General features: G+C 39.5%; 1 non-coding gene across 1 annotated transcript; it reads left to right on the forward strand.

Annotated features, from left to right (window-relative positions):
* The first annotated feature begins 17,855 nt into the window (after positions 1-17,855).
* Positions 17,856-17,963, forward strand: LOC112700134 (small nucleolar RNA R71). The gene has a single exon (XR_003153052.1). It is a non-coding gene; the product is annotated as a small nucleolar RNA R71 (small nucleolar RNA).
* Positions 17,964-72,089: the final 54,126 nt, after the last annotated feature.

Consider the following 72,089-nt stretch of genomic DNA (forward strand, 5'->3'; position numbering starts at 1 on the left):
CTACTTCTTCTCCCTTTTGGCCGAACACAAAGCCCTCTCCATCTCCTCCATTTCTTCTTCTTCTACTCTCTTCTTTCTTCTTTTGCTCGAGGACGAGCAACCATTTTAAGTTTGGTGTGGTAAAAGCATTGCTTTTTGTTTTTCCATAACCATTTATGGCATCCAAGGCCGGAGAAACCTCTAGAAAGAGGAAAGGGAAGGCAAAGGCTTCCACCTCCGAGTCATGGGAGATGGAAAGATTCATCTCAAGGGTGCATCAAGACCATTTCTATGAAGTTGTGGCCTTGAAGAAGGTGATCCCCGAGGTCCCTTTTTCACTCAAAAAGGGTGAATATCCGGAGATCCGACATGAGATCCGAAGAAGAGGTTGGGAAGTTCTTACCAACCCCATTCAACAAGTCGGAATCTTGATGGTTCAAGAGTTCTATGCCAATGCATGGATCACCAAGAACCATGACCAAAGTGTGAACCCGAATCCAAAGAATTATCTTACTATGGTTCGGGGGAAATACTTGGATTTTAGTCCGAAAAGTGTGAGGGTGGCGTTCAACTTGCCTATGATGCAAGGAGATGAACATCCCTACACTAGAAGGGTCAACTTTGATCAAAGGTTGGACCAAGTCCTCACAGTCATATGTGAAGAGGGCGCCCAATGGAAGAGAGATTCAAGAGGAAAGCCGGTTCAATTAAGAAGGCAGGACCTCAAGCCCGTGGCTAGAGGATGGTTAGAGTTCATACAACGCTCAATCATTCCCACTAGCAACCGATCCGAAGTTACCATAGACCGGGCTATCATGATCCATAGCATCATGATTGGAGAAGAAATAGAGGTTCATGAGGTTATAGCCCAAGAACTCTATAAGGTGGCAGACAAGTCCTCTACCTTGACAAGGTTAGCCTTTCCTCATCTCATTTGTCACCTCTGTTATTCAGTGGGAGTTGACATAGAGGGAGACATCCCCATTGATGAGGACAAGCCCATCACTAAGAAGAGGATGGAGCACACAAGAGATCCCACTCATCATGAGATCCCTGAGATTCCTCAAGGGATGCACTTTCCTCTACAAGACTATTGGGAGCAATTAACACCTCCCTAGGAGAGTTGAGTTCCAACATGGGAGAACTAAGGGTGGAGCATCAAGAACACTCCATCATCCTTCATGAAATTAGAGAAGATCAAAGAATCATGAGGGAGGAGCAACAAAGACAAGGAAGAGACATTGAGGAGCTCAAGCACTCCATAGGATCTTCAAGAGCAAGAAAGAGCCGCCATCACTAAGGTGGACCCGTTCCTTGATTTCCTTGTTCTTTATTCTTCTGTTTTTCGAATTTTATGCTTATGTTTATCCATGTATGTGTCTTGTGATCATTAGTGTCTTAGTGTCTATGCCTTAAAGTTATGAATGTCCTATGAATCCATCACCTTTCTTGAATAAAAACGTGCTTAATTGATAAAAGAAAGAATTGCATGAATTTTGAATTTTATAACAGTTTAATTATTTTGATGTGGTGGCAATATTTTTGTTCTCTGAATGTATGCTTAAACAGTGCATATGTATCTTGAATTTGTGGTTTATGAATGTTGGCTCTTGAAAGAATGATGAAAAAGGAGACATGTTACTGAGGATCTGAAAAATCAATAAAATGATTCTTGAAGCAAGAAAAAGCATTTCTATTCAAAAAAAAAAAAAGAAAAACCGAAAAAAAAAATTTATAGAGAAATAAGAGTTGTGATCCAAGGCAAATAAGAGTGTGCTTAAGAACCCTGGACACCTCTAATTGGGGACTTTAGCAAAGCTGAGTCACAATCTGAAAAGGTTCACCCAATTATGTGTCTGTGGCATGTATGTATCCGGTGGTAATACTGGAAGACAGAGTGCTTTGGGCCACAGCCAAGACTCAATAAGTAGCTTTGCTCAAGAATCATCATACTTTACTAGGAGAATCATTAACACTATCTGGATTCTAAGTTCCTAAAGAAGCCAATCATTCTAAGTTTCAAAGGATAGAGTGAGATGCCAAAACTGTTCAGAGGCAAAAAGCTAAAAGCCCCGCTCATCTAATTAATACTGATCTTCATAGATGTTTTTGGAATTCATTGCATATTCTCTTCTTTTTATCTTATTTGATTTTCAGTTGCTTGAGGACAAGCAACAATTTAAGTTTGGTGTTGTGATGAGCGGATAATTTATACACTTTTTGGCATTGTTTTTAGTATGTTTTTGGTATGATATAGTTAGTTTTTAGTATATTTTTATTAGTTTTTAGTTAAAATTCACTTTTCTGGACTTTACTATGAGTTTGTGTATTTTTCTATGATTTCAGGTATTTTCTGGCTGAAATTGAGGGACCTGAGCAAAAATCTGATTCAGAGACCAAAAAGGATTGCAGATGCTGTTGGATTCTGACCTCCCTGCACTCGAAGTGGATTTTCTGAAGCTACAGAAGCCCAATTGGCGCGCTCTCAACGGCGTTGGAAAGTAGACATCCTGGGCTTTCCATCAATATATGATAGTCCATACTTTGCCCAAGATTTGATGGCCCAAACCGGCGTTCAAAGTCACCCTCAGGAATCCCAGCGTTAAACGCTGGAACTGGCACCCAAATGGGAGTTAAACGCCCAAACTGGCACTAAAGCTGGCGTTTAACTCCAAGAAGAGTCTCTGCACGAAAAATGCTTCATTGCTCAGCCCAAGCACACACCAAGTGGGCCCGAAAGTGGATTTTTATGTCATTTACTCATTTCTGTACACCTTAGGCTACTAGTTTTTCTATAAGTAGGACCTTTGACTATTGTATTAGAAATCTTTGGATTGTTTTGAGATCCTTTGATCATCTTTGGATTGTTTTGAGATCCTTTGATCATCTTTGGACGTCTAGTTATTAGATCATTGGGAGGCTGGCCATTCGGCCATGCCTAGACCTTATGCTTATGTATTTTCAACGGTGGAGTTTCTACACACCATAGATTAAGGTGTAGAGCTCTGCTGTACCTCGAGTATTAATGCAATTACTATTGTTCTTCCATTCAATTCCGCTTGTTCTTGTTCTAAGATATCACTTGTTCTTCAACTTGATGAATGTGATGATCCGTGACACTCATCATCATTCTCACCCAAGAACAAGGTGACTGACAACCACTCTTGTTCTACAAGCGATCAAGGCTCTAGTGAATATCTCTTGGATTCCTGATTGCACGATGCATGGTTGATCGCCTGACAACCGAGTGCTCGTCTGACAAATGAGCCAACCATTCCGTGAGATCAGAGTCTTCGTGGTATAGGCGAGAACTGATGGCAGCATTCAAGAGAATCCGGAAGGTCTAACCTTGTCTGTGGTATTCTGAGTAGGATTCAATGATTGAATGACTGTGACGTGCTTCAAACTCCTGAAGGCGGGGCGTTAGTGACAGACGCAAAAGAATCACTGGATTCTATTCCGGCCTGATTGAGAACCGACAGATGAATTCCGCTATGCTGTGACAGAGCATATGCAATCGCTTTCACTGAGAGGATGGGAGATAGCCACTGACAACGGTGAAACCCTTGCTTAAGCTTGCCATGGAAAGGAGTAAGAAGGACTGGATGAAGACAGTAGGAAAGCAGAGATACGGAAGGGAAGGCATCTTCATGCGCTTATCTGAAGTTCCTACCAATGAATTACATAAGTATCTCTATCTTTACCTTTGTGTTATTTTCGTTCATCACCATTACAATTTGAGTTTGCCTGACTAAGATTTACAAGATGACCATAGCTTGCTTCAATACTAACAATCTCCGTGGGATCGACCCTTACTCGCGTAAGGTTTATTACTTGGACGACCCAGTGCACTTGCTGGTTAGTTGTGCGAAGTTGTGTAATGCCATGGTATTGAGCTACCAAGTTTTTGGGGTTCATGACCGGGGATTATGAGAGTTGTGAGAAAGTATTGTTCACAATTTCGCGCACCAACATGCCTTGTTGAATCTTTCCATGTAGCTGTGGAGACTTTCCCGATCTCCTTGTTTGATTCCTAATAGACTTGGGGTGTGCTTGGTTTTGTCTTTCTGGATAGAGAATCTGGCTAGAAACTTTTTGGCTAGGTCGTCAAAGCTTGAGATGGACCTGGGGGTAGATTGTCAAATTACTTAATCGCCGTTTTTGTTAAGGTAGTCGGGAAGGCTTTGCAGCGGACTACGTCTGAGGTGTCAGTGAGGTACATTCGACTCCTAAAATTACTGAGGTGATGGCTGGATCTACCGTGCCATCGTATAAAGCCATATCCGGGAGTTTAAAGTCTTTTGGGATTTTGGTATTCATGATCTCCTTGGTAAATGGATCTTGGTCCTTGCGGGAGCTGCCCTCGTGAGTTGATCGAGTCGCTTTGGCTTTTAGATCAGCTTCGAGTTTTAGGAGTTTGTCCTCTAATTCCCGGCGTCGCCTTATCTCCCTCTGTAGGTCCTTCCCAACTTCTCGCTGATGTTGGGCTTCTTCCTCAAGTTGTTTTAAATGACCTTGAAGCGTCTCAAGGGCTCCCGGGTTGAGGAATATCCTTTGGTGTGGAGTCTGCGTTCTTGTGCGATGTCCTATTCTCTAAATCAAAGTCATGGTCGTTGTCAAGGTTGTCTGCCATGATGATGGGATGACTTTTAGGTTCTCCGGTAATGGCGCCAATGTTCAGAGGGTTACCTGAAACGGTAGGTCGATCTCGGATGAGATCTTATGTACTGATCGGAGATGACGTGTTCGGCTTGTGCGTGGCGGCCGAAGCTATCGTGTCTGACTTGTTGGACTGGAAATGCTACTGATCCTTCTTCACCAGAGCGTGGTGGTACCTGCAAGGGACTCTGATGCTTAAGTTAGCAAGGGTATTAAGCAGGTTTTTCATAGAATAAGAGTATCAGTTATACCTGGGTGCTCAAGTGTATTTATAATGGCGTAGAGTGACCTTCTTAGATAAGATAACTTAGTTATCTTATCTTATCTTTATCTTATCTTCAAGGGAACCGCCCTTCTCTTTGTAGCCTTGGGCTGCCTTAGGATTTGGGGCATGGTCCTCCATTTGGACCCTTTTTGGGCTTTCCTGGTGATTTGGCCGAGCTCTTTGAGAAGAGGTCGGATTGTCCTGACCTGAAGAGATCGGTCGACTTGTCAGTAGAACATCCCAGTTTGGACAGCTCGACCCAGGGTATGAATAGAAACCATTCCTTTAGGTAGCTTTATATCTGCTTTAATGGGTGAGATACCAGAAAAATGTAGTGATCCAGGTCCATGCATGGTTACTTGTACTATTGATCGTATTCAAATTTTTTACTGCATGTGTGATTTAGGTGCATGTGTGAGTATTATGCCATTGTCTGTATATGATGCTTTGAGGCTTCCTCCCTTAAAAAGGTAGGCAGCACGTTTTGTTTTGGCAGGTAATAGCATAATCTATGTGGTTGGAATTACTGAGGATGTACTCATGAGCATTAAGTGGTTGATATTCTCTATTGACTTTTATATTTTGGAGATGCCCCCTAATGACTCAGGAAGACCCTCACTTGTCCTACTTGGAAGACCATTTCTGAAAACTTCAAAATTCAAGCTGGACACCTAATCAGGAACTTACTCTTTTGAGATAGATGGCAGAACAGTGAGTTTCAATCTGGATGAAGCTTTGAGACACCCGCCAGAAGATCATTCCATTTTCCAATGCGATTTTATTGATGAGGCCATGGCTATAGTCCATCAGGAAGAAATAGAAGCGATGCACATGGAGCAAGATGCAAGTGTGGGGAAGCCCTCTGAGCTTCCTGAAGATATCATACTACCACACACAGCTCCAGATGATCAAGTGCCTAGCCAATAGCAGAAAACAGAACTGAAGCCCCTTCCACCCCGCCTGAAGTCCGCGTACCTTAAGAATAATCAGAAGTTCCCAGTCATCATTGCAAAGGAACTTACTTCCCAATAGGAGGAGCAACTGCTTAGTATGCTAAGAAAACACAAAAAAGCAATTGGGTGGAGTTTGGCAGATATAGTAGGCATCAACCCTCGAGTTTGTGAGCACAGAATATTTTTAGATGGGGGAGCAAGGCCTATCCATCAACCCCAAAGAAGACTCAATCCCACTATTTTAGTAGTAGTCAAGAAAGAAGTGACCAGACTGCTAGAAGATGATATCATCTATCCAATCTCGGATAGCGAATGGGTTAGTCCAGTGCAAGTGTACCCAAGAAGTCTGGTGTCACAACAGTGGAGAATGAACATGGAGAACTCATAGCAAAGAGAGTGCAGAACTCCTGGAGAGTCTGTATTGATTACAGGTGCCTCAACCAGGCTACACGCAAGGATCACTACCCGTTGCCTTTTATCGATCACATGCTTGATCACCTGTCAGGTAAATCACACTACTGTTTTCTAGATGGTTACATTGGCTATTTTTAGATTCATATAGCTCCTGAAGATCAGGAGAAAACTACTTTTACATGTCCCTTTGGAACGTATGCGTATAAGAGGATGCCTTTTGGCTTATGTAATGCACCAGCAACGTTCCAAAAAATGCATGATGAGTATTTTCTCAGATCTCCTTGAGTACTGTATAGAAGTTTTCATGGATGATTTTAGTGTGTATGGTGATTCTTTCAACCTTTGCTTGGATAGTTTAGCTAGAGTATTAGACAGGTGTGTTAGTTCGAACCTTGTATTGAATTTTGAAAAATGTCATTTTATGGTTGTTCATACCCTGGGTCGAGCTATTCGACCCGGGATGTTCTACAGACAAAGTGACCTACCTCTGTAGGTCAGGACAACCCGACCACTTCTCAAAGAGCTTGGCCAAATCACCAGGAAGAGCCCAAAAAAGGGCTCAACAGAGGAACACGACCCAAATCCTAAGGCAGTCCAAGCCTATAGAGATAAGGGCGGTTCCCTTGAAGATAAGATGACCTCACTCAAAGATAAGATAAGATAAGATTAGATAACTATCTTATCTCTAGAAAGGTCACTCCACACCATTATAAATAAACTGGAGCACCCACGTATAACTGATACTCTGATTCTACTCAATACCTGCTTAATACCCTTGCTAACTTAAGCATCGAAGTCCCTTGCAGGTACCCCCCACCCTCCTGGGACGAAGGAATCAGCACCACCACCAAGTCCAACAAGTCGAACACAACCGTTCCGACCAGCATGGAAGATCTCGTCCGAGATCGACCTACAGTTTCAGGTAACCCCCGGAACATTGGCGCCGTTGCCGGGGACCTGGAAGTCATCCTATCATTATGGCGGATGACCATGACAACGATCATAATTCAGATCTAGAGGATAGAACACCGAACAAAAATGCAGACACTACCCCAAAGGATACACCTTAACTTAACAATAAAAGAATTCAAATGCGGGAGCCATGTAGATGCGTCAAGATCGTTTAAAACAACTTGAGAAAGATGCCCTACGTCAACGAGAGGCAGAGAAAGACCTACAGAAGGAAATAAGGCGACACTGGGAATTAGAGGATAAACTCCTAAAACTCGAAGCCGATCTCAAAACCAAAGCCAACCAATCCCCTCATGAGGACAGCTCCCGCAAGTAACAAGATCCATTCACTAAGGAGATCATTAAGACCAAAATCCCTAAAGACTTTAAACTCCCAGATATGACTCTGTATGACGGTACTATAGATCCCGGCCATCATCTCAACAATTTTAGAAGTAGAATGTACCCCACTGACGCCTCAGATGTAGTTCGATGCAAAGCCTTTCCGACTACCTTAACATAGACGGCAATTAGATGGTTCGACAATCTACCTTCTAGGTCCATCTCGAGTTTTGACGACTTGGCCAAGAAGTTTTTGGCTAGATTCTCCATCCAAAAAGACAAGGCTAAGCACGCTCCAAGTCTATTAGGAATTAGACAAGGAGAACGGGAAACTCTTCGCAACTACATGGAAAGATTTAACAAAACATGCCTAGACATACAGAACCTACCAACAGAGGCTGCCATTATGGGCCTCATCAATGGCTTGCGAGAGGGACCTTTTAGCCAATCTATATCGAAAAAACACCCCACATCTCTGAATGAAGTACAAGAATGAGCAGAAAAATACATCAACATTGAGGAAAACTCTCGACTAGGAGAGACCTCGAAATCCGAATTCACCTCCCGGGATAAAGACAAAGAATCCAAAAAGAAGGAAGATCGGCATGGAGAAAAAATAAAAAAATATCACAATTACACCCTCATTCGGGTGTCTCTCGTGGATGTCTACAGAGAGGTATGCAACACTGAAAGAATACCCCCAGCTCGAGCTGAATATTGTGAATACCATCGAATCCGCGGGCATTCCACCAATGAATGTTTTGACTTAAAAATGTCATCGAAAAGCTAGTAAGAGAGGGGTAGCTAGATCGGTTTCTGGCCACCCGGGACGATGAGCAAAGAAAAAGAAGAAGGGAAGAAGATGTTGGACGAACCAAGAAGTCACCTCGTACACAAGAAAGACACGTCCACATGATACACGGTGGATTTACAGGAGGAGGAGTCTCCAAATCATATCGCAAAAGATATCTTAAAGAGGTATATCATGTCGAGGGGAAGGGGGAAGCGCCCGACATCTTGTTCAAAACTACATTCGACAATCTCGGTTTGGAAGAAATGGAACTCAGAGCATACCCGAACAGCCTGTTCGGACTAGGAGACACCCTGGTTCAACCACTGGGATACATCTCATTGCACACAACCTTTGGAAAAGGAAACCAATCCAGAACACTCAAGATAGATTACATCGTGGTCGACATAGGTTCAGCCTATAACGCCTTAATAGGCTGGATAACATTAAATCAGCTTGGTGCAATAGTCTCAACTCCACATCTATGCATGAAATTCCCAACTCCAGAAGGGATAGCTACAATAAAAGCAGATCAGAAGATGGCACGCCGCTGTTACAACGAAAGTCTAGACCTCAGAAGCATAGGAAAATAATTTCACACAATCGAGCTCGGTGGAGTTCAGAAGCGGGAAGAACTCTGCCCACAACCTGAAGACAGAATAGAGAAAGTCCAGATTGGGGATACCCCGGACCAAACGACCAGTATCGGCACAATTTTACATGGAGACAGAAAGGAATCACTCATACAGTTTTTACGAGATAACGTTGACCTCTATGCATGGAAGGCCGCAGACATGCCAGGCATAGACCCCAAGTTAATGTGCCACAAGCTAGCAGTCTACCCAGGATCTCGGCCAGTGCAACAGAGGCGTAGGAAGCTCAGACCAAAATGCTCTCAAGCTGTTGAAGAACAGGTACAAGCTCTACTGGAGGCAGAATTCATAAGAGAAGTCAAATACCCACTATGGCTGTGATGCATGGAAACTTGTCTCTTAACAAATTTTCCTTCGGCAAGTATACCAAATTATCGTCAAGTAAAAACTCACTATAGAGTGAGGTCGAATCCCACAAGGATTGATTGGTTAAGCAACTTTAGTTAGAAGAAAATGCTAGTTGAGCTAAACAGGATTTAGATTGAGATGCAGAAATTTAAATAACTAGAAAGTAAATAGCAGAAATTAAAGTGCAGAATCTTAAATGGGGAATTGGGGTAGTGCTCATAAAAGTAAATGGCAGAAACTAAAGAGAATGGGTAAGATCAGAAATGGGGGAATCATTGGGTTTAGGAGATGTTGCAATTCTCCGGATCAAGTTCATTCTCATCTCTTCCTCAATCAATGCATTCATTGATCTCCTTGACAATCTTAAGTGATTGAATCCCAATTCCTTGGTAATTCAATCTCTCAAATCTTGGTCAATAGCCAATTCCTTGGTCAATTGCTCATGAGAAGAGATGAAGTATGGTCACTGATTATACCACATACATTTTCCAATTCAAGTATTGAGGGGATTATAGTCACATATCCATCCCAACCCAAATTGGTCCAGCATGAGAAAGCAATTCTAGCATGATCTCCTCATTCCTCTTCCAAGGTTCCGAAGAGATCCAATTATGGAGAGTTTCTTTTCCGAGATAACTAACCAATTGAATTAAGATTGAAAGCTTTCTAGTAAAATCAAGAGAAAAGATAGAAGAAGAAGAACGAAAATTAATATTGATCCATCAAATTACAGCAGAGCTCCCTAACCCAATGAAAGGGGTTTAGTTGTTCATAGCTCTAGGAATCAAAAATGGCAGAAAAGAAGAATCCATGATAGAAGTACAGAAAAGTAAATATGCAGAGAGTAGTTCTCCAAAATGCCCAAAAGTCCCCTACTAGTTCAAAACTACTCCTATATATACTACTCTTCATGATCTTCTAGTGAGTTCTTCAAGTCTTCGATGTGGGCTTTGGACTTTGAGTTGAAGCAATTCTCATCTTTAGTGGGCCCAGCTTGTAGAGAAATATGAATTAGGCTCAGGCACTTAGTGATATTAATCGTGGAATATATTTTTGGGTGCGAGAATGTTAGTGGCATTCACCTTTTCCACTAACGTTCCACCCTCATATGCCCACGTTATTCTCTACGTTAGAAGTCTCTAACATTCCTTCTCAATTCTTGGCCAACGTTAATGGGACTCTCTTTTCCCATTAACGTTGGCTTGTGCCCCTTTTCGCAAACGTTAATGGGAATCACTTTTTCCATTAACGTTGCTTGCCCTTTTCCTCCCACATTTGGTCTTACATTAGCTTAGCTAACGTAGCTCTTAACGTGGGCACCTATCACCTTCGAGAGCGTTAATGACACTCACCTTTGTCACTAACGCTCCATTTTCCTTAATCCCCTACGTTAGAGTCCACGTTAACTAAGTTAACGTGGCTCTTATCGTAGTAATGAAGCCATCTTCCAACGTTGGTGACAAAAGTGAGTGTCACTAACGTTGGCTCGTTGAACCCCACTCCACGTTAACTTTCACGTTAACAATCTTAACGTGAGAGTTAACATAGGCAATGAAAATGATTCAACGTTAGTGACAATAGTAAGTGTCACTAACGTTGGCATTGTTGATCCTTATCCACGTTAGAGTTCACGTAAACTTAGTTAACGTGACTCTTAACGTGGGGCATTGCCTAGTTTCCCAACGTTAGTGGTGTTCACTTTTACCACTAACGTTGAGGAGAAATGTTATTGGAGTTCACGTTTCTCATTAACGTGGAGTCCTCCTTTCCTTTTACGTTAAGTACCACGTTAACTTAGTTAACGTGGCTCTTAACGTAGGCTATAAAATGGCTTCGCAGTCGTTATTGGTGATCACTTTTCTCATTAACGTTGCAAGTCAATTGCCATCCCACGTTAGTAATCACGTTAACTAAGTTAACGTGAATGCTAACGTGATTCTTCCATGCTTCATTTGTCCTGAAATCAAGCAATTAAAGTGCATCAAAGCTCTAGCCAAAATCATGAGATCATGCATCACCAAAATATCATGTAATTCTAGCAAAAATCTCATGAAATCATGCAAAATTCACAATAGTTGCTTGAATGAAGGTGTAAGTGTATTTTCACCCAAAACTTGCCTTGTTTACTAGGAAAAATGCATGAAACTATCCTAAAACAGTAAAGAAAAGGTCAGTGAAACTGGCCTAGATGCCCTGGCATCACAACACCAAACTTAAAGCTTGCTTGTCCCTAAGCAAGCACTGAAGTATAAGCAAAATGAAATAAAAGAACAAGAAGAAAAGATGGGAATAGAATTCATGGTTCATGGAGTTTCATGCATAGCAACTTAGGTTCTTTCCTTTTAGGTTTCAAGCCTTTATCACATCCCTAGTCACTCTCTTGATTGCATCCCTTGAGGCTTCTTTCTTACTGATCCTTCTCTTTAAGCTTATTACATTTTTCTTTTGGGTAAGTGCTCTGTAAGAGGGCGACTTTTTATGATAAGCTTTCAGCCAACACTCCCAAACCAGTTGGTTTTAAGGTGCTAGGTGTTAAGACACCCCTAAGGACTTACTCCCTCAAGTCTCTTTCCTTCATACATACACACCACAAGCACATGGTTTGTTATTCTTTCTTTCTTGAGACCTTGGTGTCCAGCACCTCTTTGGGTTACTAAGTGCTCTGTAACAAGGGTTACTCTTGATAGTGGACTTTCAGCTGATAATCCTGGATTAGTTAATCCAAGTTACCAAGTGATAAGGCACCCCTAGGAGCTTATTCATCCAAGTAGATCCCTTGTACATAAACACCACAGACACATGCCTCAGTTTCACAACCCTTGGTGCCTAGCATTGTTCCTTTTTGTTTTTCCTTTCTTATTTCCACTTGTACTACTCTTTTTCTTTACTTGTTGGGATCTTATTATTTAGCTAGCCTCAAGGAATGTGTCTCAAATTTATGACTTAGGATGGATAGTTGCTTTCTTTCCTTTCGTTGTGAACCAACTTAGCTTACTAATCATCCTACCACAAACACTTAGAATGCACTTCACAAAATGACTATGTTCTTGTTCTTTCCATAACATTTTCTTTTTGATTAACTTAAAGAGACAAGCATACAAGTAGGCAAGATGACAGTGAGCATTCAAGACATTAGGCTCAATAACATAGACCTAAGCAATGAGGAATTAAAGACAGAATTGAAAAGGCTCCAACTAACGAGCAACTATTAATCTAAGGTGCAATTGGACTTCCAGAATTAAGTAACAATACAACCTTCGAGTGATGGTTTCTATTTGTCCTCCTCTTTGTCATCGTCTATGGTCTTTGCTATTTTTCCTCCTTGGATGAAGGTGCACCATTTCCTCATAAGGTTCCTGCAAAGTTATCGGAAGTTGCTTGTCCCTGAAGCACTTGAGAAATAGTTAGCTTGCATGTATGCTAGTGAACTTCTGAAATGAATTTGGTGTGTGAACACCAAACTTAGTTTCTTGCCCAGTACAAAAGTTTGCATATATGCAGAGAACCTTATATCATGTTATTAACCAAACAATTCTTAATAGAAACTAAACTACAACTAAGTGATTCCCTTGATTGGTTGGAGCTAGCAATGTGTTTTTGGGAGTGTAGTGTGATTCTAACTAATATCTATGGTGGAACACCAAACTTAGAATTACACTTTCACTCTTGGATTGTTTTGGTGTGGAACACTAAACTTAGCTCCTCGCAATACAGTGGAAACCACTTGTGATTTTTATTGAGATGAAGATGCAAAGGAAACTACCTCAGGTTGGGTTGCCTCCCAACAGAGCGCTCTTTTAGCGTCGCTAGCTCGATGATTTCTCCATTACTTGAGGTGATACTTTACTCTGGGGTTTTCCCCCATGTTGCCCATATAATGCTTCAGCCTTTGTCCATTCACCGTGAAAGTCCTCTCTAAACTTTCATCCATGATTTCTATGTGTCCATATGGCAAGACGTTTGTGACAAGAAAAGGTCCAAACCACCTTGATTTGAGTTTTCCTGGGAACAGTCTCAATTTGGAATTGTAGAGGAGTACTTGTTGCCCTTTTTCGAAACTCCTGGGTGCAACATGCATGTCATGTCTTCTCTTTGCTTTTTCTTTATAAATCTTGGCATTTTCATAGGCTTGTGATCTAAATTCCTCCATCTCTTGCAGCTGTAAGATCCTCTTTGCACCAGCAGTAATGCTGTCGAAATTCAGTATCTTGAGAGCCCATAGAGCTTTGTGTTCTAGCTCCAACGGTAAATGACACACTTTCCTATACACCAGTTGATATGGGGACATTCCAATTGGTGTTTTGAATGCTGTTTGGTATGCCCAAAGAGCATCATCTAGCTTCTTCGCCCAATCCTTTCTTGATGCACCTACAGTCTTTTCCAAAATTCTTTTTAGCTCACGGTTGGATATCTCAGTTTGCCCACTTGTTTGGGGATGATAAGGTGTGGCAACCTTATGTTTTACCCCATATCGTATGAGGAGAGCTTCTAGTGGTCTGTTACAAAAATGACTCCCTCCATCACTGATAAGTGCTCTGGGGACTCCAAAATGGCAAAAGATGTTCTTCCTGAGGAAGTTCATGACTATCTTGTTATCATCGTTGGAGTGGCAATAGCCTCTACCCACTTGGAAACGTAATCCACTGCTACCAAGATGTACTTGTTTGAGTATGAGGTTGGGAATGGTCCCATGAAATCGATTCCCCACACATCAAACAGTTCCAGTTCCAGGATGAAATTTTGTGGCATCGCATTTCCTTTGGGCAAGTTTCCAGATCTTTGGCATTCATTGCAACTCTTTACTAGTTCTTTAGCATCCTTAAAAAGGGTAGGCCAAAAGAATCCACTTTGTAACACCTTTGCTGCAGTTCTGTCCCCTCCAAAATGGCCTCCATAGCATGATCCGTGGCAATTCCATAGGACCTCTCGTCCTTCTTCTTCCGAGACGCATCTTCTAAGGATTCCATCTGAACACTTCTTGAAGAGATATGGTTCATCCCAGACAAAATATTTTGCATCATTTGTGAGCTTTCTTTTTTGATGTTTATTGATCTCTGGAGGTAGAACACCGGTTGCCTTGAAGTTGGCAATGTCTGCAAATCATGGTGCTTTGTGAATTGTCATCAATTGCTCATCAGGGAAGAGCTCGTTTACACTTGTATCATGTGTTCCACCTTCCTCATGATGGATTCTGGATAAGTGATCTGCTACCTTGTTCTCCACTCCTTTCTTGTCTCTAATTTCAATATTGAATTCATGCAACAACAAGATCCATCTTATTAGTCTTGGTTTTGATTCTTGCTTGGCAAATAAATATTTAAGTGCTGTATGATCTGTAAAAATAATCACTTTAGCACCAATGAGATATGATCTGAACTTGTCACATGCAAAAACTATTGCTAGCAACTCCTTTTCAGTAGTGGTATAGTTTCTTTGAGCATCATTGAGGACTTTGCTAGCATAGTATATCACATGGACTAAATTATCTTTCCTCTGCCCTAACACGGCTCCAAGTGCAAAATCAGATGCATCACACATCAATTCAAAGGGTAAGTTCCATCAGGTGGGGAAATGAGAGGAGCAGAGGACAATTTGTTTTTCAAGTTTTCAAATGCTAGCATGCATTTCTCGTCAAAATTAAATGGTGTATCAGACATTAGGAGATTGCTTAAGGGCTTGGCTATCTTTGAAAAATCTTTAATGAACCTTCTATAAAAGCCAGCATGCCCCAAAAAACTCCTAATTGCCTTGACATCACTGGGTGGAGGTAACTTTTCAATTAGCTCCACCTTAGCTCTGTCTACCTCAATGCCTTGATTAGAAACTTTATGGCCAAGAACTATTCCCTCTGTCACCATGAAGTGACATTTTTTCCCAGTTCAAGACTAAGTTGGTTTCTTGACATCTTTTCAATACCAAGGCAAGATGGGTTAGGCAACTAGGGAAGGAATCTCCAAATACTGAGAAGTTATCCATGAAAACTTCAATGAACTTCTCTATCATATCTGAGAAGATGGAGAGCATGCAGCGTTGGAAGGTTGCGGGTGCATTACATAGCCCGAATGGCATGCGCCTATAGGCAAACACTCCATACGGGCAAGTGAATGATGTTTTCTCTTGGTCTCTTGGATCAACCACTATTTGGTTGTATCCTGAATTCCCATCTAGAAAACAATAATATGCATGTCCCGCAAGTCTTTCCAACATTTGGTCCATGAAGGGAAGTGGGAAATGATCTTTTCTTGTGGCCTCATTAAGCTTCCTGTAGTCAATGCACATTCTCCAGCCTGTAATGGTTCTTATAGGGATTAGTTCGTTCCTTTCGTTGGGCACCACAGTGATTCCCCCTTTCTTGGGAACCACCTGAACTGGACTGACCCATTGGCTGTCTGAAATTGGATAGATTACTCCTCCCTGCCACAACTTCATGACTTCTTTCTGCACTACTTCTTTCATTACTGGATTTAACCTTCTTTGGGGCTGAATGGAAGGTCTGGCACCTTCTTCTAAAAGTATTTTATGCATGCATATGGCTGAACTGATTCCCTTCAAGTTAGCAAATGTCCATCCAATCACATCTTTATGCCGTCGTAAGACTTGAAGCAATTCTTCCTCTTGTTCTTGGCTGAGAGCTGAATTTATGATTACTGGATAACTTTTATTTCTCCCAAGTATGCATACTTAAGAGTGGTTGGCAGTGCCTTAAGCTCCAATTTGGGTGCTTCTTTTCTTTCCTCATTCTCTTCTAGCCCACTTTGAACATGTATTTCAGTGGCTGCAGCTTCTTCGCTTGTTGCTAACTCCTCTTCTGTTGATGCTACGAGCTCTTCTTCAAGTGTTTCTTGTACCAAAGCTTCTACTGAGTCCATCCTCATACATTCTCCCAATAAGTCATGTGGGTATCTCATAGCCTTAAACACATTGAATGTCATTTTCTCCTCGTGTAATCTGAGGATAAGTTCACCCTTTTGGACATCAATAATGGCTCCAGCAGTGGCTAAAAATGGCCTCCCCAGGATGATGGAGGTCTTAGCTCCTTCTTCCATGTTTAGTACTACAAAATCTGCTGGGAAAATGAAGTCTCCCACCTTCACCAACAAGTCTTCTACTACTCCATGGGGAAATTTGAATGACCTGTCTGCTAGTTGGAGGGCCATTCTTGTTGGTTTGGCTTATTCAATCTTCATCTTTTTCATCATTGCTAGAGACATTAGGTTTATGCTGGCTCCTAGATCACATAAGGCCTTTTCCACAGTGATTTCTCTAATGATACAGGGGATTTGGAAACTCCCAGGATCCTTCAATTTTTGAGGCAATTTGTGTTGGATGATGGAGCTGCATTCTTCTGTAAGTACCACAGTCTCATTATTCTTCCAGCTTTTCTTTTTGGTCATTAACTCCTTCAAGAACTTGGCATAGAGCGGCATTTGCTCGATTGCTTCAGCAAAGGGTATGTTTATTTGTAATTTCTTGAAGATCTCCAAGAATCTTGAGAATTGGTTGTCTTCTCCCTTCTTCTTTAATTGCAACTGCTGTGGGTATAGGACCTTTGAGAGGCATGGATTGGGTACTTCCCTTTCTTGATGTGACTTGGGGATTGAGGTGTGAGATTCCTCATGTCCCTTGTTTTCTTCATCCAATTCTTTCTCTGGTGGTTTCTTATGGGTCTCCTTCAGTTCCTTCCCACTCTTGAGGGTGATGGCCTGACATTCTTCCCTTGGTATTGAGTTAATATTGCTGCAATTATTGTGCCCAGTGTTTTGTTTGAATAAGAATTCAATCTGTGTTTCCAGTTTCTTGATGGCAGCATCTTGATTCTGCATGTTAGATTGCACTTCTTCTCGGAATTCTTTACTATCTTGAATATCTTTGCATAGTATTTGGAGTAGACCCTCAATCCTATCATCTGTGGATGATGGTGGGTTGAGATTAGGTGATTAAGAAGGTTGGCTAGATGGATGTTGGTAATATCTCTGAGATGTGTTTTGATGAGTGGCATTGTTGTTGGAGTTGAAGTTGGAACGTCTCAGATCTTGTCCTTGGTCTTGTTGGTTTCCCCATCCAAAGTTGGGGTGATTTCTCCATCCAGAATTGTATGTTTTGGAGTGTGGATCATGGACTTGTCTAGGTGAATTTCCCACATAGTTGGCTTGCTCCCAGTCACCTTCTTCTCCTATGTTTACTCCTTCATGAGTTGGTGATAAGGTGATGGCTGCTGCAACTTGGTTCTCTTCCACCTTCTTGGTAAGATCTGCTAGCTGCTTGGTGATCATCTTGTTTTGGGCTAACAGTGCATCCATGTGGTTCAGCTCCATTACTCCTCTAGTGTTGCTTCTTTCAGAGGCATAGAAGTAGTCATTCTCAGTAACTATTTCAATGACATCTATGGCTTCTTCAACAGTTTTCTTCTTATTTAAAGAACCTCCTGATGAATAATCTACAGCCTTTTTTGACTCAGAGGAAAGACCTTCACAGAAGATGTAGAGTTGAACCCACTCATTAAACATCTCTAGTGGGCATCTCCTTGTCAAGTCTTTGAATCTCTCCCATGCTTCATAAAGTGTCTCACCATCTTGCTGCCTGAAAGTCTGCACCTCAGTTCTTAGCCTATTAATCTTTTGAGGAGGATAAAATCTTGCTAAAAACTTGTTCACTACCTCCTCCCAGTCTATCAGGCTTTCTCTTGGGAAGGATTCAAGCCACTTTGTTGCCTTGTCCCTGAGTGAAAAGGGGAACAAGAGCAACCTATAGACATCTGGGTGGACTCCATTTGTCTTCACTGTGTCACAAATCCTCAAGAAGGTAGTCAAGTGTTGGTTAGGGTCTTCTTGAGCACCTCCTCCAAATGAGCAATTATTTTGCACCAAAGTGATGAGCTGAGGTTTTAGCTCGAAATTGTTGGCATGAATGGTGGGTTTCTGAATGCTGCTTCCACAATTTCCTGTATTAGGATTGATATAGGATCCTAAGACCCTCCTTTCATGCCCAACCCGGTTTGCATGGCCTTCTCTGGCATGATTATGAGCTTCTTCTTCATGATTGTTCTCCAAATTCTCTTCCATGTTGGGTTCAAAATACTCTTCCTCTTCCTCAGCACTAACAATTCTTTTTCCTCTTGCTTCCCTTTTTCGTCTCCAAAGGGTTCTCTCAGGCTCTGAGTCAAAGGATGTTGAGATTCCTTCTCTTCTCCCTGTCATACAACAGCCAGAATTCACAACAGGAGATATAGTGATGACAATTTTTGTTAGACTGATTATTAGTGTGAGTGATGCAATTTATCAAACAGTTAGTAGGTTAGTGAGCTGAATTATGAAAAACTAAGAAAGGAGAACAGAAATTAGAGAGGGAATAGGGGATGAGGAAGAAATTAAAAACAAAATAAGGTAAATTACTGAATATGGAAAAGAATAACGGAAAAAAAATGCTCAATCTAGTAATCTTCAAGCTTAATCATTGTTGATTCAAAATCAAACCCCGGCAACGGCGCCATAAACTTGATGCATGGAAACTTGTCTCTCAACAAATTTTCCTTCGGCAAGTATACCGAATTATCATCAAGTAAAAACTCACTATAGAGTGAGGTCGAATCCCACAAGGATTGATTGGTCAAGCAACTTTAGTTAGAAGAAAATGCTAGTTGAGCTAAACAGGATTTAGATTGAGATGCAGAAATTTAAATGACTAGAAATTAAATAGCAGAAATTAAAGTGCAGAATCTTAAATGGGGAATTGGGGTAGTGCTCAAAAAAGTAAATGGCAGAAACTAAAGAGAATGGGTAAGATCAGAAATAGGGTAATCATTGGGTTTAGGAGATGTGGCAATTCTCCGGATCAAGTTCATTCTCATCTCTTCCTCAATCAATGCATTCATTGATCTCCTTGGCAAACTTAAGTGATTGAATCCCAATTCCTTGGTAATTCAATCTCTCAAATCATGGTCAATAGCCAATTCCTTGGTCAATTGCTCATGAGAAGAGATGAAGTATGGTCACTGATTATACTACATACATTTCCCAATTCAAGTATTGAGGGGATTATAGTCACATATCCATCCCAACCCAAATTGGTCCAGCATGAGAAAGAAATTCTAGCATGATCTCCTCATTCCTCTTCTAAGGTTCCGAAGAGATCCAATTATGGAGAGTTTCTTTTCCAAGATAACTAAACAATTGAATTAAGATTGAAAGCTTCCTAGTAAAATCAAGAGAAAAGATAGAAGAAGAAGAATGAAAATTAATATTGATCCATCAAATTACAGCAGAGCTCCCTAACCCAATGAAAGGGGTTTAGTTGTTCATAGCTCTAGGAATCAAAAATGGCAAAAAAGAAGAATCCATGATAGAAGTACAGAAAAGTAAATATGCAGAGAGTAGTTCTCCAAAATGCCCAAAAGTCTCCTACTAGTTCAAAACTACTCCTATATATACTACTCTTCATGATCTTCTAGTGAGTTCTCCAAGTCTTGGATGTGGGCTTTGGACTTTGAGTTGAAGCAATTCTCATCTTTAGTGGGCCCAGCTTGCAGAGAAATATGAATTAGGCTCAGGCACTTAGTGAGATTAATCGTGGAATATATTTCTGGGTGCGAGAACGTTAGTGGCATTCACCTTTTCCACTAACGTTCCACCCTCATATGCCCACATTATTCTCTACGTTAGAAGTCTTAACGTGACTTCTAACGTTCCTTCTCAATTCTCGGCCAACGTTAATGGGATTCTCTTTTCCCATTAACGTTGGCTTGTGCCCCTTTTTGCAAACGTTAATGGGAATCGCTTTTCCCATTAACGTTGCTTGTCCTTTTCCTCCCACGTTAGGTCTTACGTTAGGTTAGCTAACGTAGCTCTTAACGTGGGTACCTATCACCTTCGAGAGCGTTCGTGACACTCACCTTTGTCACTAACCCTCTATTTGCCTTAATCCCCTACGTTAGAGTCCATGTTAACTAAGTTAACGTGGCTCTTATCGTAGTAATGAAGCCATCTTCCAACGTTAGTGACAAAAGTGAGTGTCACTAACGTTGGCTCCTTGAACCCCACTCCACGTTAACTTTCATGTTAACAATCTTAATGTGAGAGTTAACGTAGGCAATAAAAATGATTCAACGTTAGTGACAAAAGTGAGTGTCACTAACGTTGGCATTGTTGATCCTTATCCACGTTAGAGTTCACGTTAACTTAGTTAACGTGACTCTTAACGTGGGGCATTGCCTAGTTTCCCAATGTTAGTGGTGTTCACTTTTACCACTAACGTTGAGGAGAAACGTTATTGGATTTCGCGTTTCTCATTAACGTGGAGTCCTCCTTTCCATCTACGCTAAGTACCACGTTAACTTAGTTAACGTGGCTCTTAACGTAGCTATGAAATGGCTTCGCAGGCGTTATTGGTGATCACTTTTCTCATTAATGTTGCAAGTCAATTGCCATCCCACGTTAGTAATCACATTAACTAAGTTAACGTGAATGCTAACGTGATTCTTCCATGCTTCATTTGTCCCGAAATCAAGCAATTAAAGTGCATCAAAGCTCTAGCCAAAATCATGAGATCATGCATCACTAAAATATCATGTAATTCTAGCGAAAATCTCATGAAATCATGCAAAATTCACAATAATTGCTTGAATGAAGGTGTAAGTGTATTTTCACCCAAAACTTGCCTTGTTTACTAGGAAAAATGCATGAAACTATCCTAAAACAGTAAAGAAAAGGTCAGTGAAACTGGCCTAGATGCCCTGGCATCAGGCTGGCTAACGTTGTCTTGGTGAAAAATCAAATGAAAAGTTGCGGATGTGCACCGACTACAATGATCTTAATAAAGCCTGCCTAAAAGATCCTTATCCACTCCCAAGTATCGACGCACTAGTCGATGCCTCCTCCGGATATAAATACCTCTCGTTTATGGACGCATACTCAGGATACAATCAAATCCCAATGTATCCACCCGACCAAGAAAAAACTTCATTCTTAACCCTAAAAGCAAACTACTGCTACATCATCATGCCTTTCGGTCTTAAAAATGTGGGAGCTACTTATCAGAGATTAATGAATAAGGTCTTCTTGGATCATATCAGAAAAATCATGGAAGTCTACGTGGATGACATGCTCATAAAGACACAAAATGAAGAGATGCTATTGTCCAACCTGACCCAAGTATTCGACACTATAAGACGACATGGCATGCGACTCAATCCTGCAAAATGCACCTTCGCAGTGGAAGCTGGCAAATTCTTGGGCTTTATGCTCACACAGAGAGGAATCGAGGCAAACCCGGATAAATGTTGGGCCATACTCGACATGAAGAGTCTGACTTGTGTCAAAGAGGTACAACAACTCAACGAGAGGTTGGCAGCCTTGTCCAGATTTCTAGCGGGATCGGCAATAAGATCTCTTCCCTTCTACGCTACTCTAAGGAAGGGAAAGAAGTTCGAATGGACAACGGAGTGCGAGCAGGCCTTTCAAGATTTCAAAAGATTCCTAGGACAGCCACCTATCCTAACTCGGCCACGGGAAGGAGAACCACTCATATTGTACCTCGCAGTAGGAAGTCGGGCAGTAGCCTCAGCACTAGTCCGAGAAGACGACAATGGGCAGCAACCCATATACTTCATCAGTAAAGCGCTACAGGGAGCCGAGCTGAACTACCAAAAAATAGAGAAGTTTGCCTACGCTCTCATACTAATATCTCGACGACTCTGTCCATACTTCTAAGCCCACACCATCAAGGTCCGGACCAACTAGCCCACAAAAGGAATCTTACAGAAAATAGACCTGGAATGCAGAATCTTGCAATAGGCCATTGAGTTATTTGAATTCGATCTTAAATACAAAGCGCGGACAGCCATCAAGTCACAATACCTAGCCGACTTTATTTCAGAATTTACAGATACACCGAAAACCCCCATAGAATGGAATCTCTACGTCGACGGGTCCTCAAATAAAACTAGAAGCGGCGCGGGTGTGATAATTGAAAGTGACCAAGGAACCCAAATCGAACTCTCCCTCAAATTTGGTTTCCCTGCCTCAAACAACCAAGCGGAATATGAGGCACTACTAGCTGGTTTGAAGCTGGCTAGGGAAGTTAGAGCTCAAAAGCTTAGCATCTTCAGCGATTCACAGGTAGTCACTTCGCAAATAGCAGGAAGCTATCAAGCCAAAAACCCCACTATGAAAAAATACTTGGACAAAACCAGGGAGCAGCTCAGACAACTTGGAGAATATGAGATCCGTCACATACCCTGAGAACAGAATGCCCGACCTGACGCACTCTCAAAACTAGCCAGCACCAAACCAGGGGGCAACAATAGAAGCCTCATCCAAGAAATTCTACAAAATCCATCAATCTCAGAAGAAGAAAAAGTCCTGACCATAACAGGTCAGGATCAAGGATGGATGACTCCCATAATTAACTACCTCAAAATAGAAGCACTCCTCACAGAAGAAAAGGAGGCAAAGAGGTTTAAACGGGAGGCACAATACTACACTATCATAAATGATACTCTGTACAAAAGAGGGATTTCAATACCATTGTTAAAATGTGTACAGACTTTTAACACAAAAGAAGTCCTAGAAGAAGTACACAGTGGCATTTGTGGCAATCACCTAGGAGCACAGGCACTTACCAAAAAAGTACTTCGCGCAGGGTTTTATTGGCCAACTCTACAAAAAGAAGCCACAGAGTTCGTAAAGACGTGTCCGTCATCTCAGAAACATGCCAACTTTCACATCGCCCCACCAGAGGAGCTCATCAGTGTAACCTCACCTTGGCCATTCACAAAATGGGGACTTGACCTTCTCGAACCCTTCCCTCAGGGATCGGGACAAGTCAAATTCCTCATAGTGGGGATAGAATATTTCACAAAGTGGATCGAGGCAGAACCCCTAGCTAATGCCACTGCTCAAAAAAGTCGAAAATTCCTACTCCATACTCCATCACCACAGACAATGGTACCCAGTTCACAGATGCAGGCTTCAGAAAGCTAGCAGCCGACTTAAATATAAAATAGCAATTCACTTTCGTAGAACATCCCTAAGCCAATGGACAAGCCGAAGCTGCCAACAAAGTCATACTGGCTGGGTTGAAACGGAGATTGCAAGACACAAAAGGAGCCTATGTCGAGGAGCTCTCACAACTCTCATGGGCATATCAAACAACGCCACATTCCACCACAAAGGAATCACCCTTCCGATTAGCGTATGGAATGGAGGCAATGATCCCAGTGGAGATCGAAGAAAGGTTGCCTAGAGTGATCCACTATAGCGAAGAAGCCAACTCCTAATTTCAAAGGGAAGAGCTCGACCTACTTCCGGAAGTCCGAGAAGGAGCCCCGATTAGGAAAGAAGCATTAAAATGACGAATGGCTTCCAGATATAATTAAAGGGTAATACAGCGAGCTTTTGCTGAAAACGACCTCATCCTAATCTAAAATGACATCAGAACAACTCGACCTGGAGAAGGAAAGCTGGCAGCAAACTGGAAAGGACCCTACCGGGCCATAGAAGTACTTGGGAAGGGCTACTACAGACTATCCGAACTCGATGGGCGGGAGCTTCCAAGGTCCTGACACGCCTGCAACCTAAGAAGGTACTATAGTTAGAGATGATAAAGGATCTTGGGATAAGGCGTACTCTTTTTCCTGAAAGGATTTTTTAACGAGGCGCCAAGCTAAGACGTACAAATCACCCGACTTAGGGAATTGACCCCCCGCATGAATATATTTGCATTCTTTTTTTTAATAAAAACTATTCAGATCTTCTACAAATGCTCAAGCCGCATTAATCTGACACATTCATCGTCTGATTATAAAGCTATAGATCGACAAAAAGTGAAAGTCAAATTCACTATGCGATCACGATAAAGACCAAAAATGAAAATCAAATTCATTAAAAGGTCGACCAAACAAGGGTTAAAACCCAATCTCTACGAAATCAGCAAAGATGAAAATAGAATAATGCAAGAAGTTATAGAAAGTGATCCATAGAAAGGACCTGACGAGTATAATATGGATTGCTATAAAATAACTTAAAGGCTGACCGACATAAAGAAGTCGGACCAGTCGCAAAAACCGAAGTTATAAGTAAAGCCCTGGAAAGAGCTCTGGCCAGCCCTATAAAAGAGGATTACTATAACTTAGAAGAGCCCGACACGATGAAGTCAGACTCCCACAAAACAAGTTATAAAAGTAATCCATGAAAGAGACCTGAACAAGTTCCAAGAAAGAGGATTACAAAAATAACTTAGAAGAGCCTGACACGATGAAGTCGGACTCCCATAAAACAAGTTATAAAAGTAATCCCTAAAAGAGACCTAAACAAGGTCCAAGAAAGAGGATTACAAAAATAACTTAGAAGAGCCCGACATGATGAAGTCGGACTCCCACAAAACAAGTTATAAAAGTAATCCCTGAAAGAGACCTGAACAAGGTCCAAGAAAGAGGATTACAAAAATAACTTAGAAGAGCCCGACACGATGAAGTCAAGCTCCCACAAGACAAGTTATAGAAATAATCCCTGAAAGAGACCTGAACAAGGTCCAAGAAAGAGGATTACAAAAATAACGTAGAAGGACCCGACGTGATGAAGTCGGCCCCAAAGTACAAAGTTATAAAAAGTAATCCCTAAAAGAGACCTGAACAAGGTCCAAGAAAGAGGATTACAAAAATAACTTAGAAGGACCCGACATGATGAAGTCGGCCCCAAAGTACAAAGTTATAGAAAGTAATCTCTGAAAGAGACCTGAACAAGGTCCAAGAAAGAAGATTACAAAAATAACTTAGTAGGACCCGACGTGATGAAGCCGGCCCAAAATATAAAGCTACAAAAGTAACCCCTGAAAGAGACCTAGATAAGGTCCAAAAAAGAGGGTTACAAACAACAACGCGAACAAAAATCGACCTGACGAAATTGGCATCCTCAGCGTTATGCAAAGTAATTCCTAACAAAAACCTGAACAAAATTCAAATAAAATGAATTACAGAAAACAACATCAGGCAAAGGAATCAAGCCAATCAGGTCAGACACAGTTCCAACACTCACAAAGCCTACGAAGGTACCAAGACGAGCGCAAACAGGCATGATATAAAAACTACTAGTTATGATAAATAAAAAACTTTAGAGGCCACCAGAGTCTGCCCCAAAAGCTCGGAAACTACTTTGTTTTTCAGATAAAGTTGCTAAACAAGCAACTAAAAAGGTATCAACAGTCAACAAAACATCATTTACAAAATAAAGAGTTTAAAAAAAGCCCACAGGCTGGGTTATCTACACAAGCAGTTAGAAAATTCACTTAACATCTGAAGGCTTCCCGACAGCATCAACACGAGGTGAAAGAGGACGAGTCTGACGAGGCACTGCATCCACCATCCCATCATCCCGGTTCAAGATTTGGCAATCCGGTTCTGACTCAGGACGGTTGATCTCAGCAGTGGAAGTTAGAGAAGTTGGCATAACAGATATTTTAATGGTAGGAAATGAAGGACGATCATCTTCATCATCATCAGGATCATCAAGAACAATCTTACCATCCCTAACAATGTTGTCCAGGCTAAAAAGGGAAAGATCGAGCTCTGGCACAAGAACTCGAACTTGCTCCTTCAGATTCTCATAAGCAGCAGTAACGTTGTCTACAAGGTGACTTTGAAGTTCGGTATAATCGGCTCAGACAGATTCCAAACTATTCTTGAGATCCATCACACCTTTGTAGGTGGTAACATATCTATCCTTATGTTTTAACGCCGTATCCTCAGCTAGTTGCACAGCAGTCGCCAGACCAATAGCCCGAGTCTTTTCCCCCTCTAGCTCCTTCTCTAGCTCGGTCACTTTCACCTCAAGCTCCTCTTTTTCAAACCCTTAATCTAGTCAAACTCTAACTTTGCCTCCTCCATAGAGGGGTTAGCTAAAAGTTTCTTTGTGTTAAGATGAGGAGGCTGCCCCTAGTTTTCTTCCAGCACAGTCACAAAAGCTTGTTCAGCCTCATCTAACATCTCCCACGAATATCTCGGTACCACTACATTCTTTTTCCATTCTAAAGGAAAGGTAGGCTCATCATTCTCATCCAGAAAAAAGGGCCGAGCTCCTTCAACAGCTCGGACCCTAAAAAAGTAATTTTTGAAATCGCGAAAAGACTCATCAAACATGGAGAAAACCTTTTTCCCCTGGGAAGCTCGAAAAAAAACCCAAGTGGCTTTCTTCTTCACTATACCAGGCTTTGTCAAAACGAGAAGATAAAAGAAGAGAGATTGCGAAGCAGGGATACTAAACTCACGACACAGCAGCTGAAAGATTTTTATAAAACCCCAGGAATTGGGGTGAAGTTAGGATGGAGCTACATTATAGGACCATAACAGGTTGGTCTCAAAGGGGGTAAAAGGAAGAGTAATATTCATTTGACTAAAAAAGAAGTCATAGGCATAGAAAACGGGGCGCTCTCCAGCAATCCGGGTAGAAAAGCGAACCCTTTCGTCAGAAGTTGGAGATACGAGCTCATAATGATTCTCATTACTACCGTTGCCACAAATCCTATGAAACTGCCTAAGTTGCTGACAAAACTCTGAGTCAACCAACGAGACGCACAAGAGGACCATAGAATCCACCCAACCGCCTATGCCCTCAGGGACCTGGGAAGATGTCTCAACAATATTTTTGCGAGAAGACATGGTTAACTAGTCCTACAAGAAGAAAAGAAGATTGGATTACTCAAAAACATCTCAGAACACTAATCAAACAACTCAGGCATAAATGGAGACAACTCAAAAACTAAAGCATATAGGTGTCAGGAAGCCAGGAAGAGCAACAAAAGGAAACCCCAGGACCCAGTCCAAAAACATCCAGGGGCATTCTTTGGAGGCAGAATAAGGACTCAGGAAAACCTACAAGCCTACATCTCTACACGTCCCAACAAGAAGATAAAGTCTCTATTTCAACAAGAATGACACTCGAAAAGGCCACAAACCAAATAAAGTCATCAAAATAAGTCGCCTCTCAAAACTACGATTTCATTCTACCCAACAGCAAGAACATGCCAAGCGAAAAAACTGTCAAAGGCATAATCTTTCTTCAAAATCAAACAAGCCACTTATATAGAAACAGGCAACAACATGCAAAATCCTAGAAGCTTTAACCATTAAGGAAACGCCAGAAAAGAAGAAACCAGAAATCACAGTGACAAAAAGCATAGAAATGCGAAAAGGTTCGAGCTTTCCAAACATACACTCAAGAAAAATCCCTACTTTACCAAGAAAAAGAACAATGCAAACAAAAAAAAGATTAACCAACCTGAAAAAGGAGATAAGCGTAGAAGGAAGTTGAAGACGGAGAAATCAGAAATTTCCGTCGAAAGCAAAGAAAGCACCAACGATCACCAAACAACGTTGCAAGGAGAAATGCAAAAACACACGTGACAGGCGAAAACAGAAAAGTGAGGAAGAATATGGGGAAGTTACAAAGAATGAAGAAAAATCGTTTCTATGTGTGCAGTTCAAAAATAAAAGAAACAAAATAGGGCATTAAAAACCAATTAATGAGGGCATTAAAACCCTCATACATTCCCAAGGTTAGGACGCTAATACAAAAGCGCGCGCTTACAGAGGAAGCGAAACGTTCCGCATTCAAAAGGAACTCTACAAAAATAAAGCCAACAAAATGCTGGAGTTCAGCTTCACCCGAGAAGGTTCGAAATCCTAAAACTAAGACTCGACCTCCAAATAAAGACCGAGCTCGAGCAGGGGCACTGTTCATACCCTGGGTCGAGCTGTTCGACCCAGGATGTTCTACAGACAAAGTGACCGACCTCTGTAGGTCAGGACAACCCGACCACTTTTCAAAGTGCTTGGCCAAGTCCCTAGGAAGAGCCCAAAAAAGGGGCCAACAGAGGAAGACGACCCAAATCCTAAGGCAGTCCAAGCCTATAGAGATAAGGGCGGTTCCCTTGAAGATAAGATGACCTCACTCAAAGATAAGATAAGATAAGATAACTATCTTATCTCCAGAAAGGTCACTCCACACCATTATAAATACACTAGAGTACCCAGGTATAACTGATACTCTGATTCTACTCAATATCTGCTTAATACCCTTTCTAACTTAAGCATCGGAGTCCCTTGCAGGTACCCCCCACCCTCTGGGGACGAAGGAATCAGCACCACCACCAAGACCAACAAGTCGAACACAATCGTTATGACTAGCACGGAAGATCTCGTCCGAGATCGACCTACATTTTCAGGTAACCCCCGGAACAATGGTTAAACAAGGTATTGTTCTAGGACACGTTGTCTCTAATACTAGTATCTGTGTAGATCCAGCAAAGGTAGATGTCATTTCTAGTCTACCTTACCCCTCCTCCGTGAGGAAAGTCCATTCGTTCCTTGGCCATGCAGGTTTCTATCGGAGATTTATCAAGGACTTCAGTAAGGTAGCTTTACCTTTATCCATACTGCTACAGAAGGATATTGAATTCGAGCTGAGTAAGGACTGTATAGAAGCATTTGATAAGTTGAAGATCGCCTTAACTCGAGCTCCGATTTTGAGAGGACTAGACTGGAGCCGGTCTTTTGAGATTATGTGTGACGCCTCCAACCATGCAGTAGGAGCGGTGCTGACTCAGCACAAAGGTAAGGACCCCTTTGTAATTGCTTATGCATCTAAGACATTAGACGCTGCTTAGTCTAATTACACCTCCACTGAAAAAGAGCATCTAGCTATTATTTTTTGCTCTGGCTAAATTCTGAACATACTTACTTGGTACTAAGGTGGTGGTGTACTCAGACCACGCAGCTCTAAAACATTTATTAGCTAAAAAGGAGTCCAAACCAAGGTTGATATATTAGATATTGTTACTGCAAGAATTTGATTTAGAAATTAAAGATATGAGTGGTTCCGAGAATTTAGTGGCAGACCACTTGAGTCGCCTTGAGCACATCAAGAATGACTCCACTCCTATCAATGATGCTTTTTCATTTGATAGCTTGTAGGCAATATCTGAAGTAGTCCCTTTGTATGCACCTATAACTAATTATCTAGTTAGTCGAATCTTCCCTCCTAATTCTACCAAACACCAGAGGGACAAGCTAAAAAGCGAGTCCAAATATTACATATGGAATGACCCATATTTATGGAGGTATGGTGCTGACCAGATAATTAGAAGGTGTGTGCCTCAATCAGAATTCCAGTCAATTTTAGAGGGCTGCCATTCCTCTGAGAATGGTGGACATTTCGGCCCTCAAAGAACAGCTAGAAAAATATTAGACTCTGGATTCTAGTGGCCCACTTTTTTTAAGGATGCTACCGCCTTCTGTAAATCTTGCTCTCCATGCCAAATATTTGGTAATATATCCAAGAGGGATGAGATGTCCCAGCAACTTATGCTGTTTTGTGAAATTTTTGATGTATGGGGCATTGACTTCATGGGTCCATTTCCAAACTCTAATGGTTTCATATACGTATTGTTGGCCGTAGATTTTGTTTCTAAATGGGTGAAAGCAATTCCTACCCGCATTGATGATGCTAGCACTGTTGTCTCTTTTGTTAAAAATCATATTATCTGTCGCTTTGGATCACCTCGAGCAATCGTGAGTAATCAAGGCACTCACTTTTGCAACAAGAGATTAATAGACCTACTGAAGAAACATGGCATCGTTCACAAGATAGCAACAGCTTACCATCTCCAGACCAATGGGCAAGCCGAGGTGTCTAACAGAGAGATAAAGCACATATTGCAGAAGATAGTTGATGAGCGGATAATTTATACACTTTTTGGCATTGCTTTTAGGTAGTTTTTAGTATGATTTAGTTAGTTTTAAGTATATAATTATTAGTTTTTATGAAAAAATCATATTTATGGACTTTACTATGAGTTTATGTGTTTTTTGTGATTTCAGGTATTTTCTGGCTGAAATTGAGGGACCTGAGAAAAAATACGATTTAGAGGCTGAAAAAGGACAGCAGATGCTGTTGGAATCTGACCTCCCTGCACTGGAAATAGAATTTCTGGAGCTACAGAAACCTAATTGGCGTGATCTCAATTGAGTTGGAAAGTCAACATCTTGGGCTTTCCAGCAACGTATAATAGTCTATACTTTGCTCGTGATTTGATGGCCCAAATTGGCGTCAAAATGCCGGTTAGAGACCCTTTTCCAGCGTTAAACGCCAGAACTGTCATAAAAGCTGGAGTTAAACGCCCAAACTGGCACCAGAGTTGGCGTTTAACTCCAAGAAAAGCCTATGCACGTGAAAGCTTCAATACTCTGACCAAGCACACACCAAGTGGGCCCCGGAAGTGGATTTCTGCACTATCTACCTTAGTTACTCATTTTTTGTAAACCCTAGCTACAAGTTTTGGTATAAATATTACTTTTTCTCATTGTATTAGACGTCTTGGTTATTTTGGTTCCCCCTCTGGGGCCGAAACCAATGAACACCATTATCACTTATGTATTTTCAACGGTGGAGTTTCTATACCTCATAGATTAAGGTGTGGAGATCTGCTGCTCCTCATGAATTAATGCAAAGTACTATTGTTCTTCTATTCAATTCACACTTATTCTTGTTCTAAGATATTCACTCGTACTTCAACCTGATGGATGTGATGATCCGTGACACTCATCATCATCCTCCCTTATGAACACGTGTCTGACAACCACTTGCATTTTATCTGCGGGAGCTTGAGTGTGTATCTCTTGGCCTCCTGGTTCACGACAGATGGTTGCCTCTCCTGACAATAGAGTCTTCCATTCCATATGATCAGAGTCTTTGTGGTATAAGCTAGAATCAATTGGCAGCATTCTTGAGATCCGGAAAGTCTAAACCTTGTCTGTGGTATTCCGAGTAGGATCTGGGATGGGATGACTGTGATCAGCTTCAAACTCGCGAGTGCTGGGCGCAATGACAGTGCGCAAAAGGATCATTGGATCTTATTCCAACACAATCAAGAACCGATAGATGATTAGCCTTACATAACCCGTAGCCGGACCATTTTCACTGAGAGGACAGACGGTAGCCATGGAAGGGAGTATGCATGACTGGATGAAGGCAGTAGGAAAGTAGAGATTCAGAAGGAACAAAGCATCTTCATACGCTTATCTGAAATCCCCACTAATTAATTACATAAGTATCTCTATCTTATTTTATGTCATATTCATATTTTAATTATCAAAACCCCATAACCATTTGAATCTGCCTGACTGAGATTTACAAGGTGACCATAGCTTGTTTCAAGCTGACAATCTTCGTGGGATCAACCCTTACTCACGTAAGGTATTACTTGGATGACCCAGTGCACTTGCTGGTCAGTTGCACAGAGTTGTGAAGAAGTGTGAGAATTGGTGTGATTCATACTTAAATTGTTGTTTGAAATTGATTCCCAAGTAATGGCCCTAAAAATATGGGGCTCAATACCATAGTCTAAACATAATTTCACAACTTTGCTCAACTAACCAGCAAGTGTACTGGGTCGTCCAAGTAATAAACCTTACGTGAGTAAGGGTCAATCTCACAGAGATTGTTGGTATGAAGCAAGCTATGATCATCTTGTAAATCTCAGTCAGGCGGATAACAAATGGTGATAACGTTGTCGAATAATAATAATAATAAATAAACAGAAAACAAAGATAGAAATACTTATATAGATCATCGATGGGAATTTCAGATAGGCGTATGAAGATGCTGTGCTCCTTCTGAATCTCTGCTTTCCTACTGCCTTTATCCAATCCTTCTTACTCCTTTCCATGGCAAGTTGTATGTAGGGCATCACCGTTGTCAATGGCTACCTCCCATCTTCTCAGTGAAAAAGGTCCAAATGCTCTGTCACGGCACGGCTAATCATCTGTCGGTTCTTGATCATGTCGGAATAAAACCCCTTGATTCTTTTGCGTTTGTCATCGCGCCCAACAATCGCGAGTTTGAAGCTCGTCACAGTCATTCAATCCCAGAATGCTACTCAGAATACCACAGACAAAGTTTAGACTTTTCGGATTCTCATGAATGCCGCTATCAATTCTAGCTTATACCACGAAGACTCTGATCTCACGGAATGGAAGGCTCGGTTGTCAGGCGAAGGCAACCATGCATCGTGCATCAGGAATTCAATAGATACACACTCTAGCTTTCGCTTGTAGAACGGAAGTGGTTGTCAGGCACGTGTTCATAGGGATGGATGATGATGAGTGTCACGGATCATCACATCCATCAGGTTGAAGTATGAGTAGTATCTTAAAATAGAAATAAGATTGAATTTGAATAAAAGATAGTAGTAATTGCATTAAAACTCGAGGTACAGCAGAGCTCCACACCCTTAATCTATGGTGTGTAGAAACTCCATCGTTGAAAATACATAAGTGATGAAGGTTCAGGCATGGCCGAATGGCCAGCGCCCCAAAACATGATCAATAGTCTCCTAAGATGAATAATGGAATAAAACCGAGACCAAAGATGTAACGTGGTCAAAAGACACTGAATACAATAGTAAAATGTTCTATTTATACTAGACTAGCTACTAGGGTTTACAGAAGTAAGTAATTGATGCAGAAATCCACTTTCGGGGCCCACTTGGTGTGTGCTTGGGCTGAGCTTGAGCTTTACACGAGCAGAGGCTACTTTTGGAGTTGAACGCCAAGTTGTAACGTGTTTTTGGCGTTCAACTCTGGTTCGTGACATGTTTCTGGTGTTTGACTCCAGAATGCAGTATGGAACTGGCGTTGAGCGCCAGTTTATATCATCTAATCAGGAATAAAGTATAAACCATTACATATTGTTGGAAAGATCTGGATGTCTACTTTCCAACGCCGTTAAGAGTGTGCCATTTGAAGTTCTGTAGCTCCGGAAAATCCATTTCAAGTAAAGGGAGGTCAGAATCCAACAGCATCGGCAGTCCGTTGTCAGCCTTTTATCAGTGTTTTGCTCAGGTCCCTCAATTTCAGCCAGAAAATACCTGAAATCACAGAAAAACACACAAACTCATAGTAAAGTCCAGAAATGTGAAATTAGCATAAAAACTAATGAAAACATCCCTAAAAGTAACTTGATCCTACTAAAAACTTCCTAAAAACAATACCAAAAAGCGTATAAATTATCCGCTCATCAAGAATCACGATTCTGTGTACCAAGTTTTTGCCGTCGTTGCCGGGGATTGTTTAAGTTTGGACAACTGACAGTTCGTCTTGTTGCTTAGATTAGGTATTTTTCTTTTTATTTTGTTCCTTCATAATTTTTGAAAATGAATTCTAGAGTTTCAGATGATGCTTTTATCATCACAGGAGCTAGTTGATTCCCATCAATTAGGCTGTTGTATGTAATGTCCTGCTAAAGCTTGGCTAGCCATGTCTAGTCTTTTTAGACTGAAGCTTTAGACTAACATTGCATGATTCCTGGAATTCTTATTAAAAATTTTGAGTTTCTTATTTTCTCTTTCAAAATAATTTTTGAAAATTAAAAAAATTACAAAAAAATTATAAAATCATAAAATCAAAAAAAATAAGTTGTGTTTCTTGTTTGAGTCTAGTGTCAAATTTTAAGTTTAGTGTCAATTGCATGTTTCTTTTTTTCTTGCATTTTTCGAAAATATATGCATTGTGTTCTTTATTGATCTTCAAGTTGTTCTTGATGATTTTCTTTGTCTGATCTTTAAATTCTCTTGTTTTGTGTCTTTTGTTGTTTCTCATGTGCATTCTCAAATTGTTAGTGTCTCTAGTATGAAAATTTCTAAGTTTGGTGTCTTGCATGTGTTTCTTTTCTTAAAAATTTTCAAAAATATGTTCTTGATGTTCATCATGATCTTCAAAGTGTTCTTGGTGTTCATCTTGACATTCAAAGTGTTCTTTCATGCATTCCTTGTTTTCATCTTAGTTTTTCATGTTTAATTTCATCCTGTTGTTTTTCTCTCTCATCATTAAAAATTCAAAAAAATTCAAAATTATGTCTTTTCAAGTCAATAATATAGAGAATTGAAGATTCAGAACATACAGCAGAAAAATCACGGAGAAAAAGTTGGGCGTTCAAAACACCCAGTAAAGAAGGATTTCTGGCGTTTAAATGCCAGCCAGGGTACCTGGATGGGCATTTAACGCCCAAGGAGGCAGCCAAGTGGGTGTTAAACGCCAGAATGGATACCATTATGAGGTGTTTAACGCCAGGATGATACCAAGGAGGTAATTTTGCTTTCAATTCAAATCTTTTTGAAATTTTCAAGTTTTAAAACTAATTTTTCAAATCTTATCTTTTTCATATCCTCTCTTATCAATCATATCTTTTTCAAAATCAAATCTTTTTCATTTTTCTTTTAATATTTTCAAAAATCCTTGCTAACAATTAATGTTGTGATTCAAATATTTCAAGTTTGTTACTTTCTTGTTAAGAAAGGTTCGATATTTGAATTTTAGAATCATATCTTTTAATTTCTTGTTAGTCAAGTCATCAATTTTAAAAATCAAATCTTTTTTTAAATTATTTTTCAATCATATCTTTTCAATCATATCTTTTTAAATCATATCTTTTTCAAATCACATCTTTTTAAATTTTAATTTCAAAATCTTTTTCTAACTTTTTATCTTTTCAAAACTTACTATTTCTTATCTTTTTCAAAACCACTTAACTACTTTTCTCTCTCTAATTTTTGAAAACCACTAACAACTTTTTCAAAATTCTTTTTAATTAACTAATTATTTTAAACTCTAATTTTATTTTATTTAAAAATTTTCAAAAATTCTCTCTCTCCCATCTCTTTCTATTTAATCACTAACACTTATCCTCCTTTAATAATTCAGACCCCCTCCCTCTCTATAAGTTTGAATTCTTCTCTCTACCTCATCCTTCTATTCTTTTTTTCCTCTGACACATCAAGGAATCTCTATACTATAATATAGGGGATTCCATACTTTCTTTGTTTTCTTCTCTTTCATATGAGTAGGAACAAAGATAAAGGCATTCTTGTTGAAGTTGATCCTAAATCTGAAAGGACTCTAAAGAGGAAGTTAAGAGAAGCTAAAGCACAACTCTCCGGAGAGGACCTGATAGAAATTTTTGAAAAAGAAGAAGACATGGCAGCCGAAAATAACAACAATGCCAACAATGCAAGGAAGGTACTTGGTGACTTTACTACACCAACTCCCGACTTCTATGGGAGGAGCATCTCTATTCCTGCCATTAGAGCAAACAACTTTGAGCTTAAGCCTCAATTAGCTTCTCTGATGCAACAGAATTGCAAGTTTTATGACTTCCATTGGAAGATCCTCATCAGTTCTTGGCTGAATTTTTGTAAATCTGTGACACAATTAAGATCAATGGAGTTGATCTCGAGGTCTAAAGACTTATGCTTTTCCATTTTGCTATAAGAGACAGAGCTAGTATATGGTTGAACTCACAACCTAAAGACAGCCTGAACTCTTGGGAAAAGCTGGTCAATCCCTTCTTAGCTAAATTCTTTCCACCTCAAAAGATGAGTAAGCTTAGAGTGGAAGTTCAAACCTTCAAACAAAAGGAAGGTGAATCCCTCTAAGAAGCTTGGGAAAGATACAAGCAATTAATTAGAAGGTGTCCTTCTGACAAGCTTTCAGAATGGATCATCATAGGTATCTTTTATGATGGTCTGTCTGAGTTATCCAAGATGTCATTGGACCATTCTGTAGGCGGATCCATTCATCTGAAGAAATGCGTGCAGAAGCCCAAGAACTCATTGAAATGGTTGTAAATAACCAGTTCATGTATACTTCTGAAAGAAATCCTGTAAATAATGGGACAACTCGGAAGAAAGGGGTTCTTGATATTGATACTCTGAATGCCATATTGGCTCAGAACAAAATATTGACTTAGCAAGTCAATATGATTTCTCAGAATCTGACTGGATTGCAAGTTGCATTTGGCAGTGCTAAAGAAGCCTCCGCTGAAGGAAAAGCTTATGACCCTGAGAATCCTGCAATGAAAGAGGTGAATTACATGGGAGAATCCTATGGAAACACCTACAATTCTTCATGGAGGAATCACCTAAATTTCTCATGGAAGGATCAACAGAAGCCTCAACAAGACTTCAATAACAATAATGGTGGGAGAAATAGTTTTCGCAATAGCAAGCCTTTTCCATTATCTTCTCAGCAACAAACAGAGACTTCTGAGCAGAGTCTCTCTAGCTTAGCAACCATAGTCTCTGAGCTATCCAAGACCACTCTCAATTTCATGAATGAGGCACGGTCTTCTATCAAAAATCTGGAGGTACAAGTGGGTCAGTTGAGTAAAAGAGTTACTGAAACTCCTCCTAGTACTCTCCCAAGAAATACAGCAGAGAACCCAAAAAGAGAGTGCAAGGCCATCAACATAATCAAAGTGGCTAAATGCATAGAGGAGGAGGCGGATGTGAATCCCAGTGAGGAATACCTCATGGGACGTCTTCTAGACAAAAAGGAGTTCCCTATTGAGGACCTAAGGGAATCTGAGGCTCATACAAAGACCATAGAGATTCCATTGAACCTACTTCTGCCATTCATGAGCTCTGGTGAGTATTCTTCCTCTAAAGAGGATGAAAATATTACTGAAGAGCAAGTTCTAAGTACCTTGGAGCAATCATGAAGCTGAATGCCAAGTTATTTGGTAATGAGACTTGGGAGGATGAACCCCCCTTGCTTACCAATGAACTGAATGACTTGATTAGGCAGACATTACCTCAGAAGAAACCGGATCCCAGAAAATTCTTAATACCCTGTATCTTAGGCAATGGTGCATGAAAATTACATTCACACTATGTAATTCTGCACAACTAACCAGCAAGTGCACTGGGTCATCCAAGTAATACCTTACGTGAGTAAGGGTCGATCCCACGGAGATTGTTGGCTTGAAGCAAGCTATGGTTATTTTATTATTCTTAGTCAGGATACCAATAGGGTTCTTTAGTTTCAATTGTAAAAAAATAAAAGAGCATGAAATGAGTAATTGTTACGCAGTAATTGAGAATATGTTGGAGTTTTGGAGATGCTTTGTTCTCTGAATCTCTGCTTTCCCCCTGTCTTCTTTTTCATGCACGCAAAGTTCCTCCCATGGCAAGCTGTATGTAGGGCGTCACCATTGTCAATGGCTACTTCCCATCCTCTTAGTGAAATTGGTCCAAATGCTCTGTCACAGCACGGCTAATCATCTGTCGGTTCTCGATCATGTCGGAATAGATTCCAGTGATTCTTTTGCGTCCGTCACTACGCCCAACACTTGCGAGTTTGAACCTGTCACATTCATTCAATCCCTGAATCCTACTCGGAATACCACAGACAAGGTTTAGACTTTCCAGATTCTCAAGAATGCTGCCAATGGATTCTAGCTTATACCACGAAGATTCTGATTAAGGAATCTAAGAGATACTCATTCAATCTAATGTAGAACGGAGGTGGTTGTTAGGCACACGTTCATGGGTTGAGAATGGTGATGAGTGCCATAGATCATCACATTCATCACGGTTAAGTACGAATAAGTATCTTAGATAGAAACAAGCGTGTTTGAATGGAAAACAGAAATAATTGCATTAATTCATCGAGACACAGCAGAGCTCCTCACCCCCAACAATGGGGTTTAGAGACTCATGCCATCAGAAATACAAAGTTCAGATCTAAAATGTCATGAGGTGCAAAATAAGTCTCTAAAAGTTGTTTAAATACTAAACTAGTAACCTAGGTTTACAGAAAATGAGTAAACTAAGATAGATAGTGCAGAAATCCACTTCTGGGGCCCACTGGTATGTGCTGGGGCTGAGACTTGAGCTTCTCACGTGCCTGGGCTATTTCTGGAGTTAAACGTCAGGTTGTAACCTGTTTTGGGCATTTAACTCCAACTGGTAACCTGTTTCTGGCGTTTAACACCAAAATGCAACATGGAACTAGCGTTAAATGCCAGTTTACGTCGTTTATCTTTGAGCAAAGTATAGACTATTATATATTTCTGGAAAGCCCTGGATGTCTACTTTCCAACCCAATTGAGAGCGCGCCAATTGAACTTCTATAGCTCCAAACAATCCATTCCGAGTGCAGGGAGGTCAGAATCCAACAGCATCCGTAGTCCTTTTTCGGCCTGAATAAGATTTTTGCTCAGCTCCCTCAATTTCAGCCAGAAAATATCTGAAATCATAGAAAAACACACAAACTCATAGTAAAGTCCAGAAATATGAATTTTGCCTAAAAACTAATAAAAACATACTAAAAAGTAGCTAGAACCTACTAAAAACTACCTAAAAATAATGCCAAAAAGCGTATAAATTATCCGCTCATCACAACACCCAACTTAAATTGTTGCTTGTCCCCAAGCAATTGAAAATCAAATAGGATAAAAAGAAAAGAATATAATATAAATTCCAAAATATGGATGAAGCTTAGTTCTAATTAGATGTGCGGGACTAGTAGCTTTTTGCTTCTAAACAGTTTTGGCATCTCACTTTATCCTTTGAAGTTTAGAATGATTGGCATCTATAGGAACTCAGAATTCAAATAGTGTTATTGATTCTCCTAGTTTAGTATGATGATTCTTGAACACAACTACTTTATGAGTCTTGGCCGTGGCCCTAAGCACTTTGTTTTCCAGTATTACCACCGGATACATAAATGCCACAGACACATAACTGGGTGAACCTTTTCAGATTGTGACTTAGCTTTGCTAAAGTCCCCAATTAGAGGTGTCCAGAGTTCTTAAGCACACTCTTTTGCTTTGGATCACAACTTTAACCACTCAGTCTCAAGCTTTTCACTTGGACCTGCATGCCACAAGCACATGGTTAGGGACAGCTTGATTTAGCCGCTTAGGCCTGGATTTATTTCCTTGGGCTCTCCTATCCATTAATGCTCAAAGCCTTGGATCCTTTTTACCCTTGTCTTTTGGTTTTAAGGGCTATTGGCTTTTTTTGCTTGCTTTTTCTTTTTCTTTTATTTTTTTCTTTTGTTTTTTTTCGCAATCTTTTTATTCACTGCTTTTTCTTACTTCAAGAATCAATTTCGTGATTTTTCAGATTCTCAATAACATTTCTCTTTGTTCATCATTCTTTCAACAGCCAACAATTTTAACATTCATAAACAACAAGATCAAAAATATGCACTGTTCAAGCATTCATTCAGTAAACAAAAACTATTGCCACCACATCAATATAATTAAACAAATTTCAAGGATGAATTCAAAACTCATGTACTTCTTGTTCTTTTGTATTAGAAACATTTTCATTTAAGAGAGGTGAAGGATTCATGGAATTATTCATAGCCTTAAGACATAGTTACTAAATACTAATGATCATGTAGTAAAGACTCAAAACATAGACAAACATATAGCATAAAACCGAAAAACAGAGAGATAAGAACAAGGAAGTTAAGGAATGAATCCACCTTAGTGAGGATGGTGCCTTCTCCTTGAAGGACCAATGGTGTTCTTAAGCTCCTCTATGTTTTTGAGCTCCTCTACTTTCTTGCCTCTGTTGCTTGATCCCTAGTGATTTTGGTGCTCCTATCCTTAGTTGCTCCCAATAATTGTGTGGAGGAAAATGTATCCCTTGAGGTATCTCAGGGATTTCTTGATGAGGGAATTCCTCATGCTCTTATTGAGGTCCATGAGTGGGCTCTCTTGATGTGCAGTCAAATGCTCTACTACTGAGCTATGGACCCTTGAGATGAATCTCTCTATCTCCCATGTCTCGGAGGTGGAAGCTTTTGTCTTCCCTTTTCTCTTTCTAGAGGTTTCTCTGGCCTTAGGTGCCATAAATGGTTATGGAAAAACAAAAAGCTATGCTTTTACCACACAAAACTTAGAATGTTGCTCGCCCTTGAGCAAAAGAGGAAAGAATAGAAGAAGAAGAAGAAGAAGAAGATATGGAGAAGATGGAGAGAGGTGTGGGTTTTGGTCAAGGGGGAGAAGAGAGGGTAGTGTTGTGTGAGAATGAAGAAGAGAGGAGTGGGGTAGGTGGGGATCCTGTGGGATCCACAGATCCTGAGGTGATCCTGTGGGGTCCACAGATCTTGAGGTGTCAAGGATTTCTCATCCCTGCATCTTTTAGGCGTGTAAAACACCCTCTGTATGCAATCCTGGTGTTTAACGGCAGACTGCAGCTCATTTCTGGCGTTAAACGCCCAAATGTAGCCTTTTTCTGGCGTTTAACGCTAGCCTGATGCTTGTTGCTGGCGTTAAACACAAGCTTGGTGCTTGTTTCTGGCGTTAAACGCCAGGCAGATGCACGTTTCTGGCGTTTAAACGCCAGACAGCTCTTCCTCCTGGGTGTGCTTTTTCTTCTGCTATTTTTTATTCTGTTTTTAATTTTTGCAATATTTTTGTGACTCCACATGATCATAAACCTAATAAAAACATGAGAGAACAATAGAAATATAGATAAATAAAGATTAGGTGGCCTCCTAATAAGCACTTCTTTAATGTCTTTAGCTAGACTATTACTGAGCTTTAATCCAGTCTCAGTCTTGAGCTTTTTTGCCCAAAATTGTCTTGAAGATAATGCTTGACTCTTTGCCCATTAACAATGAACCTTTTGTCAGAGTCACTATCATGAAGCTCTGCAAACCATGGTGCTTCCTGAATGGCAAAAAGTTGCTCATCCGAAAAGGTTTCAGAGATCTCAGTAAGAGGGAGGGACATCCCTTCTACTGGTTCTATTCGGGACAGGTGATCTGCTACTTGGTTCTCTGTCCATTTTCTATCTCTTATTTCTATATCAAACTCTTGCAGAAGCAAAACCCATCTTATGAGCCTGGGTTTTGAATCCTGCTTTGTGAGTAGATATTTAAGAGCAGCATGGTCAGTGTACACAATCACTTTTGATCCTACTAAATAGGATCTAAACTTGTCAATGGCATAAACCACTGCAAGCAATTCCTCTTCTGTGGTTGTGTAGTTTTTCTGCGCATCATTTAAAACATGGCTGGCATAATAAATGACGTGCAGAAGCTTGTCATGCCTCTGTCCCAACACTGCACCAATGGCATGATCACTGGCATCACACATTAATTCAAATAGTAATGTCCAGTCTGGTGTAGAGATGATTGGTGCTGTAACCAGCTTAGCTTTCAGAGTCTCAAACGCCTGCAGACACTCCGTATCAAAGATAAATGACGTGTCAGCAGCTAGCAGATTACTCAGAGGTTTTGAAATTTTTGAAATATCTTTTATAAACCTCTTATAGAATCCTTCCGCCCAGAAAGCTTCTGATTGCCTTAACATTGGCAGGTGGTGGTAATTTTTCAATTACCTCTACCTTAGCTTGATCGACCTCTATTCCCTTGTTCGAAATTTTGTGCCCAAGGAGAATTCCTTCAGTCACCATAAAGTTACATTTCTCCCAGTTTAAAACCAGGTTAGTCTCTTGGCACCTTTTTAGAACAAGTGCTAGATGGTCAAGACAGGAGCTGAATAAGTCTCCAAATACTGAAAAGTCATCCATGAAGACTTCCAGAAATTTTTCCACCATATCAGAGAAAATAGAGAGTATCACCTTTGAAAGGTTGCAGGTGCATTGCACAGACCAAATAGCATCCTTCTATATGCAAATACTCCAGATGGACATGTGAATGTTGTTTTCTCTTGATCCTGGGGATCTACTGCAATTTGATTATAACCTGAATATCCATCTAGTAAGCAGTAGTAATCATGACCTGCTAGTCTTTCTAGCATCTAGTCTATGAATGGTAAAGGAAAATGATCATTTCTGGTAGCTGTATTGAGCCTTCTGTAATCAATACACATACGCCACCCTGTAACTATTCTTGTAGGAACCAGTTCATTTTTTTCATTATGAACCACTGTCATGCCACCCTTCTTAGGGACGACTTGGACAGGGCTCACCCAGGGGCTATCAGAAATAGGATAAATGATCCAAGCCTCTAGTAATTTAGTGACCTCCTTCTTTACCACTTCCTTCATGGCTGGATTTAGTTGCTTTTGTGGTTGAACCACTGGCTTAGCATTATCCTCCAATAGGATCTTGTGCATGCATCTGGCTGGGCTAATGCCCTTAAGATCACTTATGGACCACCCAAGAGCTGTCTTGTGTGTCCTCAACACTTGAATTAGTGCTTCCTCTTCCTGTGGCTCTAAGGTAGAGCTTATGATTACAGGAAAAGTGTCACCTTCTCCCAGAAATGCATATTTCTGGGATGGTGGCAATGGTTTGAGCTCGGGTTTAGGAGGTTTTTCCTTTTCCTGAAGAATTTTTAGAGGATCTATTATTCTCTCTGGTTCTTCCAGATCAGGCTGAACATCTTTAAAGATATCATCTAGCTCTAATTCGAGACTCTCAGTCATATTGACCTCTTCCACCAGAGAGTCAATAATATCAATGCTCATGCAGTCGTTTGGGGTGTCTGGATGCTGCATAGCTTTGACAACATTCAACTTAAGCTTGTCCTCATTGACTCTCAGGGTTAATTCCCCTTTTTGGACGTCAATGAGGGTTTGTCCAGTTGCTAGGAAAGGTCTTCCTAGAATGAGATTTGCACTCTTGTGCTCCTTCATTTCCAGTACCACAAACTCAGTGGGAAAGGCAAATGGCCCAACCTTGACAATCATGCCTTCAATCACGCCTGATGGGTATTTAATGGAGACTTATCCACGTTGGTTTAACTTCTTCAGTCAAACCAACCTTTTTGATAGTGGATGCGGGTATTAGGTTGATACTTGCTCCAAGATCACATAGAGCTTTCTTGGTATAAGTACATGACTGCACTGCATTCTTCAGTGAGGTAAACTTTTTCAGTTTCTCTCCAATCCTTCTTATGACTTAAGATCTCTTTCATGAACTTAGCATAAGAAGGTATTTGCTCAAGTGCCTCTGCAAACGGAATCTTTATTTCAAGAGTCCTGAGATAGTCTGCAAAGCGGGCAAATTGCTTATCCTGCTCCGCTTGGCGGAATTTCTGAAGATAAGGCATCTTGGCTTTGTATTCCTCAACCTTAGTTGCTACAGGTTTATTTCCTACAAAGGTGGTTGGGAAAGCCTTCTTAGAGGGGTTGCTATCAGCACTTGTATGTGTCTGATCCCTCACTGGCGTTTGAATGCCAGGGTTGGAAGCTGGATTGGCGATGGACGCCAATTCCTTACCTGTTTCTGGCATTTGAACGCCAGAACTGAGCTTCCTTTTGGCATTCAACGCCAACTCCGTGCTTGTTTCTGGTGTTTGAACGCCAGAAATGAGCATGGGTTGGGCGTTTAACGCTAGCTCTCCACCCTCTTCTAGCGTTTGAGAGCCAAAATTATTCCTCTTCGGGCTCTTACTATTCTCAGAGGGATTTTGGGTAGTTTGTTCATTTCTTGGCTTCCTGTTGCCTTGAAGTGAGGTATTTAATGTTTTCCCACTTCTTAATTGAACTACTTGGCACTCTCTTGTTATTTGTTTTGATAACTGTTGTTCTGTTTGCTTCAACTGCACTTCCATATTCCTATTAGCCATTATTGTGTCTTGTAGTATCTCCTTGAATTTGGCTAGCTATTTTGTTAGAAAATCTAATTGCTGATTGGATTCAGTAACTTGTTCTGCAAGACTGAGTTCAACAGTTACTGTTTTAGCCTCTTCTTTCATGGAAGGTTCACTACTTAGGTACAGATGCTGATTTTTGGCAAATGTATCAATGAGCTCTTGAGCTTCTTCAATTGTCATTCTCATGTGTATAGATCCACCAGCTGAGTGGTTCAAAGACATTTGAGCTTTCTCTGTAAGCCCATAATAGAAGATGTCAAACTGCACCCACTCTGAAAACATTTCAGAGGGGCATTTTCTTAGCATCTCTCTATATGTCTCCCAGGCATCATAAAGAGATTCATTATCTCCTTGTTTAAAGCCTTGGATGTTCAGCCTTAGCTGTGTCATCTGTTTTGGAGGGAAGTATTGATTTAGGAATTTTTCTGACAGCTGTTTCCATGTCCTTATGCTAGCCTTAGGTTGGTTATTTAACCACCTCTTAGCTTGATCTTTTACAGCAAATGGAAACAATAATAATCTGTAGACATCCTGATCTACTTCCTTATCATGTACTGTGTCAGCAATTTGTAAAAGCTGTGCCAGAAACTCTGCAGGTTCTTCCTGTGGAAGACCGGAATACTGGCAACTTTGCTGCAGCATGATAATGAACTGAGGATTCAACTTAAAACTACTGACTCCGATGGAGGGTATACAGATACTACTCCCATATGAAGCAGTAGTGGGGTTAGCATATGACCCCAGAGTCCTTCTGGACTCTTCATTTCCACTTAGGTCCATGATGGAGAAAGGGAGATGATGTGGATTTATTTTATTTATTTTATTATATATAAAGAAATTTAAAATAATAAAATAATATAAAATAAAAACTAAAATAAAAATAAAAAATTTGAAAATATTTTAGGAAGATTTTTGAAAAAGTGAGGAGAGAGAAAGTGGTTAGGATATTGTTGAAAAAGATATGATTTTTAAAAATCTTAAAAGGATAAGATTTGAAAAATTTTGAAATTGAAATCTGAATTTTTATAAAAAAAATTTCGAAATAATTGCTTAAAAATAGTTAGAAAAGATAATTTTTTTTTTATTTTTGAATTTTATTATGAAAGAGAAAAACACACAAAAGACACAAGACTTAAAATTTTTAAATCCAATGCTCCTTGTTTTCGAAAATTTTAGAGGGAAAACACCAAGGCACACTAAACTTAAAAATTTTAAAATCAAAACACAAAGAAGACTCAACACCTTGAAGACTCACAAGAACAACAAGAACAAAAAATAGAACACCATACTTAAAATTTTTAGAAAACCACAATAAAATTTTCGAAAATTAAAGAAAAATTAACAAGAGAACACCAAACTTAAAGTTTGGCACAAGATTTAATCAAAGAAAAATTATTTTTGAAAAATATTTTAAAAAGGAAAACTCAAAGGGGCAACTATTCCCAAGAAGATAGACACATTTAACAAATGCAAGGATTAAAAAGATAAAAATTATTTTTTTATGACAAAAACACAAAAGACACCAAACTTAAAACATGCAACTAGACTCAATGAGAAACTAACAATTAATAAAGAAAAATACTATTTTTGAAGAATTTTTTTTAAAAAAAAGGAGTAATAAAAGATGCAATTCTAGTGACTTTAAACCAAAAAGACAAATTTTTCCTAATCTAAGTAACAAGATAAACCGTCAGTTGTTCAAACTCGAACAATCCCCAGCAACAGCGCCAAAAACTTGGTGCACGAAAATTACACTCACACTATGTAATTCCGCACAACTAACCAGCAAGTGCACTGGGTCGTCCAAGTAATACCTTACGTGAGTAAGGGTCGATCCCACGGAGATTGTTGGCTTGAAGTAAGCTATGATTATCTTAATATTCTTAGTCAGGATACCAATAGGGTTCTTTAGTTTCAATTGTAAAAAGTGAACGAGCATGAAATGAGTAATTGTTACGCAGTAACGGAGAATATGTTGGAGTTTTGGAGATGCTTTGTTCTCTGAATCTCTGCTTTCCCCCTGTCTTCTTCTTCATGCACGCAAAGTTCCTCCCATGGCAAGCTGTATGAAGGGCGTCACCATTGTCAATGGCTACTTCCCATCCTCTCAGTGAAAATGGTCCAAATGCTCTGTCACAGCACGACTAATCATCTGTCGGTTCTCGATCATGTCGAAATAGAATCCAGTGATTCTTTTGCGTTTGTCACTACGCCCAACACTCGTGAGTTTGAAGCTCGTGACAGTCATTCAATCCCGGATTCTCAAGAATACTGCCAATGGATTCTAGCTTATACCACGAAGATTCTGATTAAGGAATCTAAGAGATACTCATTCAATCTAATATAGAACGGAGGTGGTTGTCAAGCACACATTCATGGGTTGAGAATGGTGATGAGTGCCATGGATCATCACATTCATCACGGTTAAGTACGAATCAGTATCTCAGATAGAAACAAGCGTGTTTGAAAGGAAAACAGAAAGAATTGCATTAATTCATCGAGACACAGCAGAGCTCCTCACCCCCAACAATGGGGTTTAGAGACTCATGCCGTCAGAAATACAAAGTTCAGATCTAAAATGTCATGAGGTGCAAAATAAGTCTCTAAAAGTTGTTTAAATACTAAACTAGTAACCTAGGTTTACAAAAAATGAGTAAACTAAGATAGATAGTGCAGAAATTCACATCTGGGGCCTACTTGGTGTGTGATGGGGCTAAGACTTGAGATTCTCACGTGCCTGGGCTGTTTCTGGAGTTAACGTCAGGTTGTAACCTATTTTGGGTGTTTAACTCCAACTGGTAACCTGTTTCTGGCTTTTAACGAGAGAATGCAACATGGAACTGGCGTTAAACGCCAGTTTACGTCATTTATCTTCGAGCAAAGTTTGGACTATTATATATTGCTGGAAAGCCCTGGATGTCTAATTTCCAACCCAATTGAGAACGCGCCAATTGGATTTCCATAGCTCCAAAAAATCCATTCCAAGTACAGGGAGGTCAGAATCCAACAACATCAGCAGTCCTTTTTCAGCTTGAATCAGATTTTTGCTCAGCTCCCTCAATTTCAGCCAAAAATTACCTGAAATCACAGAAAACACACAAACTCATAGTAAAGTCCAGAAATATGAATTTTTCCTAAAAACTAATAAAAACATACTAAAAAGTAGCTAGAACCTACTAAAAACTACCTAAAAATAATGCCAAAAAGCATATAAATTATCCGCTTATCAGGCACCATGACCTTTGAGAAGGCTTTGTGTGACCTGGGGTCAGGCATAAACCTCATCCTACTCTCTGTAATAGAGAAACTAGGAATCCTTGAGGTGCAAGCTGCAAGAATCTCACTAGAGATGGCAGCCAAATCCATTAAACAGGCTTATGGACTTGTAGAGGATGTCTTGGTAAAGGTTGAAGGCCTTTACATCCCTGCTTACTTCATAATTTTGGACACTGGGAAGAATAAGGATGAGTCCATCATCCTTGACAGACCCTTCCTAGCCACAGCAAAAGCTGTGATTGATGTTGACAGAGGAGAGTTGGTCCTTCAAGTGAATGAGGACTACCTTGTGTTTAAGGCTCAAGGATCTCCTTCTGTACACATGGAGAAGAAGCATGAAAAGCTTCTCTCAATTCAGAGTCAAACCAAGCCCCCAAATTCAAACTCTAAGCTTGGTGTTAGGAGGCCATCATCATGCTTTGAGTATTTGTGAGGCTACATGAGAACTCACTGTCAAGCTAAACATTAAAGAAGCGCTTGTTGGGAGGTAACCCAATTTTTACTTATCTATGTTGAATTTTTATTTTCCATTGTTATTTTATGCTTTCTCTAGGATGATGATCATGTGGAGCCACAAAAACAAAAGCAAAAATAAAAAACATCAGTGAAAATAGCACACCCTGGAAAATGAGCTTACTGGCGTTTAAATGCCAGTAAGGTAGCAGAATGGGCGTTAAACGCCCAGTCTGGCACCATTCTGGGCGTTTAACGCCAGAAAAGGGCAGCAGACTGGCGTTTAATGCCAGAAAAGGGCACTAAGCTGGCGTTAAAGCCAGAAAGGGAAGAAAAGCTGGCGTTAAACACCAGAAATGGGCAGCAACCTGGCGTTTAACGCCAAGATTGACACTCAAAGGGGCGTTTACACGCCAGAATGGTGCAGGGATGAAAAATCCTTGACACCTCAGGATCTGTGGACCCCACAGGATCCCCACCTACCTCAACTCACTCTCTTTCTTCTTCACACATTCCAATAACACCCTTCCCCAAATACCCTTCACCACTCATATCCACCCACTCTTCCCCAAAAACCCCACCTACCTCAACATTCAAATTCATATCCTTTCTCTCCCAACCCCAACCCCTAATACACGAACCCTACCACTCTCTCCACTCCTATATAAACCCCTCATCCCTTCTTCATTTTCATACATCATACACTTCTTTCCCCCTTGGTCGAATCACTCACACCTCTCCATTTCGTCCATTTTCTTCTTCTTCTCCTCCCTTCTTTCTTCTTTTAAGTTTGGTGTGGTAAAAGCGTTGCTTTTTGTTTTTCTATAACCATTTATGGCACCTAAGGCTAGAGAAACCTCTAGAAAGAGGAAAGGGAAGGCAAAAGCTTTCACCTCCGAGCCATGGGAGATGGAGAGATTCATCTCAAAGGTCCATCAAGACCACTTCTATGAAGTTGTGGCCAAGAAGAAGGTGATCCCTGAGGTCCCTTTCATGCTCAAAAGGAATGAGTATCTGGAGATCTGACATGATATTCGAAGAAGAGGTTGGGAAGTTCTCACCAACCCCATTCAACAAGTCGGAATCTTAATGGTTCAAGAGTTCAATTCAAAGTGTGATCAGAGTCTTCGTGGTATAAGTTAGAATCAAATGGCAGCATTTTTGAGATTCGGAAAGTCTAAACCTTGTCTGTGGTATTCCGAGTAGGATCTGGAATGGGATAATTACGATGAGCTTCAAACTCACGAGTGCTGGGTGCAGTGACAGTGCGCAAAAGGATCATTGGATCTTATTCTGACACGATCGAGAACCGACAGATGATTATCCCTACATAACCCGTAGCTGGACCATTTTCACTGAGAGGACGGACGGTAGCCATTGACAACGGTGATACCCCAACATATAGCTTGCCATGGAAGGGAGTACGCATGACTGGATGAATGCAGTAAGAAAGCAGAGATTCAGAAGGAACAAAGCATCTCCATATGCTTATCTGAAATTCCCACCAATGAACAACATAAGTATCTCTATCTCATTTTATGTCTTATTCATCTTTTAATTATCAAAACCCCATAACCATTTGAATTTGCCTGACTGAGATTTACAAGGTGACCATAGCTTGCTTCAAGCCGACAATCTCCGTGGGATCGACCCTTACTCACGTAAGGTATTACTTAGACGACCCAGTACACTTGCTGGTCAGCTGCACAGAGTGGTGAAGAAGTGTGAGAATCACGATTCCATGTACCAATAGTCAAGCCTTACCGGACAGCATAAAAGACACCAATCGGAATGAGTCCCTTCCGCTTAGTCAACGGAAAGGCATGTCACCTCCTTGTGGAGATAGAACACAAAGCTTTCTGGGCGGTACGGGAATGCAACATGGGATTTGAGAAAGCCGGAGCTGAGAGAAAGTTGCAATTATAGGAACTCAAATGCCTTTGTCTAGAAGCTTATGAGAATTCCAGGCTATACAAGGAGAAGGTGAGGGTTGTACATGACAAGAATATGAAGTGCAGGGAGTTCAGACTTGGTGAGTTAGTTCTCCTCTACAACTCCCGGTTGAGACTCATGCCAGGCAAGTTGAGATCTAGATGGGAAGGCCCTTATATGGTGGAAAAGGCTGAACCTTATGGCGTCTTTCATCTGCGCCATCCCTCAAGCCACAAGATCTTCAAAGTTAATGGTCACGGCCTAAAGTTTTACCATGGTGAAAAGGTGAATGACAACAAGGAAGATCCATCTTCAGCAGACGACTAAGCCTGTAGACCGTCCAACTTAAGGACATTAAAGTAAAGTGCTGGGTGGGAGACAACCCACCATGGTATGATCGTTCCTCTCTTCTTAGTTTCTATTTTAGTGACTCTTTCCATCATTCTTGCATATAGTCTGCATTCTCATTTGCATCTACATATAAAATAAAAACTGAATAGAAAGTTGCGTGGGAACTGTAAAGAAAGTGTGCCAATCGCACAAGCATCACCACGCGTACGCGTCCCTCACGCGTACGCGTCATTTGGAACTCTGGCATTTCACGCGTACGCGTCAATGACGCGCACGCGTGACCTTGCGAATTCGACATAAAAGGTGTATTGGCCGAGAGTTGGGCTGGCAGCACTGTGCCCGAGTCACAAATCGCCTCACGCATACATATGGGCAACGCGTGCGCGTCACTTTCACGATAAGCACTCCAACGCGTACGCGTGCCTGACGCACACGTGTCATATGACATTTTGACACACATCCCCAAATGAATAGAGGGTTGTGCGAGTGCCACGCTGCTCTCGTGCTAGTAGCACAAACACGTCCACGCGTACGTGTGACCGACGCTTACGCGTCACCCCCTCTCAGCGCAACCCACGCGTCGCCCGCACAACATCACCAGAACCTACACAGCCCTGTTCTCCTTTCTTATCTTTTCCAAATCATAATCTCTTTCTTCTTCTTTCTTTTCTTTCCTCTATTATCTCCATTCTTCATCTTATTCTTTCTTTTTCTTCTTCTTTCTTTCCTCTTTTCTTCTCCCCCCCATATTCTCTTCACCTCCCACCCTCCATTACTTCTCTCTTTTTCACATTCGTCTCAACGTTCTCTCTTTCTACTTTCTTCTTCTTCTTCTTCTTTTTATTTATTTATCTTTGTATTATTTTACTTGGTGCTAAAAATCTATTTGGGTGATTACTTTCTTCTAATTGCTTGTGATTATTATTATGGAATTGTTTGACAATTAATATTATTTTTGGGATACTTGCATTTTCAAATTTCATTCTTTTCCTATCATCCTACACATGCATTGTAAGTGTTTGTGAAAAAGTTCGTATGGCATTGTGTAATTTTAATTGTTTTATTACTCTAATCTAATGCCTGTTTTTCACATAAACCCTTCCAATGTTTTATTAATTATATTTAATTGTCAATACAAACGTGTTTAGTTTGTTACGAAGTGATAATACAATTTTTCACTATTGATGCTTGATCTATGCTACTCATGCCTTTACCGGCATGCTAATAAACATCTTGCATCCAATACCTACAATGCCTTGCTATATTTCCATTGATGAACTGATCACATGGAATCGCGACCATGTCTTTTGTTCACTATTTTCCTTACCTAGGCATTGTTTATCACTTGTACTACCCTCTTCCTTGCTCTAACCCTTGGACTTACATGTTACTTTTTTTTCCCATTTCAGGATGGCCACCAAGAAAGATAAAGAGAAAGCTACCCCCAAACCACTGGCAAGAAAAGGAACAAAAAGAGCGTTAGCTGCGGAACCATCCTCAACAGCTGTCAACCCATCAACAAAGCGAGTCAAGAGGATCATCAAGGTCAATAAAACTGAAAAAGCCTTTCCAGCAAGGGACACTGCGCGGTTCATGATGAGTCTATATTTGTTGGTATATTTTGACTCAAATTGGATGGATTCTAGCACATGAACTCACACTTAAGCACCAAAATAGCATACTTTTGTGTTTTCTATCTAGAATGTGGCTAAATGTGAAAACATGCTCATTTGTACTTATTTTGATTGATTTTATTTTATTTACCTTCCATTCGATACCTTGATGTTATTTGTGAGTGATTTCAGATGAATAAGGTAGGAATGGCTTGGTGGGAATGAAAGAGGAGCATGCAATAGGGAGAAAGCATAAAGAAAACAAATGATAAGAGCTCAGCCATGCGTTCTTGCGCACAAGGATGCGTGCATACGCACAGATAGAATCAGTATGCGTGCGTGCGCACATCTACCCGTCCGTACGCACAAGAACCCAAGCAGAGCGAATCCAGAGCATTGCGAAGTGTGCGTGCGCACAACCATCTGTGCATACACACAAGTGGAAATTTGGCGAATTGTACGGATGCACACGCCTGTGCATCTGCACAAGTCCCAGTGTGTGCCTTCATTAAAAATGGACGTGCACTCGCAATTTGGGGCTCCTTTTGGCCCATTTCTGAAGGCTTGAGGCTAGTTCAAGAGGCTATATTAAGGGAGCAACAACACATATGAAGGGAGCCATCTTAGATTAGAAAAACACACTTTAGGAGTAGAGTAGTGTAGTTTTAGGTTTTGCTCTCTTAGGGTTTTGATTAAGGTTTGTAGAATTTTATACTTCAAGTTTGTTCTTGGATTTTGCAATTGCATTGTAAGTATTCATTTAATTTCTCTTTTAATTAAAAAAAGTGTTCTGTGCATGTGCACAAGTTTGTGCGCATGCACACGTCTTGACCCCATATGTCCGAAGCATTCGCACGATTCGTGCGGACACACCCCTTCCCTTTTTACGTAGTGTGCATACGCACACATACTTGTGCGTACGCACAAGTGCTGTTTTGAAAAAAAATAATTTATGAACTTTTCTTTGAGCCCAAACAGACTTCCACCTCCTTCCACTCTTTCCTCTCTTACTTTTCCCATGTTTCTCTACTTGTTTTACTTAGTTTTCATTGCATCTTATTTTTATTTTAGTAGTTATATTAGTTTTATTTTATATATGAAAAAATGAAGATTGATGGTTTAGAAGTTATGATAAATTCTCGTTGCAAATATAGTTTCTAAACCAAGCAATCAACCTTTCTTACAAACGTTTTGTTTGTCACAAGTAACAAACCCAATAAAATTTATAAACTGAAGTATTCAAACCTCGGGTCGTCTTCTCAAGGAATTGCAGGGAAGTGTGTTTTATTATTGGTTATGCAAAATAGTGTTTTTGGGTTTTGAAAAGGTTTTGAACAAGAGAAATAAATTGCAGGAATTAATAAATTAATAGCTAATAAAACTCTTGGCAAAGTATGAAAACCGGAAGTCCTATCCTAGTTATCCTTATCAATTGTCATGAGAATTATATTTTTGCTACCACTAAGTCAACCTCTAACAATGAAGGTAAGTCAAGTGGACAAATCAATTTAACACCTAAAGTCCTAGTCAACTCCTGAGGAAAGACTAGAGTTATAGGAATCTAAATCAATCAACAAAGATATCAATTATCAATCATGATGAGTTTGACAACTCAAGAGTTACCAATTAATCAACCAAAGCCAATAGTAAAAAATCTAAATTATTTATATAAAGAAAGGGAAGCAACATAAGTCTGAAATACCTCAATGTGTATTAATTAAGAAAATCATAACATGAATGGTCTATAAGCCAATTGGGCAACATAAATCAAATAAACTTAAAAGCATCAGAGTAAATAAAAGTAGAAGAGAAACATAAATTATTGAACCTAGTATGAAAAAACAATCCTAATGACTAAAAGAAATCCTAAATCCTTTAAGAGGAATCCTAATCCTAAGAGAGAGGAGAGAACCTCTCTCTCTAAAAGCTACATCTAAAACCCTAAAACTATGTATGACTGTATGTTGTATGATGTATCCAGTCTATTTTATGAATGGATGAATTCCTCCATTTATAACTCTTTAATCTGTCTTCCCTGAGCTTGGATTTGGGCCAAAAAAGGCCCAGAAGTCGCTGGGGCCGACTTCTGCAAATTCTGTAGAACGCGTACGTCACGCGTCCGCGTGGGTAATGCGGTCGCATCATTTGGAGTGTCGCTCTTCCACGCAATCGCGTCAATCATGCGTCCGTGTCAGTTGTGTTTTGCAAGTCACGTGCTCGCGTCATCCAGGCGCTCGCGTCAATTCTCTTCTGCGCTAAGCACGCGTTCCCGTTGATGATTGGATTTTTGACGGTTTAGAATTTCACTAATGAAATCTCGTTGTAAAGTATAGTTTCCAAACCAATAAAAAATCCTTTCATACAAAAGATTATTTGTCACAAGTAACAAACCCCTAATTTTATAAACCGAAGTATTCAAACCCTCGGGTCGTTCTCCCTAGGAATTGTAATGAAGTGTCTTGTTATTGGTTGTGATTTGTTTTAGGTGTAGAACCTATGCACAATTACTCAAGAGGGGGGGGGTGAATTGAGTATTGCAACAACAATGAATCTTTTTGCGAAAGTTAAAGACAATATACAAAAGTGTTATTGTACTAGTATTTTTCCAAGAGCTTAACTCAATTGCTAAGCATTTATAAGGAGCTTTTACTTTCCAATAGACACCAACTCAAATAAATTGATCAAGCTTTTCACCAATCGGACTTAAGCTACTCCTTAAGTACTTACGAAGCTAATTTTCGATCACAATTTATTTGCTCAAAGGTAAAAGACAATAATATTGAAGAGATGAGTTTGGAGAGATGCAAACGCTATTTAGAGTGGTTCGGCACAATCCTTGTCCTACGTCCACTTTCTTTCTCAATCGCTATTGAGAAGTTCCACTATTGCCAAGCTTCAAGGTGCTCGCGCAAAACCTTTTACAATCCGAGTCCTTAGTTTCTAACACCTCACGGTATATGATCACCACTCGTATACTAACCCACTCCACTTAGAGATACCTTCTCTAAGATTTGCCTTGAGTACTTAGTATACCTCTTTGGTATCCTCACCGACTATAGTGTTTATAACTCTTGACTCAACCTTGGAGATCACACTCCAATTTACAAAGTGTACAAGAAAACAATTCTCAAAGAATTGTTGAGATGAAATGAGTACTCTCTAGAAGAGTGTATGATTACAAGTTTAGCACTATTGAACCAATTGATATTGCTCTCTCAAATTGTGTATTATAACACCATAAAAAATGTGTAGAATGAAAGAATATGAACAAGATAGTTTGCAAATACTCAAGTTTTTGAAATAAGGCTTCAATCCATCTATTTATAGACTCCCCAAACCTTAGAAATGTTGGGGAGTTAATGGGATGGAGCCTTTTTGTCAAAACTAGCCGTTTTTTATGTTTTTGAATTATTTGCATCGATGCATAACACTTTGCATCGATGCAAATGTGTCTTTGAAGCTGAAATTTGAATTTTCAGCTAGGTTGCATCGATGCAAACATCTTTGCATCGATTTAACAAGTCGTCGCATGCTTTGCATCGATGCAAGACGAGTGTGCATCGATGCAAACCTTAAAAAATGGCTTAAAATCACTTTAAAATACTTAGGATTGATCTCAAACTTGTTGGAGTCAATTCCTATGCTTTTGTACCTTTAAAAACAAGTTTTAAACCATTTGGCTAGCATCGAATTGCAAGATGTGCATCAAAACATTTTGTGAGTGTGTGTTGAGAGATTTAGCAATTGGTTCTTAACAAGAAGTTACCTAAGTCCTAAGACACTATACTTGTCTTCAAATGTTGTGGACTTGAGTTTCTTGTTGTTGTTGTGTTGCTTTCAACTCTTCATTCCTCAACGTTGATTGTTGGTTGATCTTTCAACATGCTTATTCATTCAAGTTATTTGTTGGTTTGTCTTTCATGTCGTTTGTTGGTTTGTCATTCATCAAAACCTACGAATACAAACTTCACATACAAGCAACATGATTTACAATTTCCCCCTTTTTGATAATGACAAACCAATTTTGAGGATATGCATTTATAAATGATTTTGAAAGCAACAATAATGCACTTTGTTTTATAGAAAGCTTTGGAGAGGACTTCACAAAAAAAATTTTGCAGGAGTTCCCCCTAAATATGTGCATTTGTTCCTTTAAAGGGCGTTTATCCAAGAAAACGATTTAGATATCAAAGTTTTTGCTTAGCGGAAGTCTTTTTGAAATCATTGTTTCGCAAACTTATTTCTTCTTTTCAAATCCTCAAACTTCTTCTTTTTCAAAAGTTCAAAACTTCAAATATCCTCAAACTTTTCTTCCCCCTTTTGACATTATCAAAAAGAAGGGAGTTTGAAATGTGTCATAGAAGCATGCATAAAACAATGAATTTTTTTTTAAGTTCAATTTCTCTATTAATCTCAAGGATGAGATATTCCCCCTTTCAAAAAGAATTTGATTTCCTCCTTTTTTTTATATATAATAAGCATGCATAATTCCCCCTAAAGAAGTGAAATATATCAAGACATGCACATTAACTTAAAATAGGGGTACCAAGCCTATTCTGAGTTATTTATGAAGGAAATATCAAAGTATTTAAACCATAATAGAAATCCTTAGCTTACTAGGAGTTAGTTTAACAATTCATATAATCAAATAAGCATAAAGCAATAAAAAGTGACTTGATGAAGAGGAGACAATCAATCTTGGTCTTCATCATCATCAGTATCCTCTTCATATGGTAGGTGGATGCCGAAATGCTCATATAAGTCATCAATACGACGATCCAAGCGACCCGTGCGATGATCTACACGAGACACACGACGATTAAGTGCTTCAAGTTGCCTACCATGCTCTACTTCAATCCTTTGGATGTTTTGGTTGATGGATTGTAATTCTCTCATTACATCAACCAAGGAGGGTGGTTCTTGAGCTTGAGGTGCTTGTGGAGGAGCTTGCTCTTGAGGACCTTGTTCATCAACATTTCTTCTTCCCATTTTGTTGAGAAGATGAGTGTTGATACAAGATTGAGGTGGTACTTCCTTGGCAATCTCATTTGATACATCAATACCAACATAATCAAAGACTTTAGACCATAGGCAAAGGAATCCTAACCCACCATTCCTATCCTTCATCTTGAGCCTAATCATATGTTGTACTATAAAGTATGGCCAATTAATCTTAATTCCATTTATCATAGCCCACATGACAATCAAATCTTCATCGTTTACATTCGCATGTCCGGATATTCTAGGTTACAATACATAGGTGATTAGATATAACAAAGTTCTATGTTCCGTACTCATTGAATTGCAACTAATTTTGGAGTGAGCTCCTTGTACAAGGTTGAACAAATGCATGGCATTGTCCTTTGAATAACCCCATTCATCAATTGGGGTTTTACCACCTTGAAACAAGTCACCTTGATTTGGCAACTCCCAAATGGTGGCTAACTCATCACCATCTAGCCTATAATCCTTTCTTCCTATCTTGAAGAATAATGTGAAATTTGATTCATCTTCCTCATCAATCTCAATCATGAGTGTACTATAGGCTATCGCAACTAAATCCGGATAATATTTACTCTTAATTTGAACAAAATCCATGAGGCCTTGATGAACTAGAATAGCCTTAAGAGTATCAAAATGAATGACAAGAAGGGTCGGATCCAAATACCTCGGAGGAATTTCCTTTCTTCTGGCGAGCCTTGCCTCATAGAATTGAAGATATTCATTAGAAGCAAAGTACCTTGCCAAAGGATGATCATTTGGAGGTGGAACCACACTTGAAGAGCCTTTTGACTTCTTGATGGTTCTCTTGATTCTAGGCATTGTGGATGATTTTGTTTTATGGGTTTTGTAGAGGAGAATGTGGGGACTTCAAATATGTAATTTGTTTGTAGTGGGTATCAAAGTTTTGTGAGTTGTATGAAGCTATATGTGAGCTTGTTTTGGAGGTTATGGAGGTTTGAATGTGGGGATATGAGTTGTGAGGTTGAAGATGATGAAAAAGTGGGGTTTTGTTGCTCAAAAGTGCCAAATTCACGTGTTTTTGTGCAATTTGGTCGTGTTTGCATCGATGCAATAGGCTTTGCATCGATGCACATAGCACGTCGTGTGCTTTGCATCGATGCAAAGCTTGGTTGCATCGATGCAACATGCATCATTTTGCCCAAAGTCACCAAATTTTCATCCTTTGGTGGTTCTTTCTTCAATCCTTTGAGTTCCATCATGTATATACTCATTTAAACCATTATAAACTTCAATTTGTTGATCCTCCATTGTTTATAATCTTCAAATTCTTCAATCTACCTCAAGATTAATCACTCATTCATCAACTCATAAACCTACAAAACAATGGCTAATTGGATATCTCCAATGCTTAAGTTAGTAAGAGATACAAAAATAGCAATATAAATACAATGAATTCAAACAAATCATATTAGATTAGAATCCAAGATACCAAGTTCATTTCGGATGTTAAAAAAACTTTCTTTACATAAAGGTTTAGTGAAGATGTCCGCTAGTTGTTTACTAGTTTCGACAAATTCAATAACCACATCACCCTTTTCAACATGGTCTCTTATGAAGTGATGTCTAATCTCAATATGCTTGGTTCTTGAATGTTGAACCGGATTCTTGGTTAAATTTATTGCACTAGTATTATCACATTTGATAGGAATGTGATCAAGCATGAGTCCATAGTCCAATTTATTGCACTAGTATTATCACATTTGATAGGAATGTGATCAAGCATGAGTCCATAGTCCATAAGTTGTTGTTTCATCCATAAAATTTGGGCGCAACAACTACCGGCGGCTACATACTCGGCTTCGGCGGTAGACAAGGCTACACTTACTTGCTTCTTACTATGCCATGAAACAAGAGAGTTTCCTAGCAAGTGACAAGTGCCGCTAGTGCTTTTCCTATCCAATTTGCAACCGGCAAAATCGGAATCGGAATAACCAATCAAATCACAAGTGGATCCTTTCGGATACCACAATCTAACATTTAATGTTCCTATCAGATACTTCATAATCCTTTTTACCGCACTTAAGTGAGATTCCTTAGGATTAGCTTGGTATCTCGCACACATGCATACACTAAACATGATATCTGGCCTACTTGCCGTTAGATAAAGTAATGATCCTATCATGCCTCTATACTTCTTTACATCTATGCTTTTACCTTGTTCATCTTTGTCAAGGTAGCAAGTAGTGCTCATTGGTGTGTCCATTGCCTTAGCATTGTCCATTCCAAATCTTTTGAGCAGTTCCTTGCAATATTTGGTTTGGCTAACGAAAGTTCCTTTTTTTCCTTGTTTGATTTGCAGACCAAGGAAGAAGTTGAGTTCGCCCATCATGGACATTTCAAATTCACTTTGCATGAGGTTTGAGAAAAACTTGCAAAGTGATTCGTTAGTTGAACCAAATATTATGTCATCGACATAAACTTGTACCAAAAGGATATTTTTGTTTTCAATCAAGATAAATAAAGTTGTATCAACATTCCCTTTTCTAAAACCCTTTTCTATTAAAAACTTGCTCAAACGTTCATACCAAGCTCTTGGAGCTTGTTTAAGACCATAAAGAGCTTTCTTGAGTTTAAAAACATGATTAGGATTTTCATAATCCTCAAAACCGGGAGGTTGTTCAACATATACTTCTTCTTTAATGAAACCATTAAGAAAGGCACTCTTAACATCCATTTGATAAAGTTTGAAGTTATAAGAGGATGCAAAAGCAAGTAACATCCTAATTGCTTCTAATCTAGCTACGGGAGCATAAGTTTCGTCATAATCAATGCCTTCCTCTTGATTATAACCTTTAGCTACTAATCTAGCTTTGTTTCTAACAATTGTACCATTTTCATCGAGTTTATTTCTAAAAACCCATTTTGTTCCTACAATTGTTTGATTACTTGGTTTAGGCACCAATTCCCAAACGTCATTTCGTTTGAATTGGTTAAGCTCCTCTTGCATTGCCATAGCCCAATGTTCATCATCAATTGCGGACTCAATGGTAGATGGTTCAATTTGAGAAACAAAAGCACTATATGCAAATAAATTTCTAAAAGTGGATCGAGTTGTTACCCCTTTCGAAATATCACCAATGACGTTGTCTAGAGGATGATCCTTTGAAGTACGCCAATCCTTTGGAAGTGCATTTATTTGTGCTTGTGATGGTTCAATTTCTTCAACTTGAACACTATCCTTTGTTGAGCTTGTAGAGGCTTCATTTAAATCTTTTTCTTTGTCTTCACCATTCAAATTTAGTGAATCAAAGTTTTCTACATTTTCATCAAAATCTTTTCTAGCACAACAACGGTTAGTTTCATCAAAAGCGACATGAATACTTTCTTCCATAGTCATGATGCGTTTATTATATACTCTAAAAGCTTTGCTAGTTAAAGAGTAGCCTAAGAAGATTCCTTCATCAGCCTTAGCATCAAATTTGCCTAAGTTATCTTTTCCATTATTTAGAATAAAGCATTTACAACCAAAGACGTGAAGGTGGGAAATATTTGGCTTTCTTCCTTTGTACAATTCGTACGGTGTTTACTTAAGAATAGGTCGAATGATAATCCTATTCATAACATAACACGCGGTACTAACCTCATCTGCCCAAAAGTACTTAGGAATATTAGCCTCATTGAGCATAGTTCTCGCCATTTCTTCTAAATGACGATTTTTCCTTTCAACCACACCATTTTGTTGTGGTGTTCTAGGAGAGGAAAAATTATGCTCAATGCCATTTTCTTCACAAAAAGTTTCAAAAAGATTGTTTTCAAATTCTCCACCATGATCACTTCTAATAGATGATATATGCAAATTCTTTTCATTTTGAATAACTTTGGCTAATCTTTTGAATGCTCGAAATGCATCACTCTTGTTTGCTAGGAACAAGGTCCATGTAAATCGAGAGTAATCATCAACAATAACTAAAGCATAGTAATTGCCACCAAAGCTCATAGTCCTAGAAGGACCAAATAAATCCATGTGCAAAAGTTGTAATGGCCTTGTTGTTGAAACAATGTTTTTGGATTTAAAAGAGGCCTTTACTTGTTTTCCCTTTTGACATGCGTCGCAAAGGACGTCTTTTTCAAAACGTAGCTTTGGTAAGCCAATTACTAACTCTTTAGAGACCAACTTGTTAAGATGGTCCATGTTAGCATGAGCTACTCTACGATGCCATAACCAAGTTTTATCATTTTTACTAACAAGGCATTTCACATCATTTGAGGAAACTTCATTTAGTTTAATCATGTATACATTGTCAACACGGTGCCCAATTAGCACAATTTCATTAGTGTCTTGCCTTTTTATCAAACAACATTTTGAATCAAAGGTGACTAAGTTTCCTTTGTCACAAAGTTGGCTAACACTAATGAGATTATGTTTGAGACCTTTGACAAGTATAACATTATCTATGGAGGTAGAAGGATTTTTACCAACTTTTCCAACGCCGATTACTTTGCCGGTGTTGTTGTCTCCATAGATCACGTTTCCTCCGTTTGTAGGCTCTATTGCGGTGAACTTTGATTCATCGCCGGTCATGTGTTTGGAGCATCCACTATCAACATACCAATTTGTATCCTTAGCTCCAACACGTACCTACAAAATAATTTAAAATTGGGATTTAGGTACCCAAGTGAATTTGGGTCCTTGATGGTTAGTATGAGCATAATGCCCATAAGGTGCCCATCTTGTATCTTGACTACGAAAGTTTATATGTTTAATTCTAGTAAAGCATACGGGTGCTATATGACCTACTTTATTACAATAATGACATATGACATTTGGATTATGCATCCTATGAATGTTTCTAAATGGTTGCCTAGGTTGTTTCCTAAATGCAACATCTTTTGATCTATATGCATTGTGATTATAATTTCTAAATGAAGCATGTTGAGGAGGATGTTTAAAGGCTTCATTCCTTTTAGGCATGCTTGCCTTTTGGGCTTGTGGTTGCCTAATAGGAGTTTTAGCATTTTTAAATTTTCCTTTTTCAAAACCTAAACCTTCCTTATTATGAACATGCTTTTGGTTTTTCAACATTTTATCTAAATTCTTTGAAGATTCATTGAACTTAGCTAAAGTGTTCTTAAGATTTGTAATTTCATTTTCATGCATTTTACAAGATTTGTATGGATCACTACTTGTGCTACACTTATCTTTTCCAAGATTGATATTCTCGTTTTTCAACATCTCATTTTGTTTTAAAAGATCCATATTCTTTTTCTTTAGGAGAGAATAATCTTGGGTAAGTTTTGTGTACACCTCAAGTAAGGCATCATATTCATCTTGTAAATTAAAAGAAGTGAAGTTGTCATCACTAACCTTTTCTTCGCTTGCCATTAAGCAAAGATTTGCAACCTCGTCGTTATCGGAGTCGGATTCATCCTCGTTCTCCCATGATATGTATGCTTTCTCCTTCTTCTTAAATTTCTTGTTTTTGTCCTCCTTTTGAAGTTTTGGACAATTGGGTTTGATGTGTCCAACTTCTCCACATTCATAGCATTTTGGTACCTTTGTTTTGCTCTTGAAGTTTTTCTTCATTGCAAACTTATTGAATCTTTTTAATAAGAGTGCAAATTCTTCATCTCCTTCTTCTTCATTATCATCACTCTCTTCTTGCAGTGATGTTGTTTTAAGGGCGAGACTTTTCTTCTTGCTTTCTTCACCTTTTTGTCTATTTAGCATAGTCATTTCATAGGTGAGAAGATTACCTCGTAGTTGATCAAATGTAAGTTGATCATAGAGCCTTCCTTCCACAATGGTGTTCACTTTGGAGTTCCATTTTGGTGTAAGGCTTGTAAGCACCTTGGTCACAATTTGTTTATCATTGTATTTTGTGCCAAGCATGCTTAGATTGTTGAAGATCTTGGAGAGTCTTTCAAGAGCTTCTTCAATGCTCTCTTCATCTTTCATTTTAAAATTTTCCCATTCATGAACCAACATAAATACCTTTGATTCTTTAACGTGGTCGGTTCCTTCGTAAGTGATTTAGAGTTTATCCCAAATCTCTTTAGCGGTTTCACATGTAGAGATCTTCATATAATCATGCTCGTTAAGTGCACAATGAATGAAGTTGATGGCTTTATCATTCATTGCCACTTTCTTCCAATCATCGTCACTATATTCATCTTCTCCTTTCGGTACGGAGACTTCTCCTTCTTTAGTGCTTGTTGTCTTTGTTGGAATGTGATTTCCATTCTCAATCACTTTCCAAATTCTCACATCTTGAGAACGGATCCAAATTCTCATCTTATTTTTCCAATAAGAGTAATTTGTTCCGCTAAAAAGAGGAGGTCTAGCGGTTGAGTTACCTTCGCTAGTGTTGTTGTTGTTAAAGCCTGTGCTTGCCATGATCTTTTCCCTTAAACGGTTAAGTCTTTCAAAGGGTTAAGCTCTGATGCCACTTGTAGAACCTATGCACAATTACTCAAGAGGGGGGGTGAACTGAGTATTGCAACAACAATGAATCTTTTTGCGAAAGTTAAAGACAATATACAAAAGTGTTATTGTACTAGTATTTTTCCAAGAGCTTAACTCAATTGCTAAGCATTTATAAGGAGCTTTTACTTTCCAATAGACACCAACTCAAATAAATTGATCAAGCTTTTCACCAATCGGACTTAAGCTACTCCTTAAGTACTTACGAAGCTACTTTTCGATCACAATTTATTTGCTCAAAGGTAAAAGACAATAATATTGAAGAGATGAGTTTGGAGAGATGCAAACGCTATTTAGAGTGGTTCGGCACAATCCTTGTCCTACGTCCACTTTCTTTCTCAATCGCTATTGAGAAGTTCCACTATTGCCAAGCTTCAAGGTGCTCGCGCAAAACCTTTTACAATCCGAGTCCTTAGTTTCTAACACCTCACGGTATATGATCACCACTCGTATACTAACCCACTCCACTTAGAGATACCTTCTCTAAGATTTGCCTTGAGTACTTAGTATACCTCTTTGGTATCCTCACTGACTATAGTGTTTATAACTCTTGACTCAACCTTGGAGATCACACTCCAATTTACAAAGTGTACAAGAAAATAATTCTCAAAGAATTGTTGAGATGAAATGAGTACTCTCTAGAAGAGTGTATGATTACAAGTTTAGCACTATTGAACCAATTGATATTGCTCTCTCAAATTGTGTATTATAACACCTTAAAAAATGTGTAGAATGAAAGAATATGAACAAGATAGTTTGCAAATACTCAAGTTTTTGAAATAAGGCTTCAATCCATCTATTTATAGACTCCCCAAACCTTAGAAATGTTGGGGAGTTAATGGGATGGAGCCTTTTTGTCAAAACTAGCCGTTTTTTATGTTTTTGAATTATTTGCATCGATGCATAACACTTTGCATCGATGCAAATGTGTCTTCGAAGCTGAAATTTGAATTTTTAGCTAGGTTGCATCGATGCAAACATCTTTGCATCGATTCAACAAGTCGTCGCATGCTTTGCATCGATGCAAGACGAGTGTGCATCGATGCAAACCTTAAAGAATGGCTTAAAATCACTTTAAAATACTTAGGATTGATCTCAAACTTGTTGGAGTCAATTCCTATGCTTTTGTACCTTTAAAAACAAGTTTTAAACCATTTGGCTAGCATCGAATTGCAAGATGTGCATCAAAACATTTTGTGAGTGTGTGTTGAGAGATTTAGCAATTGGTTCTTAACAAGAAGTTACCTAAGTCCTAAGACACTATACTTGTCTTCAAATGTTGTGGACTTGAGTTTCTTGTTGTTGTTGTGTTGCTTTCAACTCTTCATTCCTCAACGTTGAATGTTGGTTGATCTTTCAACATGCTTGTTCATTCAAGTTGTTTGTTGGTTTGTCTTTCATGTCGTTTGTTGGTTTGTCATTCATCAAAACCTACGAATACAAACTTCACATACAAGCAACATGATTTACATTAGGGTTTTGGATAAGAAGCATGATAAGTAAATGGCAATGAAAATAAACTAACAACTATAAAAGGCCCTTGGCAAGGTATGAAAATTAGAAGTCCTATCCTAGTTATCCTTCTCAATTGTGATGAGAATTGTTCATTGCTACCACTTAGTTAACCCTTACTAAATAAAGGAAAGTCAAGTGGATGAATTGACTTGAGCCACAAGTCCTAGCCAACTCCCAAGGAAAGACTAGCTTTAGTGCACTCCAAACCAATTAGCAATCTCTCCAATTACCAATCAACAAAGGAATTAGATAACTCAAGTGTCACTAATTACTCTACCTAGGCCAAGAGGAACAAAATCTATACTATATCTAGAAGAGGCATTTTAACAAACACATAGAAGGCAATAAAAGTAAACAACATAAATTGCAAGAATTAAAGAGAGATCTAACTACAAAGGCAAGAGATCAGCAATAGAAAAGCAAAGAAGAACAATTATTATGAATTACCTCTTATTGAATTGAAAGAAAATGGAAGGAACAATAGTAGATCTACAACAAAATATAAGAACAACATAAAGGAAATTACAATAAAAGAATAGAAGAAGAATGAAGGTAACAACAAGGAGTTGAGAAGATAGAAGTAGAAGAAGATGAATTAAAATCTAGATCTAAGAACTAAACCTAATCCTAATCCTAATCCTAGAGAGAAGTGAGAGCTTCTCTCTCTAGAAACTACTTCTAAAACTAAACTATGACTAATGGTAACTAACTTCTAAAGCATGAAAGTATGTTCATTCCCCCTTCAATCCTTGGCTTAAATAGCATCAGAAATGAGTTGGATTGGGCCCACAAGGCTTCTAAAATCGCTGGCCACGTTTTGCTTTAAGTGAACCAGGTGGCAGCAACGGCGCGTGCACGTACTATACACGTGCGCGCCACCATACGTGTAGCAACTATGGTAAATATTATATCGTTTCGAAGCCCCGGATGTTAGCTTTCAAACCCAACTAGAACCGCATCATTTGGACTTCTGTAGCTTAAGTTATGGTCGTTTTAGTGAGAAGAGGTTGGCTTGACAGCTTTCCGGTTCTTTCATTTCTTCATGAGTTCCCCAACTTTTCATGCTTCTTTCTTCATTCCCTTGATCCAATCTTTGCCTCCTAAACCTTAAATCACTTAACAAACATATCAAGGCATCTAATGGAATCAAGGAGAATTTGATTTAATTATTTTAAGTCCTAAAAAGCATGTTTTCACTCTTAAGCACAATTAAGGGAGAAGTTATAAAACCATGCTATTTCAATGGATAAATGTGGGTAAAAGGTTATAAAATCCCCTAAATCAAGCACAAGATAAACCGTCAAAATGGGGTATTTTATCCCCTTTTTATTTCCTTCTTTTTCTTCATTTCCTTTCTTTTTCTATATTTTTTTTCTTTCCCATATTGTTTTTTTTTTCTTTTCTTTTTCTTTTGTTTTTCTCATTTTTTTTGTTTCTATATACAAGAGCATCAATGCATAAGGTTTTATATTTGATCAATACATGAGTATGTACCCAATTCCCAATATTTTCCATAACAATACAAAACTACCTTTTTATTCCCCCAATGTCCCAAGATTCCCACACTCGAATGGTACTCACGCACACTAGCCTAAGCCAATCAAAGATCCGAATTAAGGACATTTATTGTTTTCCGCTTTAGGTTTGTAATGTGCTAAAATAAGAACAAGTGGGTTAATCGTAGGCTCAAATTTGGCTAACAAAGGAAGATAAAAGGTTGGCTATTTGGATAAGTGAGATAATGAAATGATGGCCTCAATCATATAAATGCATGAATACACAAAATAATGGATATAAAGAATCAAACAAAGCAAAGATTACAATCATAGAAAGAGAATAATGCACACAAGAAGGAAAAATAAGTGGTTATAAGATGTGACCACACCATTAGGCTCAAAACTCACTTGCTTGTGTTCTTAGCTCAAAAACCATGTTCCAAAAGATATATATAATTCAAGCAAGTTCTATGAAAAGTTTTCACTCAAATCAATTGGTGCCCTATAGATAGAAATCTTGAAAAATTTCATTATTTTGACTAAGCTTATTGTGTATATGTATGCAAAATTAAGAAAATGCAAGTAAAAATCCTAAAATCTTAGAATGAAATGCAAAAGTGTTGGGATTAGAATTTTGTCACCTAAAATCGCCGACCGGTCAGACGACCTCCCCACACTTAAAAGTTTGCATCGTCCTCAGTGCACTCAAAGATGAGCAAGGGGGTACGGCGACTCTCCGGATTGCTACGTGTTCTTTCTTCCGCTTCCATGTTTGCTTGTGGTGCATTGTTCATGGAAAACAAAAATATAACACCATAAGATGAGAAGATATATAAAAGCAAGGAAGCATACATTGTTGGAATGAGGTAAATCACTAGAATTGAGTGAGTGAATTAGTGTGACATGAAGAAATATTAGGTGTGTGAATTCTAAATTGCGCAGTTTAGAACACACATTAGTATAAAGAGCTATGTCACAAAAGAAGCATGCACTTTACTCATCCTAATGTGCTTGAGATGCTTTAAGTGAACTTGTAAGGTAAGACAAGCATTAAAGAAGCATGGAAGCATTCAACCCAAACACATATGGATGCATATGATCATGAAACACAATGCATTAAGGTAAATGCACAACATCATCCATCAAGAGGTTGCCTAATCGAAGAATAAGGCTCAAATCACATGGTGGCCAAATCATGCAATTCAAAAGAGTCACAAGCTCGAAGGCAATTTTCATCACCTGGTATTTTCAAAAGGTAAGCATGAAAAATTCAAAACCAAGTTAAATATAACCTCAATCATAGAATCCAACAAAGATTATCTAAAAACATTCATGCTAAAATAGCATTTAGCCAATAAGGAGGCAACAATGTGTAGTAAACAAGGTCAATAATCCAACACTTGTAATAAAAAGAGAGAAAATAAAATGAAAACTAAACTAAAACTAACTAATTAACTAACCAACTAACTAATTAACTAACTAAAATAAATGGTCATCAATGGTGTTTGGAAGTGTTGGATGAGGGGTAGAAGAAGGGAAGAAGAAAGGAGAAGGAAAGAAATGAAAAGAGGGGAAGAAAAGAGAAGTGTTGAGAAAAGGGGATCCGCGCATACGCGCACATGGCGCCCGCGCGTGGGTTGTGGTGCAATGGACCCGACGCGTACGCGTACAGGATGCGTTCGCATCGAAGAATTATTCCGAGAGTGGCGTGCACGCGTCATGTGCGCGTGCGCGCGAATAGGTTTGTGCCAAAGGTACAACATTGGCGCGGCGCAGGCACAACTCTCGGGAAAATATATGGAGGGTGGAACTTCTCAATCCACGCGTACGCACGCATTGCGCACGCGCGTGGATGGTCCAAAACGCTTGATGCACATGTATGCACGTAGTGCGCGTACGCGTGGATGGTGCTCTGTTTTTCAAAATTTTTCTATGTTTTTGCACCAATCTAAGCATTCCAAACCTCCAAACAGCTACCAAAATACCATAAAACCTTATTTAACATATTAAACTACCAAATATATTCAACTAACTAAACAAAACATGAAACTAGACTAATTCTATCAAATATTTACAAAAGAGAAAATGAAAAGATTTTACCATGGTAGGGTGTCTCCCACCTAGCACTTTTGTTTATTGTCCTTAAGTTGGACTTATGGGGAGCTTCTCTCAAGGTGGCTTGTGCTTGTACTCATCTTGGAACTTTCACCAATGCTTGGAATTCCAATAAGCTCCATCATTCAAGATTAATATCTCCAAGCTTTGATGGAGTTCTTCACAAACCATGGGCTCCCAATGTTGATCCTCATGTGTTCTCGGATCCCATATTTTGTCTTCACACCCATCTCCAAGTTGATTATCATTAATCCATGTGGGTGGTGAGCAAGGTGAATTCTCAACAAAGTGACCAAACATCCTTCTAGACCCATGTACTCTAGTTATACACCAACCTTTGCTATCAAGCTTTGGACATGTGACCATAATGAACCTAGGATGATGCTTCCAACCACTAACCATCTCCTTTTTACTCTTAAAGCCACAAATATATCTAAGTTGACTATTCGTTTCAAGCAAACCATATTCAAGGGAATAATAAAGCTTGAGTATAAGGAATTTACCCACTTGAATGAGAGAGTGGATGGTGGTGGCTTGGGGAGAGGTATTTCCAATGTGCTAATAAGCTCCACTCCCTTGTTTTCGTCCTTGATTGCCTCCACCTTTTCACAAACTACTTCATTCTCAATCCTTTGTTCATCAACTTCATCTAACTCTTCTCCATCACTCAAGTCATAAATGGGAGGTTGAGAGAAATCTACCTCCACATCACTTTTAAATTCATTGGGAGAAGGTTCTTCAAATTCAAAGGATTCTTCACTAAGAAGATTGGATGCATGATCTTCATCACCAAGGGAACTCAATTCTTGCTTCACTCTGATGACAAGTCATCATATACCCATTTTTCAAGCTAATTTCATTTGTTTTGTTAGTCTTTATGCACTTTCTTGCTTCTTAAGTAAGTGATTTGGAGTGAAAATACACAACTTCTTTAAATCAAGCAACCACCATGAAATTAATGTTAATCCATGAGGTTTAAGCTAATTTTAATTGAATTTTAATTGATTTATAAGCCTCTTGAATTTAGTGATACTTTGAGTGGTTGTTTTGGTTTATTGTAGGTGAAGAAAAGAAAAAAAGGAAAAGCGTGGCCTAAGGAAGTGTGGCCCAAGGAAAAGAAAGTGTGGTCAAAGAGAGAAGAAGTGTGGCGCACAACATGAGGAAGGGCAAGCATTGCCCTCCACAAGGGCACACTGCCCTCTAGGAGGGCAACATAAGGGAACCAAGCATGAAAGGCAACTCTGCCCTGCCCACTACAAGGGCAGAGCACAATTTTGTGCCTTGGAATCAAGAGGAATAAAACCTTGCCCTGCCCTCCACAAGGGCAGTATCGGGCTCACCAAGGGAGAAAATCAAAGGAAAATGTCTCCAAATGCTTGCCACAAGAGTTGAACACGGGACCATGAAGAAGCAAGCAACTAAGTCCCATTACCGTGCCAAGAAACCAAGGAAAATGAATGAGCGTGTGTTTCGGCCATGATTCGAACCTGGGACATCAAAGTGAAAACACTGCCCTGCCCTCCGCGAGGGCAGGGCAGCATTTTGTTGGTGCACAACTCTGGCGCACCAAGAAGTGAATCTGGCACACCAAATCACTACCCTGGCAGCATCAGCGCGCACCACACACGATCCTGGCAACACCAATTTTTTCTGCCCTGCCCTCCGCGAGGGCAGGGCAGCGTTTTGCGCACCAAGGCACGTTCCTGGCAGCACCAGCGCGCACCACAGCTTGAATCTGGCAGCACCAAGCACGCACCGTGGCACATTTCTGGCGCACCAATTTTTCCTGTCCTGCCCTCCGCGAGGGCAGGGCAGCGTTTTGCGCACCAAGACTGCACCAAGCCGCACCAAGCCGCACCAAGCAAGCACCAACACGCACCAAATCCTGCCCTGCCCTCCACAAGGGAGGGCAGCCTCCTGGAAGCTATTATTTTGGGCCGAAAAATTCAATTAAAATGCCAATTTAATTCATTTATTCACAAAATCAAAAGCCCATCCAAATCCCAAAATCCAAGAATAGAAAGTGTATAAATAGGAGCTAGTTTGATGTAATTAGGACCTTTTTTCTGAACCTTTGTCTTAGCTTTTGAATTTTGCACTTTCTTTTGAGCTTTGAATTTTTACTTTTGCACTTGGAATTTCTCTTGGTGTCTTCTCTGAGATTTCAGAGAATTGGGGAGGGGAATTGATCTCTCTTCTTCCTCATTCTTGCTGGGGTCTTTTTAATTTCCTTGTTTCGAGTTTTGGGTGTGAAGAATTGAGGAAATTCTGTCTCAATCTCCACTCAAGAACTCTTTAATTTCTCTTCTGCATAATTGAACCCATTTACATTCCCTTTACTGCTTCTTCTTCAATTTCTTGTCAATTGCTTTGAGAACTTGGATCTGGGAAGGTAATTGAGATCTAGGCTCTGCTACCTAGTCTCTTGAACCCTGAGATCCCAATTTACTTTTGGTTCTTCTGTGAACCCTGCTGCACTTTAATTTCAATTTCTGTTTGAATCCTCATCGCTTCCAATTCAATTTCTGCTCTATCAATTTTGGCAATTCAATTTCTCTTTGTTTAGATTCTGCAATCCCAGTCCTCAAATCCCTTTTATATTCAAGCAATTTACATTTCTTGCACTTTAAGTTTCTGCAATTTACATTTCTTGCACTTTAAGTTTCTGCAATTTACATTTCTTGCACTTTAAGTTTCAGTCATTTACTTTCTTGTTCTTTAAGATTCAGTCTATTTTACTTTCCTGTTCTTTAATTAACTGCAATTTCCCTTCTCCATTTACATTTCAAGCAATTTATCTTCTGTTAAATACAACCCACTCAACCAAAACTTGATTCGCTTGACTAAATCAACCACTAAACTAAAATTGCTCAATCCTTCAATCCCTGTGGGATCGATCTCACTCATGTGAGTTATTATTACTTGATGCGACCCGGTACACTTGCCGGTGAGTTTTGTGTTGGATCGTTTTCCACACATCAAGTTTTTGGCGCCGTTGCCGGGGATTGAAATAGATTGACAATGATTAAGTGAAGTGGAGGTCTAGATTAAGCACTTTTTCTTTTCTGTTATTTTAATTTTGACTAACACACTAACTGTTTGAATTTTTGCTTAAACTAACTAAAACTTCATTCTAATTATAGATTGGAGTTTCATTAGTTTTCTGGATCTGTGTGTTTATTGTTGTGTGTTTGTATGTCAGGTACAGGAAGATCTTCCCCTGTCCTCTCTGAAATTGACCAAAGAACTCTTCGAAGAATAAGAAGAGCTGAAAGAGGGAAGAACGTTATTGGAGAGGAAGAATCTGAGGAGGAATTCCAAGAAATGGAAGGAGATCTCAATCAACCAGGAGAAGGAGCTAACAATAACCAACAACAACGAAGAGTCTTGGCTTCATACACATTTGCAAATGCTAGACATTGTGGAAGTAGCATTCTTCCTCCTAATGTCAATGCAAACAATTTTGAACTAAAGCCACAACCCATCACTTTGGTTCAAAACAATTGTTCTTTTGGAGGAGGACCTTTGGAGGATCCAAATCAACATTTGTCTACCTTCTTGAGAATCTGTGACACTGTGAAAACCAATGGTGTACCTCCTGATAGCTACAAGTTGCTACTCTTTCCATTTTCTCTCAGAGATAAAGCCACCCAATGGCTAGAGACCTTTCCAAAAGAAAGCATCAACACTTGGGATGACTTGGTGAGCAAGTTCCTTGCCAAATTTTATCCCCCTCAAAGAATCCTAAGATTGAAGACTGAGGTGCAGACATTCACTCAAATGGAGGCTGAAAACTTATATGAAGCATGGGAAAGATATAAAGCACTATTGAGGAAATGTCCACCAGAGATGTTTACTGAGTGGGATAAGTTGCAGAACTTCTATGAGGGGCTCACTCTTAAAGCTCAAGAAGCACTTGATCATTCAGCTGGAGGCTCTTTGCAACTCATGAAAACTACAGAGGAAGCTCAAAACCTCATTGACATGGTGGCCAATAACCAATATTTCTTTGCTCATCAAAGACAACGCCAACCATCACAAAGAAGAGGAGTAATGGAGTTGGAAGGAGTGGACTCAATTCTGGCTCAAAACAAGATAATGCAGCAGCAGATTCAACAACAGTTTGAACAAAT

This window comes from Arachis hypogaea, chromosome 6 (genome assembly GCF_003086295.3).
Source record: "Arachis hypogaea cultivar Tifrunner chromosome 6, arahy.Tifrunner.gnm2.J5K5, whole genome shotgun sequence".
NCBI classification, from domain to species: domain Eukaryota; kingdom Viridiplantae; phylum Streptophyta; class Magnoliopsida; order Fabales; family Fabaceae; genus Arachis; species Arachis hypogaea.